The 66,187-nt window shown below is 43.1% G+C and overlaps 1 protein-coding gene across 2 annotated transcripts; it reads left to right on the top strand.

Moving 5' to 3' along the window:
- Positions 1-22,245: 22,245 nt before the first annotated feature.
- GSPT1 (G1 to S phase transition 1) lies at positions 22,246-61,406 on the top strand. Of its 2 annotated transcripts, none has more exons than XM_084763175.1 (15): positions 22,246-22,895; positions 36,108-36,149; positions 36,252-36,293; positions 37,443-37,667; positions 39,852-39,885; positions 46,258-46,335; positions 47,583-47,763; positions 49,013-49,167; positions 49,321-49,461; positions 53,153-53,246; positions 54,456-54,536; positions 57,566-57,739; positions 58,706-58,795; positions 59,051-59,219; positions 60,930-61,406. In XM_084763175.1, exons 1-15 carry the CDS (start codon positions 22,544-22,546, stop codon positions 60,980-60,982), a joined length of 1,911 nt encoding a protein of 636 aa, XP_084619301.1. In that variant the 5' UTR covers positions 22,246-22,543; the 3' UTR covers positions 60,983-61,406. The 2 variants fall into 2 exon arrangements, with proteins under 2 accessions (XP_084619301.1, XP_084619300.1); XM_084763174.1 differs by having other exon boundaries at positions 37,440-37,667.
- The last annotated feature ends 4,781 nt before the right edge of the window (positions 61,407-66,187 follow it).

Raw genomic sequence — 66,187 nt, 5'->3', positions numbered from 1 at the left:
ACCCCTGTGCCTAAGGAAAATCAGGGAAGAGAGGGGTAGAACAACTTTAAGAGCCAGAGGCCTAGAACACAGTTGCTAGATAGAGTCTCCTAGGCATTATGGGAAAAACACACCCATAAAATCTCTACAATATGATTGCCTGAACAAGACTGGCGTAATGACACCACCAGCTCATGTGCTGAGGTGGACAAGAGGGATTCTATGCCCCAGATGAAGAGCTAGAGATGGTCAGTGGGTGCCAAAAGAGGGAGAATCTCGTGCCCAAAAAGTCCAGTCCCAGGTGGTAACCTGCATACATGTTCATACAAGCCAAACAAAATGAACTCAGTAGGTTATGAGTGTGTTTACATGAAAGAATAATAATTAAAGAAAAAAACATGAATTTGGGTTTTTTTTGGGGGGGTGTTAATTTTTTTGACTGTCTCACTGTGTAGCATTGGCTGGTCTAGAACTTGTTACCTAGATCCACCTGCCTCCAGGGTGCTGAAATTAATTGCTGAAATTAAACGCAGCAAGACCATGCGTTTGGAGAGGGGAAAATGAGAAGTTTAGAAGGAAAGGAGAAAGTGGAAATAATGAAGACATAGAAAGCTCTCAAAAAAAAAAAAAATCAAACCCAGAGCCTGTAATCCCAGCACTCAGAGAAGCAGAGGCAGGTGGATCTCTGTGAGTTCAAGACCAGCCTGGTCTATAAAGCAAGTCTAGGACAGCCAAGGCTACACAGGGAAACTTTGTCTCAAAAAAACAAAAGACAAACAAAAAAATCAAACATAACAAAAACAATTAAGCTCCCAAACTAATTAATAATGATATGATGATGATGATGATGATGATGATGATGATGATGATGATCTGGGCCAGGCATGGTGGTGCACATCTTTAATCCCAGCACTTGGGAGACAGAGGCAGGCGGATCGCTGTGAGTTCAAGGACATCCTGGTCTACAAAAGTGAGTCCAGGACAGCCAAGGCTACACAGAGAGACTCTGTCTCAAAAAAAAATCCTAAAAAAAAAAAGATAATAATAATAATAATAATACATTATCCTGCTTTTTAAAAAGGAAAAAAATTAGAGAAGCCCTATCAAAAAACTTGCCAGGCAAGATGTACTTGAGAGGAAATGTCATGAGATATTAGGAGCCCATTTAGAGTGACACTAGATGCCGGGTGTCAATTCTGTCAGTGACTGGACACTGAAGGTCAGCAGATTCTGTATGAAGCTCGGCTAGGCCTCTCTAAACATGTCCCAACAAGCTCCCTTGCCCAGACATGAGATGATGTGCAGTATCCATCCTGGATGCTGGGAGGCAGGATGGAACCATAGCCGTGAGCCACAGAGGAAGCAATGGCCAAGGCTGCCGGGCAGTCCACCTGGGCGAGCATGGGATGCCCAGGCTCATCCTGGCCTGCCAGGAGTCCTGACATCAGCACCCCAGACAAACAGGGTTGTTGTTTATTTCTGTTGGTTGTTGTTGTTGTTGTTGTTTTTAAGACAGGCCCTCTCTGTGTTGCCCTCACTGTACTAGAACTCACTACATAGACCAGCCTGGCCTTGCAATTTCTCTGTAACTGAAGGTGTCCTTGAAGTTTTGGTCTTCCTGAGTCCACCTGTAACAGGACAAGACAGTGTAGAGGCACCTCCATCTTGTCTTCTTGCTGAGGCCATTTCCGTTTTAACTAGAATTTGATCTTGTTGGTGGAGAATCCCATGGAAAAATACCCAACTCTATTCTAGGAACCAGAGGTCAAGATGTCCCAGCTAACTTACCTCAGTGTCTGTTAAGCTGCCCGATGTGCGAACTCTCCCTGCAGCTGCCGGCAGAGATGCCAGGACTTGGTTTTTGCCTTCCAAAACCCTGTGCTCTGGACATGCCGGGCCAAACCTAGGTCCCCAAATACCTGGGAGTGGTCCTAACCAGCTGGAATAAAGAATTTCAGTGGTCTAGAAACTGTGTCTGAGTGGTCAACTCTGGTGGACTCCTGTAACCTCACTTACATGGTTCTGGGGATCAAATGCAGCCCATGTGCATGATGGGAAAGAGTCTCCCTCCCAGCCCAATAGAAGTCTTTTGCATCCACAGCTCAAGAGGGAAGGAGATGGCGTAGTGCTGCACGTGTACCTTCCTGCCAGAAGGGGGCACCAGACCTCATTGTAGATGATTATGAGCCACCATGTGCTTCCTGGGAATTGAACTCAGGACCTCTAAAAGAGCAGCCACTGCTCTTAACCTCTGAGCCCCACTATGCTTCCTTAAAACAAAACAAAACAAAACAACACCAGAAGTCAGGCATGGTGGTGCACGCCTGTAATCCCAGCACAGACAGATCACTGTGAGTTTGAGGGCAGCCTGATTTACAAATTCAGTCTAGCACAGCCAGGACTACACCGAGAAACCCTGTCTCGAAAAACAAAACAACAACAAAAACACCACTGTATAACAAGTCTGCAAATATTGAACCAGGAAGTGTCAAAAGCCACCATGCTCCAAACTTATGTTTAATTAGAAATGAAATTATAGAGGCAGGAAGTTTATTGTGAACAAACAAAACTTGCCAATGAATACTATTTGTCTAGTCCGTTGATTGGAAATCAGCCAGTCTCTTTGCCAGGCAATTACCAACAGCCTCTAATCACCCTGCTGGAAATGAAGGCGGACCCGGCTCCTAGACTCACTTTGGTGCTGTTATTAGCTTAGTAACATTAGCAGTACTAAGTAACTGCAAGGAGGATTAGCACCCACCAGCTGGGCTGATCTGACAACACAATTTCAACCTCAAAGAAACAGAGTGTAATTATATTTATAGGGGGGTAAGGAAAAAATAAAATGTGTTCCTAAGCACTAAGCTCTGCCACCTCCGTCTCTCTAACAACACAGGAGTAGCTGCAGAAACCATGTGCTTGCTCCAGGGGGTGTTAGACAGTGTGGACAGAAAGGCTCTAAAATGTGGGCTGGGGGTGGAGCTTTGGTGGTGGGGGGCTTGCCCAGTCCACTTGTAACCATAGGGGCCATTCCTGGCGCCACACTGAAGAGGCTGGGTGATGTGTACCTGTAATCTCAGTACTCAGGAGGTAAAGGCAGCAAGGTCAGGAGTTTGAACTTACAGTGATCCACCTGCTTCTGCCTCCCAAGTGCCTGGACTAAAGATGTGGGCCACCACACCCAGCTTTTAAAAAGAGTTTTAATGTTACTAATACAAAGCAAAGTCTGAAGGACAGCTGTACCAATTTACCCTGATCTGGTTATTACACGTGGCGTACATGCATTGAACTGTATACAAATGCTGCATGTATCAACTAAAAATACAAACATGACTAAGTATGCTGGCTTGTACCTGAAACCCTAGCTTTTGGGAGGCTGAGTTGGAGGCTCATGTGTTTAGGGCCAGCCTGAGATGCACAGGGAGCTCTTGGTTAGTACAGTGATGGGTCTCCTCACCTGGCCTGAGGGAGCCCAGGGTTCCAGGCCACCCATTAGATTTACCAGGTAGTGGCACACGCCTTTAATGCCAGCACTCCAGAAGCAGAGGAAGGTGGATCTCTCTGAGTTTGAGGCCAGCCTGGTCTACATAGTGAGTTCCAGTACAGCCAAGGGTACTCAGAGAAACCCTGTCTTGAAAAACCAAACAGCCGGGCTGGAGAGATGGCTCAGAGGTTAAGAGCACTGTCTGCTCTTCCAGAGGTCATGAGTTCAATTCCCAGCAACCACATGGTGGCTCACAACCATCTATAATATAATCTGATGCCCTCTTCTGGCCTGCAGGTGTATACGTAGGCAAAGCACTATATACATAATAATAAATAAATAAATCTTTAAAAAAGAAAAACCAAACAGCCAAGCACTGTGTCACACACCTGTAATCCTACACTCTGGGAGGCAGAGGCAGGCTGATCTCTGTGAGTTCAAGGCCAGCCTGGCCTACAGAAAAAGTCCAGCACAGCCAAGGCTACACAGAGAAATCCTGTCTGGAAAAGAAACAAAAAAAAAGAACAAGGGGGGAAGAGAAGGAGGAGGAGGAGGAAAGAAAGACCAAACAACAACAATCAAGCAAACAAAAACCCAACAAAACAAAACAAGAAACAAAAAACATGCCAGGCATGGTGCTGCACACCCTTAATCCCAGCACTTAGGAGGCAGAGGCAGGTGAATCTCTGGGAGTTTGAAGCCAGCCTGGTCTACATAAGGAATTCCAAGACAGCATGAACATGGGCTCCATAGTGAGATCCAAAGAAGAGAAAAGAAGGAAGCATGTAACGTAGAGCTATACCTCAAGATCAACTATGGAAGTAGTTAACAGGACATTTCAGCTCCAAGCCTTCTTTTCTCCTGATAGCATGTGGCTGAAGTTCAAGGATGGCCTTGAACTTATGATCTTCCTGTCTTCACTCCCCACTGCTGGAGTTACAGACATATGACACCACACCTGGTCTACGTGGTGCTGGGGATGGAATTCATGGCTTTGTGCCTCTCAGGCAAGAACTCTGTCAATTGAAACACATCTTTAGGCCAGCAGTGTTATTTTCAAGGTGGGATGTGCTGGGGGGGGAGCAGCTGGGACAAAACAAACAAACAGGAAACACAATTCCCACCTCAAGGGAATAAGAGTTTGCTCTAGATCCACCCTTGAGTGACCATGGCCTGGGAACACAAACTTAGGGTACTCTGAACTCCACGTTCTCATGTGGAAATAGTCCATGGAGTGTTTATTTTTATTTTTTAAAATATTTTATTTATTATGTATACATTGTTCGGCCTGCATGTCAGAAGAGGGTACCAGATCTCATTATAGATGGTTGTGAGCCACCATGTTGTTGCTGGGAATTGAACCCAGGTCCTCTGGAAGAGCAGATAGTGCTCTTAACCTCTGAGCCATCTCCCCAGGCCACAGTGGAGTTTTTATAATGACAGAATAAAGAAAGTCATAAATCAAGATATGCTCCAAATACATTGGTGGGTACATCAGAGAGGTGGTTACAGCAGGATGGGGGAAGCTCTCCCATCCTCCTCAGGTGCTCTCTGACGACATTCCTAAGGTTTTAGGTTCATGGAAGCCAGAGGTCTGATAAGTGAATATATTCCAAACATTGTATCTACCAGCCACAGTGTATTCTGACACAAAGTGGCTATTCAGGGCTCTAAGCTAGCCCAAAATAAGGAAATTAGCCTCTTGACCTGCAACATCTCAGTCTCTCCACATCACTGTGATTCTCTCTGATCAATCCGTCTTTGCAGGCACAATTTATTTCCAGGAAGTCTCACTGTCAAAGAGGTGTGGGTTCAGCTTGGGCTATATAGCAAGGTTCTTTCTCAAAAACAAAACAAAACCTGAAAAAGTAGAAGGCAATAATATCTACCAAACAGAGCCAAGAGGCCATAAGCCTTGTAGCATCCTGCCAGAAGAATTTACTAGCAATTCCTCTACCCTTCCACACAGCTTCCCTTCCTTGGGTCAGGAATTCTTGACAGATATTTCCCTCTTATGACTTATTCTCAGGACTTTTCCTTTAGGAGCAGGGTAAGAACTATTGCTTTAAAAAGTTTGGTAGCAGTACTAAAGTTCCCTGGTGATAAAATATGTAATATACGGTTTACCATTTTAACTACTTTTGTTTTGTTTTGTTTGTTTGTTTGTTTGCCAGAGTTTCTCTGTATAGCTTTGACTGTCCTAGACTCACTTTGTAGACTAGGCTGGCCTCAAACTCACAGTGATCTGCTTGCCTCTGCCGTCTGAGCGCTGGGATTAAAGGCACGCACCACCATTACCAGCCCCAGATATCTTCTATTTATTTATTTTTAAAATTTTATTTATTTATTTATTTATTTATTTATTGTGCATACCGTGCTCTGCCTGCACGCATGCCTGAAGGCCAGAAGAGGCATCAGATCACATTATAGATGGTTGTGAGCCACCATGTGGTTGCTGGGAACTGAACTCAGGACCTTTGGAAGAGCAGCAGAACAGTCAGTGCTCTTAACCTCTGAGCCATCTCTCCAGCCCCCAGATATCTTTTAAATATCACTCTCCACCTTATTTATTTGAGGCAGGGTCTCTCTGGCAATATAACTGCTGGGATCCTCTGGTTTCTGCCTCTCTGGCTCTAGAGTTACCCAGTTGTTTTGTTTGTTTGTTTGTTTGTTTGTTTGTTTGTTTTACAAGAGTTCTGGGAACTGAACTTCATGCCTGCATGGAAAACACCTTATCAATTTAGCTACATTCTTAACATTTTTATTTTACTTTGGCCGTTTCATACATTTATATAATGTATATTGGTTGACTCCAATCCCAGCTTCCACCCCCCATTCACCTCCTTACCTGTCCCCCTCCCACCTTCCCATCTTTTTGTCTCCCCCACCCCACCCCGTCATATTATACTAAGTTCAATTAGTATTGCTTGCTTGTTAATGGGAGTGAGAGCGTCCACCTAATCATGTTAGTTCACAGGCGATCCCACTAGCCTGCCTTCAGGGCCCTAGCAACATCTCACACTTACCACCTGCCATCACCATGTGTGAGCCAGATAGAAGGTCCTGCCTGCCACCCCAGCTCGCTCTTCTCCCTCTGTCCCCCATCTCCCATCCGGGCACCTTGTCATGGGCACACCCTTGCTCTCCCTCCTTACCCTCTCTCTGCCCTCTCGGCCCACTCTACCCCTTCTCTGGCCTCCTTCTCCTTTTCCCACAATAAATCTCCTTTATACCAGATCTGTCGTGTGCCTTGTAATCCCTCAGAGGGTACACCTTGGCATGACCCTGCCGTGGTGCCCCTGCTGCCCCCATTATACAACATAACCTGCCAGAATCGTAGGGACAGAGAGCCAGAGACTAACCATTTAAATAATACAGGAGTTCCCAGGCTCCTAATCTGCATAAGTAGAACCGCCCCCCCCCCCCCACCCTAAGAAGGAGAAAGGGAAGGGTGTGCACATCTGCTTGCAGTTCCCTCTAGCTGCCTTAACCAGGGAGCCTTTCCCATTTTACTGGGCTCATCAGGGATTCCAGTGTTTTTGAACCTCCCAGTCTCACTGGCAGCCACATGTTAACGATCTAAATAAATTAAATTCATTTAGATAAAATATTCAGTTCCTCGGTGTCTCTAGCCATTTCAGGCACTCAGTAGCCTCGGTCCATGTGGCTACTGGCATATTTGTCACATTCCATCACTGAAGAAAGTTCTAGGAAACCTCCCTGGCTTATAACTATGCATTTAAAAAACATCACAGATCAGGGCTGGAGAGATGGCTCTCCTGACGGCTCTTCTAGAGGTTGTGAGTTCAATTCCCAGCAACAACATGGTGGCTCACAACTATTTGTAACGTGATCTAATGCCCTCTTCTGGCTTGCAGGCATACATAAGGCAGAGCACTATATATATAATAATAAATAAATATTTTAAAACATATCATGGATCACTAACGGAAGGCAGTTTGCAAGAACAGCAAGCAATGGATTAAGGGCTGGGATAGAGTCTGTCAAGGGATGGCTCTCAGGGGATCCTCAAGATTGCTTTGATTACACTGATTTCTCATTTACTCCCTTGGCTGTGATTTCTGTCTGCTTTACGGATCTGGATAACTGTCTTTCAAGGTGAGAGCTGGCGTCCTCGGATACGGTTTCCCCAAGTGTTGGGAGGGGTCAGGCATGGGAGATGCCAGCAGTGCCTTAGGGTGCATATTTAAAGTATACTTCTGGTCTGGGGATTTAGCTCAGTGGTATAGCATTTGCCTAGTTACATGTCTTATCCTTTGGTCTCATCTTAGCACTAAAACCCAAATTAACAATAATAATATGAATAACACGAATAAATAGAGCTCTGAGGCCAGCCTGGTCTACAAAGCAAGTACAGGACAGCCAAAGCTAACACAGAGAGACCCTGTGTCCAAAAACCAAAAAAGAAAAAAAAAAATAGAGCTCTGGCTTTCCCACCAGCAGATTCCCGAGCTAGACTTACTATTCAGGAATTCCTCGGGCGACTCTCCTCTTGACAGCTGGCAGCTGGGAAGTTGGAGAAGATCCCAGCTTTCAGATAGGTGTGATGCTACAAAGTAGCAGGTTGTAGGGAGCAGCTCCATCTTCCAGCATTACTGTGCTTTTTCTCTTAACAGATGTTAAAAGAGAAAACTCAGTGGCCTTGTCCTCTCTCTTGTGAGCACCGCCTCAGGCATGCGGTCTTGAGACTGAGCACCATGCCTTCTATAAAGTTACAGGGTACTGATGGAGATACGTTGAGGGATGGTCTGAGGTATTTTGCTGCTAATTACTGCTTACTGTCTCTGTGACTTACCTTTTGCTTAATAAAAAAGCCATCCCATCTGGGCAAGGCAAAGGAGATAGGTGGGGCTTAAGAGAAAGTGGAAAACCAGGAAAAAGAAAAGAGAGACCGTCACAAGGAGAAAGGAGAGAGACCTGAAGGGAAGAGAGGAAGGCTGCCGTGGGTTAGATGGAGGAGAAGCACGTGGCCAGTGTGGATGGAGAATCCAGCCCAGATGAAGAACGTTAGCAAGTATTCGGGATTATGCATGGGAGGTAGCTTGATAGACGTTATTAGAAGCAGACGGCATGGGACTGAGGCAGGGAATCCCATCCCTGTCCCGCTATGGGAGGTAGTTTAAAAGATTGATATTTGCCCTGCCCTAGGTTAACTAAGGCCATTTTAAAATATAACAAGAGTCTGTGTCTTGATTGATTGCTAGCCGGGCCTACAGATAATACAGATAATTTAAAAAAAAAAAAGCGATATTTGAAGTTGATGTAGAAATTGGCGAACAGTCTCACCATCCAGACCATGCTAGAATATTTGGAAACAGATGATGAGGGAGATGATGATCCTGTTCCTTTACCAAATGTTAATGCAGCAATTCTTTAAAAGGTCATTCAGTGGTGCACCCACCACAATGATGACCCTCCTCCTCCTCCTCCTCCTCCTGAGGATGATATGAACAAAGAAAAGAGGACCGATGATATTCCTGTTTGGGACCAAGAATTCCTGAAAGTTGACCAACGAACACTTTTTGAACTTATTCTGGCTGCAAACTACGTAGACATGAAAGGTTTGCTTGATGTTACATGCAAGACTGTGGCCACTGTTAGACAGGCGTGGTGGCCCACGCCTTTAATCCCAGCACTCGGGAGGCGGAGGCAGGTGGATCGCTGTGAGTTCCAGGCCAGCCTGGTCTACAAAGCAAGTCTAGGACAGCCAAGGCTACACAAAGAAACCCTGTCTCAGAAAAAAATGAATACATAAATAAAAACTGTGGCCAATATGATTAAAGGGAAAACTCCTGAGGAGATTCGTAAAACCTTCAATATCAAAAATGGCTTTACTGAAGAGGAGGAGGCCCAGGTGCGCAAGGAGAACCAGCGGTGTGAAAGGAAGTGAAGTGCTCGAAGACACTCCTAGAAGACACTCAAAGGGTTGTTCCAAATGCCGGTTGCCTTGCTCTGTTTCTAACTGTTAATATTAGAGAACAGCAGACAAACGCAGCCTGTCCTCACTGCATGTGTAGTTCCAGGACAGATCAGACCTGTGGCTGAGTTTCTTTTATGAGCAGGTTACTTTCTTTTTTCCCCCCCGACTCATTACTCTGAATAAAACCGAACTATGGGTTCTCCATGGAAATCCCTCATTCCGTAAAGCGACCTCTGCCTAGCTCATTGTCCAATTAACTTCAGCGAGCCTCTCAAAGTTGGCGTTGTAAACAAAGCAACTTCTGAGAGGTACTCTGAAATAGAACTAAGAAAACATCTCTGTCCGCGAGTTGGAAACTGGAACAAAGGAAGTTGAAGTTAATGCCGGGAGTGAGGCTGTTAGGATGTCTTCCCGCCTCTCTGCTTCTGGGCCCGCTCATGAGCAGCTCAGCCCTATGAGCTGGGTCTGAGAGCTTGGTTTTTGGTTTTTGGTTTTTGGTGTTTTCGATACAAGGTTTTTTTCTCTGTGTAGGCTTGGGTGTTCTGGACTCACTCTGTAGACCAGGCTGGCCTGGAACTCACAGCGATCAGCCTGCCTCTGCCTTCCGAGTGCTGGGATTAAAGGCGTGCGCCACCACCACACAGCTTTGTTATTTGGGTTTTTTTTTTTGTCTTTTGTTTTTGTTTGTTTTTTTTAATTTTCAATTCAGCTTTGAATATGTTGCCTAGAGATTTAATTTACTACCCAGTTTGTGGGTTGTTTTTTTTTGGGGGGGGGGGCCGGGGTGGGGGGGATCTGTAGCTAGACAATTTGTTAGCTTTTCAATTCAAAAAGACACTTAGTTTATATGGTATGTCATCTTTTTACCATCAAGTGTTCCCACAGGGAACTCAAACTCACAGCAATCCACCTGCCTCTGCCTCCCAAGTGCTGGGGTTAAAGGTGTGCACCACTACCACCCGGCTGCAAGACGCTTTTCAATAACAAGTAATACAATAGGTTAAAGAAAAAAAAAAGATAAAACTCCAGGCTGGGTATGTATGTCTTGGTAGAACACTTAAAAAAAAAAAGCCAGGCAGGGGTTGCACACGCCTTTAATCCCAGCACCTGAGAGGCAGAGACAGGTGGATCTCTGTGAGTTCAAGCAGGCTGGTCTACAAAGTGAGTCCAAGACAGCCAAGGCTACACAGAGAAACCCTGTCTCCAAAAACAAAACAATAACAACAACAACAACAACAAAAAGACAGCAGGGCATGGTAGCACAGGCCTTTAATCCCCGAGCTCAGGAGGGAGAGGCAAGTGACTCTATGAGAGCTCAAGGCTAGCCTGGTCTACATATCAAGTTGGAGACTAGCCAGACCTACACAATGAGACCATTAACTATAACAGAAATGATAATGATAATAATTATATCATCATTATTAAAATAAGGCAAAAAAAAATTCAACCAATTTAGACTCCTGATCCAGTTGTTTATGGTTTGTGAACCAGGTGTAGCTCGTCTAGTCTGAGGATGGGACACTCTGGGTCTGATGGCACTGGCCTACAGTCTCAGCAGCTGGGGACAGGAGAAGCTCAGCTTCAGCCTGAACAAGTTAGAGTCCCAACACTGACAGGAAAAAGAGGACCAGAGTGTTGCTTAGTGGCAGAAAATTTGCCTAGTATATGGAAGTCCCCAGCATTAGGCAAAAAGGAAAAGAAAAAGGAAAACAAGAAAGATTAATGAAAGCAAAAGGGCTAGCCACTCAGTTCTGAACCGTCAAGCTCCCGCTCTGACTCTGAGCAGGACAGCCCGCTGTGGTCTCCCAGCCTCACCTTGCGCTAGCGGACTCTGTCACTTCAGCTCAGGAGGATTGAGCTCCACAATCACCTGCTCTGTACTAGTTGGTCCTCACTTCCTCCTTGTACAGTGAGCATCTTGATCTGTCCTAAGGATGTCTGTAGAGGACACAGCTACTGCCCTGAACTGATGATGCTGAAGCTGCTGTGTCCTTATGGAGGCTTCTCGTTGCCAGTATCCTTATGATACTTTTGGGGTTTTTTGTTTGTTTGTTTGTTTTTGTTTTTTTACTTCCAGACAAGGTCTTATGGCACAGGCTGGCAAGAAACTTCCTGGATAGTCAGGAATGACCTTAGACAGGTGATCCTTCTGCCTCTCACTGGCACTCAACTATGGCCCCTTCTGTCTCTCTGCCTCCTCAGTTCTGGGATCAAAAAGACTTACATCCTCCAAGGACTCTAAACATTACACCATGGCTTCTGTTGTTTGTTTGTTTTTGTTTTTCGAGACAGGGTTTCTCTGTGTAGCCTTGGCTGTCCCAGACTCACTTTGTAGACCAGGCTGGCCTCGAACTCACAGCGATCGCCTGTCTCTGCCTCCCGAGTGCTGGGATTAAAGGCGTGCGCCACCACGCCTGGCTCTGTTGTTGTTGTTGTTGTTGTTATTATTATTAATTTTGAAAAAGGTTGTAACTGAGGGCCTTACTTGTGTTACAGCTTCAATGGGAAAGGCTCCAAGAGGAGCCAAGGAATACGACAAAGTCACACCACACAACAAACCTCACACAAGAGATTTATTGGGAGGGAAAAACCCAGGAGGGTGGCTGCTGAGAGAAACAGCAGAGAACTGAGCGAACACAGAATTTATATAGGGTTGCTTGGGAGGCTTGGTGGGTAGAGGGGGGGGTAGGCGCTAGCTTTCCAGGGTAGCCTGGGATTGGAGGGATTACGTAGTCTGACGTTGAGGCAAGATCAGAGAGATTGGTGGAATTTTTTTTTTTCTTTTAGGGCATGGCTTTGGCCATTACAGGCATTAGGGAAGTCTGGAGGTAGAGCCTGAAGTTCCCGGGCAGGAGATTCCCAATGTAGCCCTGAGCCTTTTTTTTTTTTTTTTTTTTTAAGTTTTTCAAAACAGGGTTTCTCTGTGTAGCCTTGGCTGTCCTGGACTCACTTTGGAGACCAGGCTGGTCTTGAACTCCACCTGTCTCTGCTTCTTGAGTTCTGGGATTAAATGCATGCACCAGCATGCCTGGCTGCCCTGAGCCTTTTTTTTTTTTTTTTTTTTAGGATGAGCTTTTAAGCACAAAAACCATATTCTGGGCTGACATATTTAAGTTAATAAGAACAGTTAGTCAGAAGCAAAACTACAGAAGCTAAAAAGCAACGTTAGGGGCTGGAAAGATGGCTCAGATGTTAAGAGCACTGGCTGTTCTTCCAAAGTTCAATTCCCAGCAACCACATGGAGGCTCACAACCATCTATAATGAGATATGGTGCCCTCTTCTGGTATATAGGAGCACATGCAGGCAAAAACACTGCTCTATACATAATAAATAAAACTTAAAATAAATAAATAAATAAATAAAAGCAAGGTTACTACATTTAGAGGCTCTCCCAGAACTATGGATTTTGATGGATTAGGTCTGCTCTGCTGTCTGAATGGTATTTCCATCATGGAGTCTGTTGTGCTAAGGTCTGGGAGCCTACCACGTTACCCACTGATCTTAGTGAATGAGTCAGTGTACTCAGCCTCCTCTAAAGAGGTGTAGTTGGTCCTAAGGACCATTAATTTTACTGAATTGATACATAATTGACCATATAGTTTAAGATGCAGGGCTCTGCTGTTAATCCAATCAGAATGAGAATTAGAGGCCCAGCCAGTGCTGATAGCAGAGTGATTAGTTAGCCAGAGGGGTCAAGAGAAAAGAGACTGTATCAATGATCTGATTTCTGTCTCTCTTTCTCCCCCTCTGAGTTTTTTTTCCAACCATGGTAAGATTTTCTCTAATTACTCCTGATCAATTAGCATAGAAGCAACAGGTTTCTCCCCAAGCCAGACATAGTTTCCTTTATCTCACGAGAAGTAAATCTAAATCTCTCCAGTTTTGTAGGACCATTTCTGCAAGGGAATCTAGCTACTCTTTTAATTTAGAAATGGAAATTATATAATATTTCTAGGTCTTGAGCAACCTGTCTACTTGGGTTGGAAAGCATCAGAAGATGCACATTTAGTCAAATCATTAGTACATGCCTACCAAGTAGTCTCAGGGGCCCAGTGACATTGCTATTGTTCAGATGAGTTCATCAGCGAGGCAGAACAGAGGCATCAGGTTAAGGGGAATTGCCTAGGTTAAAGGTTTTGGATATTAAACAAGTTTCAGCCCCTTGTAAGTCCACTACTGTTAATTTGGGCTGCGCCCAGTCACAGAGAGTTCTGTCAGTCAATGGTTAGTTCCTGTCCCTAAGCAGTCCAGGGGGCAGGTGTCTAGATATAATCAGAAATCTTGGCCAATTTCTGGCTAAAGCTTGATTAACTTTATCTCTAGGGTCTTTTCCTGAAGCATAGAGTCTAATTCCCCTAGGTTTTTTCTGTTTCCCAAAGGCCAGAATCTTTTCTAAGGAATTTTTCAGGAAGCCTCAGTTTCACAAACTGAATTTTTGCAATGAGAACTCCCTTGTTCTCTTACTAGGAGGCCCAGCCACAGGGCATGCATAGAATTGTAAACTCTGCATTACTGTTTTATAAGAGAAACCCCCACATCTTTTCTTTCTCCGATACAACTGGACACTTAAAGTGAGCATCAGAGAACAGAAATGAAGGTGAATACAGGTTGTTGGTGTGTAGTCCCACTGACTAATACCTTCCCTGCATCTGTCTTCCTCAGGTCCAGGCCCAAAGGCCACTGGGATTAGACCATGACCTGTACTCATACCAAACACAAGACTCAGGAGGAGGTGGAGGGACAGGGAGTAGAAGGGCAGGGCACAATGAAACCTTAATTTCAATGGCTCCATAATCCAGAGACAGCAAATCCATTTAGCAGTGGCTCCAGGCTCCAGCTGAGGTTCTGGGTTCTGGTTACTCCAGGTTCCAGCAGAAGAAATCCTGCTGGCAACGCCAGGAGAATCGTTCCTCGGAACTGATATCCTTACAGTTTTGTTATTCTTTTTTTTTTTAGATTTATTTATTATTTATACAGTAGTCTACATGTACATCTGCAGGCCAGAAGAGGGCATCAGGTTACATTATAGATGGTTGTGAGCCACCATATGGTTGCTGGGAACTGAACTCAGGACCTCTGGAAGAGCAGTCAGTGCTTTTAACCACTGAGCCATCTCTCCAGCCCCCGGTTTTTTAATTCTTTAATCCTCTTTTCCTATTGTTTCGGTTAGTCAGGTTATAAGGGATGTACGCTCGGGTAATAAGTTCATAATAAAATATATTAGTTAAGAAAACTGAACCTACAGTGGCCCAGTTACCTCTTGACTCTAGGGAGTCATCTCTTTTATATCCTCTGCAGTGAATGATGGACATTTGAGGGGAGGCCAAATAGTGTCTAGGAGGACCAAGATTTCCTAATGCCTTTTCCCCCAGTGGTGAAAAGCACTCTGTCTGTATTCATCACACCATAGGCATGCCAGTAGCGAAAATACAGTGACTGTGTAAATGTTGTACGAACTTTCCTTTTCGCCATCTGAGAGCTGGGTCAGACTGGTTAGTTCTGCTGTCTGGGCTTGGGTACCTGGCTTGGGCCCAAATCATTTCAGTTCAAATAACTACTACAGCCAGGCATGGTGGCGCAAGCCTTTAATCCTAGCACTCAGGAGGCAGAGGCAGCCAGGTTGCTGTGAGTTCGAGGCCAGCCTGGTCTACAAAGCAAGTCTACGACATCCAAGGCTACACAGAGAAACCCTGTCTCGAAAAACCAAAACAACGACAACAAACCCCCCCCCCAAAACAAAAAAATAACTACTACAACTCCTATGTTCCTGGCTTCACCTTTCATCTTGTGATAGTCGAGGATAAGCATCTGTAGGTCACCCTCAGGTAAGAGGGTGGAAGGACTGATGGTGTTAGGTGTCTCAAAAAGCAAGGCCAGTACATTTAGTTAGTCCAGAACCATGGACTGTGTTGCATTAGGTCTTTCTTTTCATTTTTGCTAGTGGTGTTGGCTATAGGTTGAAATTTACAGCCTGAATGGCACGTCCATCATGGAGTCAATTGTACTAAGGTCTGAGGCCCTGATACACCTAGCATGAGAAGGGTAAAAGCCAGGCTCTTGGGCATACGATGTGACTAAAAATGTGCTAATGACTCAGTGAGCCCTGCTTTCTGCAGAAATAATGAACTTCTGATGTGAACCAACTGATGAAGGTCAGGCTTCTTTCATGTGCCGTATTATGGGGCGGATTCCACCTAGCAATATGCTATGCAGACATCTGTCTTTCTTTTCTTCCTTCCTTCCTTTCTTTTCCCTGAGACAGGGTTTCTCTGTGTAGCCTTGGCTGTCCTGGAACTCTCTCTGTAGACCAGGCTGGCCTCGAACTCACAAAGATCCACCTGCCGCTGCCTCCTAAGTGCTGGGATAAAGGCTGTGCAGCACCGCCACCCAGCTTACTTAAACATCTTTTGTCTATTCTAACTCATTACACTGGTCTGGACTATTTGGCAGCCACATGCTCTGTTACCTGGCATCTAGTCTCCCCCTGGCTGCTCCTGCTCCATGCATGTCCTCCTGGAAACTCTCTCAGGGCGACTTCCTCATGGCCACCTTTTCATGCTCTCCTGGCTTCTACCTCTCCTTTCCCCTCTCCCCCACCGAGGACCTCCTAAGTGGGATCAGAAGTCCAATCTCAACTCTCTGCGCAGCTGTTGGCTGTTCAGCATTTCATTAACCAATCAGAGATGATGGAGAACATTTTTTTACACAACACTGAGACAGGAGATTCTTAAATAATGACAATGCCCACAGGAGGACTGCGACCAGATCTCTGGGCACAGAAATTAGCATCTGAATTCACAGTGCACAGAACCATCCCCCAGCACGCTCATTTCTGCTCATACAGGGCCAGAGCTGGGCACAGGTGGCTAAAGTCCTGGGTCCTCCCTATTTTAGACCCACAATCCTCGGAAACACTAAAGACCCAGGAGAAGTGCTTGCTTTCAGTACTGCCTAGATTTTAGCTCCAGATGACACTGCGGTTCTATCGCTCTATCGCATCCTTATTACAGAAAGGAGGCGTGCGAAGCGAGGGAAAAGAGTTGCTATGGGAGGCCTCCCTGATCCCTGGGGAAACAAGAACAACTGGTTTTTTGTAGGAGTTCATTGAAAAGGTTGGCTCACCCACGGCCGTGAGTGAGGAAGCCAATGGTGTCGGTTCAGTGTCGCTGTGATTACTACCCTGGCATTACCCACTCCAACAGCAGCAGCGCCTGCTATCAATTCACCCTTGTTACACCTTTTAGTAATCTTGTACCTAGTGCGGTTTTCTCACTGATGACTTATGTGCTTAGTGGGTTTCTTCCCCCATGGATGAGGCTGGAACCAGACAGGTCATATTCTTTTTTTGTTTTTGTTTTTGTTTTTGTTTTTGTTTTTTGAGACAGGGTTTCTCTGTATAGCCTTGGCTATCCTGGACTCGATTTGTAGACCAGGCTGGCCTTGAACTCACAGCGATCCGCCTGCCTCTGCCTCCCGAGTGCTGGGATTAAAGGTGTGCGCCACCACACCCAGGTCATATTCTTGAACCCCAACTGTCCCGGAGCCCACTATGTAGCCCAAACTTAGGCTGTACTTAAAGTAACCCACCTGAATGTGGGCATCACAGGCTTAAGCTACTGCACACGATCTTATTTGTGGCTCTTTAAGATTCATTTTTTCAGGCCGGGCGTGATGGTGCAGGCCTTTAATCCCAGCACTCTGGAGGCAGAGGCAGGCGGATCATTGTGAGTTCGAAGCCAGCCTGGTCTACAAAGTGAGTCCAGGACAGCCAAGGCTAACACAGAGAAACCCTGTCTCGAAAAACCATAAATAAATAAATAAATAAATAAAGTAATTAATTTTAAAAAAAGATTGATTTTCTTCAGAAGAAGGTGGATCGCTGTGAGTTTGAGGCCAGCCTGGTCTACAAAGCAAGTCAAGGACAGCCAAGGCTACACAGAGAAACCCTGTCTCAAACAAACAAACAAACAAATAAACAAAAGATTCATTTTCTCAGGCTGGGCGTGGTGGCGCATGCCTTTAATCCCAGCACTTGGGAGGCAGAGGCAGGTGGATTGCTGTGAGTTCGAGGTCAGCCTGGACTACAAAAGCGAGTCTAAGACAGCCAAGGCTACACAGAGAGAAACCCTGTCTCGAAAAAAAAAAAATAAATTCATTTTCTCAGCTGGCCGTGGTGGGGCACATTTTAATCCCAGCATTCAGGAGGTAGAGGCCGGCAGATCTCTGTGAGTTAATGGCCAGCCTGGTCTACAAAGTCCTGGAGTCCAGGACTACAAGGCAAACCCTATCTGGAAGGAAAAAAAAAATGACTTGGTTGCCAGAAAAAGGACCCAGCTGACCTTCTCCCTCAGCCAACATCTCCTCTAAACAGTCCTCCTTCCTTACACGATCTCAAGAATCCCTCAAAATGAATGTCCCTCCCTTCTACTTCCTGTGCGTCTCTCTATCCCTCCTCCTGACTTCCTCTTACTCCCTATGATTCTTTCCTATGTTCAATTCCTGTTGCTTGCTTCTACCTCTTGACATACTTTATTTAACCTTGTGTATAATATTCAAGCAGAAAGCTCTTTGATTAAAGTGTCTGCTAGGGCTGAGCCACACCACAACCCGAAACAGGTTTTTCCAGCAAACAACAGAATCTTGGGGTTCATAGTGTGATCAAATATCCTGCAACAGTAGAGTGCTGTGAGTTCGAGGCCAAGCTGGTCCACAAAGCGAGTCCAGGACAGCCAAGTCTAACACAGAAAGACCCTGTCTCAAAAAACAAACAAACAAAAAACAAAACAAAACAAAAAAAGAAAGAAAGAAATATCCTGCAAGCCCCCTGGGAGGCAGAAGTAAGATCTGGAACTGAAGACCATGTTCTGCTATGTAGCAAGTCTGAAGCTAGTGTGGGTTATGTGAGGTCCTATCACATATGGAGAAATTAGAGAACTTGTGTTTTCAAAATGGGGAGGTATAACAATAAAACTGCTGTAGAAAACAGGTAGTGCTGTGTATACGTGTTGTAATTTTCCTACACAGTCCTGGCCATCTGGGAACTCACTATGTAGACAATAAAGGTTCAGGAGTCAGATGCTGGGGTGAAAGCCTGCTAGCTCAGAGAGGCAGAGGGAACACCCAGCTGACCTTCCTCCTCAGCTGACATCCCAGAAGGAATATCCCTTCTCAAACAAGATTCCTCAAATTGTATGTCCCTCCCTTCTACTTCCTGTGCATCTTTCTATCCTTCCTCCTGACTCCCTTTCACTCTCTATGGTTTTTTCCTATGTTCACTCCCTGTCAACTGATTGCTCTATCTCTTGACCTATGGTTGACTTCACCTAATCCTGCTTACAATATCCAAGCAGAAAGCTCTTGGATTAATGATGTGTATGTATGTGTGTAGTGTTTTGTTTGTTTTTTGAGACAAGGTTTCTCTGTTTAGCCTTGCCTGTCCTAGAACTCATTCTATAGACCAGGCTGGCCTCAAACTCTGCTTCCTGAATGCTAGGGTTAAAGGCATGCGCCAATGCTGCACAGCTAAAGGTGTGTGTTAAGGCTGAGCCACACCACAGCTAGAAATGGGTTTTTCCAATAAATAAGACAATCTTGTGGCTCAAGGTATGATCAAATATCCTACAACACACAAACATACTAAATAAATAAATTAATTAATATATTAAAATAATAACCATAAAAAGGGTGGATTATTAAATCTGATCTTCAATTATAGAACTACTATCATTCTCAAAAATAGGAAGCTGGGCATGGTGACGCATACCTTTAATCCCAGCACTCTGGAAGCAGAGGCAGGTGGATTGCTGTGAGTTTGAGGCCAGTGTGGTCTACAAAAAGTCCAGGATAGCCAAGGCTAACACTGAGAAACCTTGTCTCAAAAAACAAAAACACAAAAGAAAACAACAACAACAAAAAGGTCAATTTTGATACATTGGTATAGAATTCTCTATATTGATACAAATTTAAGGTGTTATTGGTATAAATATTGGTATAGTGATATAAATTTAAAGTTAATGTGTGTGTGTGTGTGTGTTTCAATTCAGGTATGAGTGAGCTGTTGGGCCTATACAATTCTACAACTTACTTATAAATACAAGATTTACTTCCAGTACTTTCTTTCTTTCTTTCTTTTTTTAGGTTTTTCGAGACAGGGTTTCTTTGTGTAACAGACCTGGCTGTCCTAGACTTACTTTGTAGATCAGGCTGGCTTTGAACTCACAGAGGTGACTTGCTTCTGCCTCCTGAGTGCTGGGACTGAAGGTATGTGCCACCATGCCCTGCTTACTTCCAGTATTTTTTTTTTTGATCATTTTAAATCAGTGTTTATTGTTTAAATATCTGTGTTGTTTATACACAGTATGCACCATTTTTTAGTTGGAAACAGGATACTTTTGAAACTGTCGAGTTGGTTATTGTTTGAGAATTTTATTATTTTATTAATTTATTTATTTAACCTCCAGTACTTTTAAGGCTGCTATTACAAACTATTTAGGACAATTATGTAATGCAAGTTAACAGTAAATCAAACTCATGATCATGTCAGAAATTAGTGTAGTTTATTACAAAAATATGCACCCTAGGTTAAACAGATAGTAAATAGAAACAAACAATGTTTGCCTGTTCAGATTTACTACAGATAAATAGATACACAGGCGATAGATAGATAGATAGATGATTATGCATTATGTAAATGATAGATAGAAGTCTTCAAAAACCTCAGAGCCCTACAGAATATGCCATTTAGAAATGCTTTCAGGGTTCTTTGACAAGACAGGTCAACTCCTGGCAGTACCCAGCCTACTAAAAAGAAGACATGAGCATCAGAAAACCTTTCATGTGGCAAGCCAGCCATCAGCACAAAGAAAATGCCCTCGTTTCTACCACAGACAGAATTCTGCCTAAAATGGGCAAGCTTGGGTGCAGGCCCAGTTGACTGCTGAACTCGGCCAAGACACGGTTAGCAAGCCCTTCATAGTTCCTGCTTTACAAATATGTCTGTTAGATAGAGACACTGGGACAGAAGGCTGAAGACGATGCTCCAACACTATAGAGAGATTCTGGGTGGCTGGCCAGGCAGCCTGCTGTCTGTCAATTTTTTAGTTTTGGAAGCTGCTTACCTGCACTTCCTGTTTACTCAGATAATAATTTTATTCATTCTCGTCTCTGATGGGGTTGACGAAGAAATAGTCATAGTTTTACAATTAAGGTTAGTTGCTTAGGAGTTAGGAAGATGTTGTAAGGTCTAGATACATATCTTTAGCTTGATAGATACAAGATATGATAGAAAATAATTTAGGTACAAAACCTTAGACTCACCAAGACAGTATTTTCTTCAAGGTTGCCAAATAAATATAAATACATACGTTATGTCTCTAAGTCTTACTTAATGGTTTTTATAATTTTTGTTTGTTTGTTTTTGTTTTTTCCAGACAGGATTTCTCTGTGTATCCTTGGCTGTCCTGGAGTCACTTTGTAGACCAGGCTAACCCTGTCTCAAACCAGCTGCACCCTGACCTCTCTCCTTAGGCTAAATTCTCACTTAACTTCTTTACAATACAGATGTTTTTTGGTTTTGTTGTTTTTTGTTTGTTTGTTTATTTTAAGACAGGGTTTCTCTGTGTAGCCTTGGCTGTCCTGGACTTGCTTTGTAGACCAGGCTGGCTTTGCACTCACAGCGATCCACCTGCCTCTGCCTCCCAAGTGCTGGAATTAAAGGTGTGCGCCACCAAGCCCAGCTTACAATACAAATGTTTAAAGTCAGCATTCCAACTTAGATCTCTTAGATCTAGATTTTTAAAAAATAAACTCAAGTTGTTCAAACTTTTTTTTTTTTAAAGACATCATTCCCTAACTTCCAAGTAGTTGCACTCTGTTTCGGCTCCTTTCAGAAGAAGTTAAATTCTCTGTCTTGGTCTCTACCGGTGAACTACAGGAGAATTTTATAGGTATTTAGAACAGGTTTTCCTACTACCTGCAGTGGGAACTAAAGGTGAACTGTATTTCTTCTTGCTTGTCACTCTTCCAAGATGTACTGAAATGCAACATGCAAGTGAGATGCAGTCATTATCAGCGTGCTGTGAGAACAGCCGACAGAACCAGCCATTCAAAAGGAAACCACCTCACTTAATGGCGGGTAGGAACTGCAAACACCAAAACAGCCCTATTAGGTATCATTGGGTACACTAAGAAATATGGCAATCCTGATTAATTTGTAAATCTCCCGGCAGGAAGGAGAAAAGGACGATAAAAAGTTTAGGTGAGGGCTTTTAATGACTACTCAAACATAACATGACTCATTGAAAGTTTCCAGTTAAAAATCCCTTCGGTTGGACTTCCCTAACCCAGGCCTTTACGGTTTTATTACTTTTTCCGCAAATGACTACCAAAAAGGAAACACGCTTCCTGCCAGCTTTGAAATGTGCGACAAACTCTGGCTGCGGGTGGAGAGAAAGGGAGCAAGGTGCACACTGAGGCAGTAAAGGACTTGAAAAGGGAGGAGAGAAAAAAAAGCTGCCCTAGCTTAGGCCTGCGGTGCGTGTCCTTATGGGCTGGGTGGATCCAGGCCGCGTGCTGAAAAGCCCAACCCACCGCCCTGCCCCTGCCCCCACCCTGCGACAGATGGGCCACCAGACCTCTGCCTTCTCGCGCTGCCTGCCGGGAGCTCCAGCTGCTTCCGGTGACGCTTGCTCACTGAACTCCGACTCCCGTCGGCCCCCGAGAAAACCGCAGCGGGTCTGCGCGGGTGCCGTCGGAACTTGTAGTTTAGCTGTCGGCTGAGCTTGGTAGGCGGAAACGCGGGCGGTCATAGCTAGGAACTACCGAGGCGAAGGTACGGGTGGTACCGAGGGGTCAATCCACGCCAAGCGTGGGGTTGGCGGTGAGGCCGGCGGCGGTAGTTGGGGTTGGGTGGGAGGAGATCCTTTCGCACACACGAGGAGGGTTGAGCCGCTGTCGCCCCGGTCAAGAGTGCCCAGTCTGGACTGTAGCTGCCGCCCAAGACGCCGAGGAGTGAGTCGTTGGCCGCCAGCCCCTCTGCCTTGCCGTCCTCCCTGGGTCAGCGCGGCCTGCTCCTCCCCGATCGGCCGCCCCCGCCTCCATTTCCCGCCCTCTCTTCACCACACACACGGCCCCCCCGATCATGGATCCCAGCAGCGGCGGCGGCGGTGGCGGAGGCGGCGGCGGCGGCGGCGGGAGCAGCAGCAGCAGCAGCGACTCCGCGCCTGACTGCTGGGACCAGACGGATATGGAGGCCCCCGGGCCGGGGCCTTGCGGCGGCGGCTCCATGGCTTCGGTGGCCGAGGCGCAGCGTGAGAACCTCAGCGCGGCCTTCAGCCGGCAACTCAACGTCAACGCCAAGCCCTTCGTCCCCAACGTCCACGCCGCGGAATTCGTGCCGTCCTTCCTGCGGGGCCCGGCCCAGCCGCCGCCATCCCCAGCTGGCGCGGCCGGCGGCGACCACGGAGCGGGCAGCGGCGCGGGAGGCCCTTCGGGTAAATTGCCGGGCTGGGCATCCCCACGGCACGGGCGGCGGGCTAGGGCCGGAGGTCCGCGGTGGGGTGGGTAGAGAGGACGCGCGGCCGGCCGGCCGGGCTGGCACGTGGGGCGCTGACAGCGGCGCCGGCTGGCCTGGGTGGGGCGCCTCCAGTCCCATCGCTGCCCGGTTTGGGGCGCCGGGGCGGGAGGAGCAGAGAGACCAGGAGACCCGGCGGGGCTTGCCCCCCCCCGAAGGCCGCGGTTCACCCCCAAACAGAGGAACCGTATGGGACCGTGCCGGCCCTCGGCCAGTCTGTGCCACGAGGCCCAGAAGTGGGGATCGATGGGACCTGAAGTCCGGCAGCTGGACCTCGTGAGAGCCTAGGAGTTGGGGGACAAGGCTTGTCTCTTCTCCTGGCCCAGAGAGCTGCTCCTGCTGCAGTTTCTACTATTGGGACTGTAATTACGTTTTAAATATCTGTGGCACCGACCCGACCTGAAGGAATCCCAAGATGCATTGCAGGCTTGTGATCCGCCAGAAACTGTTGGCTGTCAATACAAAGACCTTTTTCACCCTTAACATTTTGAATACTTAAAAAGTTCAAAAATGTCAAGAAGATCACTTACTGGTAACATGTGGTAGCAAACCTCATTGACTTGTGTGCAGTTTTTAAGCGGGACTTTTTTTCTTCTGAGTGGCACGTTTGGCCTTTTTAATTGCTTTAAAAGTGTACACCTTATACAGGCTGCGTGCTATAAAAGCTTAGTTTGTGTTCGCTTAGTACACACTGGTAGTTTAGTCTGTTACTTGAGATACTTGACTATTTCTGATAACTTATTAGTTGTCACATGCAGTAGCTACTAGACACTTTCTGCCGGTTCAAGTTTCAGTCTTTAAACATCTTTTTACAAGCCGGCTGTGGAGTTATTAGCCTGCTTCCTGGTACTGGTTTTGTAGCAATGTCTATTAAGTGAATTTAAGTATTGCCTTCATGCTGGTGCTTATTTGAGTAAATGGGCTATTGTCTAAAAGAGAAAAAGAAAAGGGAGGGTTGGGGGGGTGGGGGGCGTTGGTGAGCCAGATAGTTTGAGCTCATTTCATGGGAGAGCATATTGTTAATTTCTATGGTTTAGTTCTGGACTTTAGCCTGGTGTGGAGGTACTCTGGGTAATGCCTATAGTCCCCGAACTCTCGAGGCTAAGGCAGGAGGACGCTGGGAGAATGGCATTATTACCCAGCCTCCCTCTCCCAGGTGTGGTAGTGCATGTCTCAGTAGTCCAGGCAGCTAGATCTTTAGGCTACCAGGACTATCTGGCAAAATCCAATAAATAAGTAAAAATTCTCTCAGAATTTAGTTTCTTGGGACGCTTGCTTCACTTTGATCTCCAGAGGTGAGAAGGTGTTTAGGAGAATGTTTTGTGAGGAGCATACGTAAGCAAGGTTTGTACTGGACTGTTTTTGGGGTGGATGGGGCAGTGAACTTTGGGGCTTTGCTGTGCAGGAGGGATTTGACATGCTTACCTGCCCTCTCCCAGGTCTGGGGATTTGACTGTTTTATTGACTGGCATTTCTTTTATTTGTGTGTGGTTGGGATTTTTCCTTTCAAACAAGGAAACTTAACTTTTAATTCTTTGCTTACATTCAGCTATTTGTAGCTTCCTTACAAATTGCTGAAAGTACCTGCTTCTGCCTTTACAGCTTCCATTTGTCCAGACATTTTTCCTTCTTGGCTCCCCTCCCTTCCTCTGGAACTCCCAGCATGGAGTAGGCTGAGTAAACTGCATTTACAGGCATTGACCAAATTTTAAAGGGTTAGCTATCCATAATGCTGCACCTTGGAATGCTCATTGTGAATGAGTAGGCATTACTTTTTTTTTCCTTCTTCTTCTTCTTCTTCTTCTTCTTCTTCTTCTTCTTCTTCTTCTTCTTCTTTTCTTCTTCTTCTTCTTCTTCTTTTCTTCTTCTTCTTCTTCTTCTTCTTCTTCTTCTTCTTCTTCTTCTTCTTCTTCTTCTTCTTCTTCTTCTTCTTCTTCTCTTTTTCTGGTCTCTGTGTAGCCTTGGCTGTCCTGGACTCACTTTGTAGACCAGGCTGGCCTCGAACTCACAGCGATCCACCTGCCTCAGCCCCCAAAGTGCTGGGGTTAAAGGCGTGCACCACCACACCCGGCAGGCATTACTTTTTATGCAGTAGGGTTTTTTTTTCTATCTGTTACTTGCTAATTTGTGGTTTTACTAAGTGTAGGGAAATGTTTATCAGAAAGTTCCTAAATTATATAGTGTGTGTGTGCTTTATTTTGGTCTTACTGTATGAATTGTTTCTACAAAATGATTATTATTATTTTTTTTTTTTCGAGACAAGCTCTCACAATTTAGCTCTGGCTGTTCTACAACTCTGTAGACCATGCTGGCCTCAAACTCACAAGAGATCTGATTCCTTCTGCCTCCTGAGTGCTGGAATTAAAGGTGAACACCATCACTGCCTGCTTAAAATTTTTTTGACTGTTCTGTGAGTAGAACACTAGAGAAACTGAGGTCAGCATGGGCTAGAATAAGAACCTGTATCTATTGAGAAGGAATAGTTGGGTGTGGTGGCACAGCCTTTATTCCCAGCACTCAGGGTGGGAGAGTCAGGTGGACTGATAGGAGTTTAAGGCCAGGCTGCTCTACAAAGTCCAGGACAGCCAAGTGTACACAGAGAAACCCTGTCTCAAACCAACAACAACAACAAATGAACAAAAAGAAAAAAAAAGAGAGAGAGAAGAAGAAGAAGAAATAATATAAGCATTCTGTGTGTGATGTGAATATTGCCTACGTAGAGGTCTAGAGCTATCTAGAGACAATGAGTATGGGAACTTCAGGTCCATAAAATGCTGCAATCAGTGAATCTTGCTTGGGAAAAGCAGAAAAAACAAATGGTAGGAACACCTAGCCTGTAATTTACCAAGGGGATCCCATATAGTTTGGATGGTAAGGATGGTCCATAAGGTATATGGCCTGTCTCCTTTGTTATTAACCTGGACAGGACAGCCAAGGCTACACAGAGAAACCCTGTCTTGAAAAAACAAGCCAATGGGCTGGAGAGATGGCTCAGAGGTTAAGAGCACTGTCTGCTCTTCCAGAGGTCCTGAGTTCAAATCCCAGCAACCACATAGTAGCTCATAAGCATCTACAATGAGATCTAGTGCCCTCTTCTGGCCAGCAGGCCCACATGCAGTCAGAACATTGTATACATAATAAATAAATAAATCTTTAGAAAAAGAAAAAGAAAAAACAAAACAAAACAAAAAAGATAGGATCTTTAATGAGACTGGAGCTAGGCTGGCAGTAAGCTCCAGTGATGCTCCCACCTCTGGTCCCCCAGCACAGAGGTTACATGCACCTGTGCCCATAGTATCACGGTGCTTTTTAAAGTGAGCACTAGGCATTTGAACTCAGGTCTTTGTTGTCGTGGAACTGTACTCTGTAGACCAGGCTGTTCTTGAACTAGCAGAGATCCACTTGACTGCCTTCTAAGTGCTGGGATTAAAGGTGTACCTCTCCATGGGCCAGCTTGAGCTGAGGTCTTACACAATAAGCTTGCTTTCTCTCCCCCCCCCCCCCTTTGGTTTTTCGAGACAGGGTCTCTCTCTGTAGCCCTGGCTGTCCTGGACTCATTTTGTAGACCAGGCTGGCCTCAAACTCACAGTGATCTGCCTGCCTCTGCCTGCCAAGTGCTGGGATTAAAGGTGTGCACCATACAGCAAGCTTTCTGATATATTGAGTCATCATATCTGCCCAGCTGCCCAACGTATGTTTTTGATTTGGGTTTTGTTTTACAATTTAAATATCTGCAGCAATAAAGATGTAAAGATGTTCACAGGCCCGATTGAAACACTAGCTAGAGGACAGGCAGTAGGAAGAAGTTGGTGGTGACCATTGTTTCCAGAGAGACACAGTGATGAGCATTAGAGTTTGGTTCTTGGTCCATGCTTTCAAAACGGACAGCTGAACATGAGGGTTAGGGAGCACTACCTAGTATTAGGGTGAGCAGCTGTTTGAACTGGAAACAAACTTTTGAAGGATGTTTTATTTAGTGATGTTGGTGTATAGTTTATTGCCTTGCTGTGTTCCTTGTATTTTACTTTTTTGAAGCTGTACTATATGGACAGAGCAGGCAATGGCTTAGTAGGTAAAAGAACTTGCCAGGCAAGCCTGATGACCTGAGTTCGATTCCTGAACCCACACAGAACCAACTCCACAGAGCTGCCCTAGGACTATCATACACAAGCTGTGCCCTACACACACACACACACACACACACAGAGTAATTGCTCAGTGGTAGAGTGCTTGCCTAGTAATCAAAAGACCCTGAGTTAGGTTTATATCCTTGGCACTATAAGGAAACAATATTCAAAATTTCTCAAGGTACGTTAGGGAAATACTGTAGAGAAAAATACAAGCCTTGATTTACTTGCTTTTGTTTGTCAGAGAAGAAATATCTTAAAGGTGTTCAAAATAGAATTATCTTTCTGGTTGAAGAGAGAGGAATGAAAAAGACTTAATAAACTTTTGGGGTGAGTTAACATAGAATGGAATTTTTTGAAGTGGAATTTTTTGTTCCACTCTAGCAGTAAACAAGCATTTGCCTGTCTAACGGATGCAGGATGCTGTGCAAGGCACTCAAAGGTGGGTCTGGGAGGAATATCAAGATAATGAATTATGGTCTTTGAAAGAGTCTAGAAAGAAGCCAAGTAAGTTTACAGTAGTGGAAGACTCCAGATGTGTAGAGACGCAAGAGATCCTCAAGCATGGTGGCTCACGTCTTTAATCCTAGCACTGTGGAGGCAGAGGCAGGTGTATCTCTGAGTTCGAGGCCAGCCTGGTCTACAAAGCAGTCCAGGACAGCCAAGGCTACACAGAGAAACCCTGTCTGGAAAAACCTTTAAAAAAAAAAACCCGAAACAACAAAAAATTCAGGATCCCTCAATAAATGGTTTCAACTTTGTCCTCTTAATGATAAAGTTACAGATATGTCTGTTTCCTGCCAAGTGTTCTTCATTGATGCCTTGGTTTCTCTTTGAGGCAGGATCTCATTTCCCAGGCTGGACTGGAATTCACCTCTCCTTGCCTCAGCCTCCCAAGAGCTGGGTTACTGTCAACTTTTCCAGGAGTTTGGCAAAGTAGAACATTACCTTTCTTACTGCTTGATTCCTTCTTAAGCAAACATCAGTATGTTTGGTTTGGGTACCAAAAAGTTTTGTCCTTGTTTTCAGTAGATTTTAACAAAGTAATTTGATAGTAGATATAGTTTTATTCATAAACAGCTTTGTTCTAAAGGGAACTTGCTACTGTTTCACATTGTAATTCTTCCAACACGTAAGAACCCACTAAGCATCTTCCATTACTGTAGCTCGGGAGTGGTTACGCTTAGTGCTCAGACAGGTTCTAACTAGATGATTCTCATCACTTAAAGGAAAAAAAAGCAAAAGTGCATATTACTGAGCAACCTGTGCCCATCTTTGGGTGGTTGATTTTGGTGGTAGGAAAATATTTTCTATTTTTGTATCTTGTTGATGCTATCTGAATGGCTTTGGTATGTATTTTAATATACTTTTTAGCAGTTTTTGAAGTAGATGAGACATAAATCTTAAGCATGGCCTTTTTAGAAGTACGTAAAATGTAGTGGAGTTTGTTATGCTACAGAAAATCATATCAGGTTGATGGCATTGCTTTAATGATATAATAAATAGATTCTTTGAATGTTAGAGTCCAGCAGAAAGTCTGCCTTAGTTTTGGATAAAATAATTGAAGCCCAAGCTGGGTGGTGGCACACACCTGTAATCCCAGCATTCAGGACGCAGAGGCAGGCGGATCTCTTGTGAGTTTGAGGCCAGCCTGGTCTACAAGTGAGTCCAGGACTACAAGAGAAACCCTGTCTGGAAAAACCAAAGGGGGGAAGAAAAGAAATAGCGATATATTGGTAAGATTATGCCTATGAATAAATGGAAGGATAGGCTCTGGCTTCAAAGCTTATTTTAAAGATAGCAACTCCTAATCACAAGGAAAAGTCCTTGTATCTAAATTAACACCAATCTCTTTTAGACTTTTTTTCAAAACCAGGCCCGTGGATTTCGTCATTATCTCCATCATCTGTTTCAGAAGAGCAGAATCGTGCCAGGCAGTGCTCTAGTTTCAAGTAACATAATCGCCTCTTCCTGCAGTCAAGAAAATGTTAGTGTAGATGGCTTTGGACTGTTTTGTTCGCCTTTGTACCTTTACGCTCCCACTCTTCTTCCTCCCTACCACTTTCTTTTGAGTCTTTTACCTGGTGCCCAGGCTAGCCTTGGTTTCTTGGGCTCTACTTCTGAATCCCAAGTACCTGGGATTTCAGGTGCTCACCACAGTGCTTTGGCTTGTTTACAGGGTCTTACTATGGTAGCCTTGCTGGCTTTGAAGTCACTATGAATTCCAGAGGCTCGCTTCACCATCTAGCTGCCTATTCATGTTTAGAGTATTTGGGAATTAGGACATTTTTACGTGTTCAGCAGACATTGTTCTGTTGTTTTCTAGTATTGCCTGTAGGAGGAAACTATCTCAACGTGTAATTTTGGTGAGATCGTTTGAGTGCTAGAGATATTTAGGTCTTTATTTAAGCTATACTTCAAAACTTCCTGAGTAAGGCACTTCTGTAAACCTTGCTTAAGAAAGCTGGCACATTCAAAGTGGTTTTTACTGTACTCAGTCTTTAAAAAAAAATTCAGTGACTCTATGATGTGGGGTAAGACGTGCAGAGCATCAGTGTGAACCTAAGTGAAGCTGGGTCTGGAGGCACACGCCTAAGACCAGGAGGAGGGCCGCCTGTGCAAAGCTAGCTTGGGCTATACTGTAAGCTTAAGGTCAGTCTGAACTACAAGGTGAAACCCTGTCTTTAAAAGAAAAAGAAGTGGAGTGGAGTGTTGGGGCACACCCCTTTAATCCCAGCACTCAGGGAGGTAGAGGCAGGCAGATGTCTGTGAGTTCAAGGCTAGCCTGGACAGCCAAGGCTACACAGAGAAACCCTGTCCCAAAAAATCAAAAAAAAAAAAAAAAGGAGGAGGGAGCCAAAGGAGACAGAACTCAGTGCAGTAGGTCAAAACAAAGGACCTACCACATGAGCCTGACAACCTGATTTGATCCCCAGAACCCATGTTGAAAAGCCAGACATGGTGCTGTGTTTCTCTAATCCCTACATTCCTATGGCAGAATCAGAAGCAAAAAATAGGAGAATCACCTGCAAGCTTATGAGCCAGGCTAGCTTAGAGTACATAGTGCAACCGATCAAGAAGACCCTGCCTGCAGTAACATGTGAGGCAAGAGCTAACTCTTAAAACGTTGTTCTCTGACCTGCATGACATCTGCTTGTGTCATCTGTCTCTGTCTGTCTCTCCCTCTGTCACATACACACAAAATCAACCAGTTAATACATACAGGACATACAGGCAGATAGATTTCTGTAAGTTCAAGGCCCTATCTCGGGGGGTGGGCCGTAGAGGGGAGAGACTGCGGAAGAAACCTGAAAAGAAAGGAAATACCGCTGTAGTTGCAATAAATTAAATGTTCTGGCTAGGCAGTGGTGGTGCACGCCTTTAATCCCAGCACTTAGGAGGCAGAGGCAGGCAGACCTCTGAATTCAAGCACACCTAGTCTACAGAGAGAGAGTTCCAGGACACACAGGGAAACCCTGTCTTGAAAAACTAGGGGGGAAATTAAGTTTTATACCAGGTGGTTGTGAGCTACTGTGTGCGTGCTGGAACTGAACTTAGGTCCTCTGTAAGAGCAGCAAGTGTTCTTAACTACCGGGCCCTTCCCACTTCTTTTAAGGTTTATAACAACAGGTTAATGTTAGCTAGTTCTTTCTTCCTCATAATAGAATCGTGTGTGTCCGCGCGCGCGCATGCATATGTGTGCATATGTGTGGAGGCCCGAGGTCAAGTGTCTTCCTCAATTGGTCTCCTGGGTTTTTGTTTTTAAACGTGTTTTCTTTTATGAGTTTTTCACCACTGATTTGACTAGACAGGCTAAGCCAGCAAACCCATTCTCTGCCATCCCCATGGTGGGATTACAAGCATGCGCCACCATGTGGGGCTTTTTCTGTGTGGCCTTGAGGTTGATCCCTCTCAGGTCCTCACCTGAGCAAGTGCTTTTCAGTGAGCATGGCCCAGCCCTAGGAGAATCACTTTAATTTGGGATACATTGCTCTACCACTGAACTACACCCCCAGTGACCAAACTCAGATCAGGCTTTCGTGGCAAGTGCCTTTACACATCAGTCCTAATGCCCCTGCCTCTGGAGTGGCTAAGGATTACAGGTGTGTACTGCCACACCTGGCCTTTTCCATTTTGAAGAAAAGTTTAAGGGTAAGGAAAAATTACCTTCTCACCAGAGAAAGCCATGTAGTAATGTGCAACTGAAGATCACAATTACCAAGTAATTTTTAATTTTTTTAAAAGATTTATTTAATGTATATGGATACTTTGTCTACATTACATCTACACATCAGACAGTTGTGAGCTGCCATGTGGGTGCTGGGAATTGAACTCAGAACCTTCAGAAGAACAGTGCGTGCTCTTAAGCACTGAACCATCTCTGTAGCCCTATTTTTAAAAAAAAATTTTTTTTTCCTTTTTAGATTTTTTTGAGACAGAGTTTCTCTGTGTAGCCTTGACTGTCCTGGACTCCCTTTGTAGACCAGGGTGGCCTCCGACTCACAGCATTGCACCTGCCTTTGCCTCTTGAGTGCAGGGACAACAAGCCTGTGCCGCCACCACTGCCCAGCCAAAGTAATTTTTCAAAGGCAGAGTCTCCTTAAGTAGCCCTGACCAGCCTGAGATTAATTAGACCAGGCTGGCCTGGAGCTCAGTGTTCCTCTTAGCCTCTGTCTTCCATGTATGGATTATAAGCAGGCACTACGGGTTTGTACAGTCTTTACATGTTGATTGTATATTATTTTAAACTTTGAAAAAGTCCTATGGCATAGATACAATATTTGCTACCTAATACACAGGCACACCAGGATTGACTGTACTCCTTTTCTAAATTACACAAGCGCCATTTTGCTTTTTTTTAACAGTAACCCAAGCATATTACATGTTAAATGAACGAAATTTGTTGAGACAGGAAAACTACTAAGATGACTAGTAGAGTAACACTTGCGATATCCCTAACTGTAACTGAACATTTCAAAATCTAAGTGTGCTTCACTTGACTACCTAGGTCCTGACACTCCGTTTACACTTACAATAGATAGCTAAGACTAGAAGGAAGCTTTCCGAGACCTCCTCCATGGGTTCTTTCTTTCTTTTTTGTTTGTTTTTTGAGACAGGGTTTTTCTGTGTAGCCCTGGCTATCCTGGACTCGCTTTGTAGACCAGGCTGACCTCGAACTCACAGAGATCCCCTGCCTCTGCCTCCCGAGTGCTGGGATTAAAGGTGTGCGCCACCACGCCCAGCTGGTTTTATTTTTCAAACTACCCTACATTTAAGATCATGAAGTTTACAGAGGGAATCAAGTGTCAGAATTTAATGAAGTACTTAATACACACCTCCTAATGCATGCCGTGATGAGATTAAAGGACTCAAAGGTTAGTTGACCGTAGCGTCCCACAATTTTCCATGAAACATTCAGACCTTTGATCACAAAAGCCTAATGACAGGGCTGGCAAAACTTGTGAGGCAATGCTTTTGGAATGAACCAGAAAGTGTTTTTTTGTTTTTGTTTTTGGTTTTTCAAGACAGGGCTTCTCTGTGTAGCCTTGGCTGTCCTGGACTCACTTTGTAGACCAGGCTGGCCTTGAACTCACAGCAATCCGACTGCCTCTGCCTCCCAAGTGCTGGGACAGAAAATGTTTTTTAAACCAAACATTTATATCCAGCTGTCACAAACGCACACTGAATCCTTTGTCATTCAGTCTCCTCTGGTATTACTCATAATGTGTTTGACACACACATTCTACTGGCGACTGATAAGCGTGGCCTTAACAGTTTGTCTAGATTCGGAGTCCATCTGTTGGCTCAGTGGTTACATGACATTAGGGCTTGCTTTCTTTTTTTTTTTTTTTTTTTTGGTTTTTTGAGACAAGGTTTCTCTGTGTAGCCTTGGCTGTCCTAGACTCGCTTTGTAGACCAGGCTGGCCTCGAACTCACAGCGATCCGCCTGCCTCTGCCTCCCGAGTGCTGGGATTAAAGGCGTGCGCCACCACGCCCGGCCTAGGGCTTGCTTTCTTAAATCCTCTGTGGTTCAGATGTAATAATGGAAGAAGTCAGAGACCATCCTATGCAATGAGGTTATGGCTTCAAATTTTCCAGCACTAACTCCATTTTCCAGAAACACACCTTTATGAAGTACTTTCTTTTTTCTTTTCTTTTCTTTTTTTTTTTCAAAGTATTTTCAAATGAAATAATTCTTTCTGGGAAATAGCTCAGTCAGTAAAGTGCCTTGTAAAGAACAAACCCCAAGTTCAATCCCCAGAAACCACATAAAAATGCCAGGCATGGGGGAAGTGTGCTTGGAATCCCAGCCCTGGGGACGCATTGTCGGCAGGGAAGAGTCTTGGCTCACAGGACAGCTCCAAGCCAATGAAAGACTACCTCAAAGGAGGTGGACAGTGTTCCCGAGAATGACGCCCGAAGCTGCCCCTAGCCGTGCCCCCGTGTCTGGAATCATGTGGATTTATTAGAAAGATGGAATGATTCTCTGTGGGCTTTATTCTTGTATGTTCTAGTAACTACAACAGTGTGTCCCACATTGAAGTGATCTCCTGGGCCGAGGATGTGGCTCAGCCTGAGAAGTACTCGGCTGCTCAAGTGTGAGGACCTAAGATAACCTAAGTGCACACATAAAAAGCCCATATAGTGACACGTGCTTACAATTCCAACCTCTGGAATGGTAGAAACTGGGCTTGCTGGCTTAGCCAGTCTAGTTTAATCAGTGAGCCCCAGGTTCAGTGAGAGACCTTGTCTCAGAAAGATAAGAGACTCAGTGCTTAAGAACACTTGTTGCTCCTACAGAGGACCCAGGTTTGATTCCCAGCAGCCACTTGGTGGCTCACAACCATCTGTAACCCCAGTTTCAGGGGCTCCAACAGTCAGACATATAGGGAACCTTGGAGTCGGCTCAAGATACCCCAGGACCAAGTTGTCAGCACAAAGGTTTATTTGTGCCAGAGGGACAGATGGTAGGGTTAAGGGACAGAGGGACAGGAGACAGAGCAAGAGGCAGAAAGGGAAGGGAACAAGGGACAGGGAGAAAAAGTGTAAGGAAGAGAGGGAAGGACTGTTTGCCCTAGAGAGGAACACAGGACTGTCTCTGGATGACAGACATAGCCCATAGGAAGATGGTGGGTTATAAAGGAAAAAGGGGAGACCACGTTAGGATGCAGTGTTTCATTTTAGATGGGCATGTTAATTAGGTGAGCCAAAGGGCGCTTTTGATTGCTGGACTTAGTAGTCAGCCCCAGGAAGAGGAAGTGACCAAATAAGGGAATGGACCTTGGTGGCCAGCTTTAGGAATGTGATCAGACAGAGGGAAGGAATTGGGGAGAAGGACAAGGCCTGCCAGGGCCACGCTCACCTTGCTCTGGCCAGAGTCCCTTCAGTGCGCATACATGCGTGCAGGCAGAACGCTCATACACCGAAGATGTAGCGAGTGTTAGGTCTTGGATTTGTCTAGTGTAGACAGACAACAGCAGTTGGAGTAGTAGTGATGATAATAAAGTTACTGCCCTTTATCAGAGATAGGAATTGTTTGCCTCCACATTTGATGGTATTGAAAACAGGTATTTGTTTGTTTTTCCCAAGCACAGTCTCATGTAACCAGGCTGGAACTCACCAGTTCTTGCCTCTGTTCTCCAAATTCTGTGATTACAAGCGTGTGCCACCACAGCCATGATTCTTGTAGGTGTTACTACATTCCGTGCAAAGGCTTTAAAAGATGACATTTCTAGCTGGGAAGTGGTGGCGCACGCCTTTTAATCCCAGCACTTGGGAGGCAGAGGCAGATGGATCGCTGTGAGTTCGAGGCCAGCCTGGTCTACAGAAGAGTTCCAGGACAGCCAAGGCTACACAGAGAAACTCCAACTTGAAAAACAAAAGAACAAAAAATGAACAAAAGATGACATTTCTAAGTTACAAATTCACTATTGTTGTATGTCAGATGACTTCAAATTCTTTGTTGTGTCTTTGCATCTTAGAAAATCTTCAGCAGTGTCATCGGTGCTTTCAGGAATAAAGAAACCAAGCTCACATATTTGAGTAGCAGAATATATTTCTCTACAGCTCTCTAGAGATGGTATAAGCAGATCTGTCATTTGACAACTGCAAACTGAATTGTTGCTTGATCTTAGAGTTCTAGAACAGGACAAAACTGGCTTTATCAGAATTACTTTAAAAATAATAATAATTTTGAGCCTGGTGTGCTGGCGCATGCCTTTAATCCCAGCACTCAGGAGGCAGAGGTGGGCGGATCATTGTGAGTTTGAGGCCAGCCTGGTCTACAAAGTGAGACCAGGACAGCCAAGGCTACACAGAGAAACCCTGTCTCGGAAAAAAAAAAAAAAGATGTGTTAGATAAGTACAATCCAAATTCATTTGCTTTATTCTGGGCTTTGTGCTATATTTATATCTGTGGAGGAAAGATTTGGAAAAATGTTTTTAATATTTCCATTAATTGAAAGTTGCCTGCTTCCTGTGGAGTTTTTAAGTTAGTAGTTGCGTGTAAGTGCAGGTGTGAATATGGTATGGCGCAGGTGTAGAGGCCAGAGACTACTTTGTGGAATTGGTTCTTCTACCTTTTTTGAGTGCCCGGCTTCTTCCACAATTATATGGGCTCAAGCATTGAACTCAGCTTGTCAGGTTTGTGTAGCAGCTATTTTATCTTATTTTTGTTTTTAGAGACAGGGTTTCTCTGTGTAATAGCCAAACCATCTGCCTCTGCCTCCCCAGTGCTGAGATTAAAGGCGTGCACCACCACACCGTATGTGGAGAGATCTTTACTTGCTGAACCATCTTGCTGGTTCTCAGATTTCTTTAAGTTGTCTGCAATTGGTAGTTTTTTTAAAGTGTTCTAAACAGACTTCTGATTTGAAACCCATTTAACTACCGTTGTTCTGATTGCTGAGGTGTGTGATGTCATTGAATGGCTGCTTTTATTATGTTAGAAGATAAGAATATACGATATAGCTCAATGTCTAATAGCACTTACTTTTCTTAACCAGTGCCTGTGGAGTCCTCTCAAGAACAGCCATTATTGTGTGAAGGTAATTATTTTAATGTCTAACCAAGAAAACAATTATGTTATCTATGTATAAAATTAGATACTGTTTTATGAGTATATATTGTATTTTAATTTTCTTCTCTAGGTTCAAATTCAGCTGTTAGCATGGAACTTTCGGAACCTGTTGGTAAGAATTTCTGACTATACTAATACAGTAATATGAAACTCTTTCACTCTCCAGATTTAAGGTACAAATGTAAGTATTCTGATGACTGAAGTGTCTGTGCTTAAACCACGCTGACTTTTTTGCTATTAGAATTTAAAAGTATAGCAAACTGAGCATTAACACAGCCTTGACAAATTAGTGCCTGCAAATGGAATTGAGTAGAGGGTTGCTAGCTAATTTAAAGGTTGTCCTTGTTGCTTGGGGAGGGTTGCTTTTTAAATGAAAGTTTCTCTGTCTGACAGCCCTGGCTTTTCTGCATCTCCTTCTGTAGAGAAGTTGCTGGGACTCACAGATTGCTGGGATTAAAAATGTGCATTACCATGCCCAGCTTCTTTTTTGCTGTTGTTTCTTGAGACTGGGTCTTTGTAGTCTAGCTGCCAAACTTGCCAAGATGGCCTTGAACTACTTGAACCTATCGTCTCTACTTTGAGAATGCTGGGATTACGGGCATGCCCCATTCTTTCTAGCTCTGACATTTCATCAAAAACGTCCATCCTTTAGAAAACACCTTCATACCAGGCATGGTGGCACACGTCTTTGACAACAGTGTTCGGGAGCAGAGGCACTTGGATCTCTGGGTTCTGGGCCAGCCTGGTCTACAGAGTTAGTCCAGGACAGCCAGGACTCTTGTTGCCCAGAGAAACCATGTGTCGGAAAAACAAAACAAACAAACAAAAAAACTTTCATTACTCTTAAAAGCTTCCTATTTCCAAGGTGGCTATTGATGTTGATGCCAAAGAGTTATTATTTATATAGAAAATTTACCTCTTAAGTTTTTTTCACACTCCTTATTCAGATTTTTATACTTACCATTCCCCCCCATCTATCAGGACATAGCTGGTGTTGGGAGTGGTGGCTTGCTTGTTTACATGCAGTCTACTCTTAGGAAATGACACCATCTAGGATAGCTGTGTGTTAATGGTATCAGTTCTGGTTTAAGGCTCTGCTGTCGGCACCAAGGCCAGCTTGAAAACCTACCCATCTCTTTGTGTGTCATGGGTGTCAGGAGAGGGGCTTAAGTGACTTGTACTTGCTGCTTTAAAGCCTGGGTGGTTAAAAGGCCGGCAGGTCTTTTTCCGGATATTGAATTAAAATATCTTTCTTCAGTAGAAAATGGAGAGACAGAAATGTCCCCAGAAGAATCATGGGAACACAAAGAAGAAATAAGTGAAGCAGAGCCGGGAGGTGGCTCCTCAGGAGATGGAAGGCCAGCAGAGGAGAGCACCCAAGAGATGATGGAAGAGGAAGAAGAAATACCAAAACCCAAGTCGGTGGTGGCACCACCAGGTGCTCCTAAGAAAGAGCATGTAAATGTAGTATTCATCGGGCATGTTGGTAAGTTGTCCTCATAGAACTCCTAAGCAGTGACCAGAGTTTACTGGAAACATCAAAGTGTAGAGTAAAACTGAGTCAGAATACTGAACGTCTATAATGCTCTGCATACACAGTCAGCACTGAGAGCTCACTGCAGGCCACATGTAAAGTGCCTTTGTTGTTGTTATTTTGCAAGAAAGTTTCTCAGTATAGCCCTGGCTGTCCTGGAATTCAATCTGTAGACCATGCTGGCCTCAAACTCTGCCTACCTCTGCCTCCCAAGTGTTGGAATTAAAGCCACGTGCCTGGCTTTTTTTTTTTTAATGTTTTTCAAGACAGGATTTCTCTGTATAACTGTCCTAACTGTCCTGGACTCGCTTTTTATAGACCAGGCTAGCCTTTAAGTCACAGCAATCCACCTGCCTCTGCCTCCCCAGTGATTAAAGGTGTGTGCCACCATGCCTGGTCTGCTTTTTTATTTTTTAAACTTGATTCAGCTGACAAAATTTTTTTGCCAGCTCTTTGTTTTTGAAGTTTGGGCAGATGAACTGTTTTGTAACGGCATCGAGGAAGAAAATGAACTTCAGTGTGTATATAATGGATTCTTATTTAGTCTGTAGACCATTGGCAATTGCTTGTCATACTGTAATATCTCTTAATTAGTAGCCAAGAAGTGTGCATATTTTTTGTGTTATCTTTATTTGATATGTTCCTTTTAATGGAGTTAACATTGTTATTAATTAATTTATTTATTCATTTATTTTGTTTTTTTTAAGACAGGATTTCTCTGTGTAGCTTTGGCTGTCCTGGCTTTGTTAACACTTACTATTCAGCTTAATTTTGTATGAAATTTGTAGAGTAACTTCTGGGTACTTGCCAAGTATCTGATTTAGCCAAACAAACAAGACCTCATTTTATGTTTTCTGACTTATCGTCAAATTGTCAGAGAAGAAAATCCCGAATTCTACCTGGAGACAGGGACTCGCTCTGTAGTAGTCCAGGCTGGCCTTCCACGGGCTCTTCCTGCTTCAGCCTCCTGAGCTGTAGTGTTGTGGATGGGCCTCGGCATGCTTGACTTACCCCCTTTAATATATCACGCCCTTTCCAGAAAACCAACTCTGAAATCTGTGAAGGAATGCTTGCTCTGTGTCCTAAAGTGAGAGGACATCTGCTCACATGGCCTGACATAGGCCTGTGATCCTGGCCTTTAGCTACACTCCTCTATGGCTATCTGGGGAATGTGTATTCTCTGGAACTGTGCTGCTAGCTGAAGGTCCACAAAGACCTTTTTTTTTTTTTTTTTTTAAAGATTTATTCATTTATTATTTGTGCAGTATTCTGCTTGCCAGAAGAGGGCACCAGATCTCATTATAGATGGTTGTGAGCCACCATGTGGTTGCTGGGAATTGAACTAGGGCCTTTGGAAGAACAAACAGTGCTCTTAACCACTGAGCCACCTCTCTAGCTTTTTTTTTTTTTTTTAACATTTATTTATTTACTATTGTGCATACAATGCTCTGCCTGCATGTACACCTGTAGGCCAGAAGAGGGCATCAGAATACATTCTAGATGGTTGTGAACCACCATGTGGTTGCTGGGAATTGAACTCAGGACCTCTGGAAGAGCAGTCAGTGCTCTTAGCCTCTGAGCCATCTCTCCAGCCCTTACAACAATCTTTTTAAAAAAATTATTTCTTATAGTCTTTCAAAGCTGGGCATGGTGGCACACGCCTTTAGTCCTAGCACTCAGGAGGCAGAGGCAGACGGATCTCTGTGAGTTCAAGGGCAGCCTGGTCTACAAAGAGTCCAAAACAGCCAAGGATACACAGAGAAACCCTGTCTCAAACAAACAAATTCTTCCTTACCAGGAAAGTATGTCTCAGTTACCATTGCCCTATAGGGCTTCTTAGCCTGGTTCATTGCATGTGGGAGAAAGTCTCTAGGATTTAATCTCTAAATTCTATTACAGTTCAATTGACTTTGCAAACCTTGATTATACATGATTTAAAAAAGAAAATCACTAGGCAATGAGGGCACAGGCCTTGAATCCCAGCACTCAGAGGCAGGGGGATCTTAGTGAGTTCCAGGACAGCCAGGGCTACACAGAGAAACCTTGTCTCAAAAAACAAAACAAAACAAAATCACTGCAGTTTTATATATTGGTTGTTTTTAACTTATGTTCCAATATTTTTGCTGTTCCTTTTAGATGCGGGCAAGTCGACCATAGGAGGGCAAATAATGTAAGTCTCTCTTTTCTCTAATGGTAGAGTTAGTTTGATTAGGTAAATTTCAGGCATTGTAAGCGTTCCTGTTGCCACAATTGAGATAAAAATTGGTTATCACATTAAGGTAGAAATGTTAATAATAATAATAATAATAATAATAATAATAATAATAATAATAATAATAATAATAATAATAATAAAATCATCTCTAGGGAAGGCAAGTATTAAATAATTTTTTTTTGGTAGTGTCATCGTTTGTTCTTAATCACTGTCAGACTCGTGGAACACTGTGTTTCTGAAATTTGTCTTTAAGAAACAAAACAACCATGGTTATACATAAGAGAAACCCTGTCTTGGAAGAAAGAAAGAAAGAGAGAAAACAATATGGTGTGCATGTTTGTGCATGTTTATGCATGTTGGTGTTTATATGTGTTTATGTGCCTGTACATGCAAATGCTGTACCAGGAAATCACGTGCCTTCCTGTTGCTGTCTGCTTTATTGCATTGGGATGAGTCTCTTACTGAATCAGAGGCTTTCTGGTTTGAGTTGACTGGCTGTAGCCACACAGCTTTTGGAATCTGCCTGTCTGTCCCATCCTACCACCCCACCCAGTGCTGAAGTTACAGCCACAGGAAGCCACGCCTAGTTTGTTTGTTTGTTTTGAGGCAGGGCTATGTACTACCACACCCATCTCCATGCCCAGTGTTTTATGTGGATACTACTAGGGCTTTGAACTTGTTGCTCCTGCTTGCAGAACACGAGCTCTTACTGACAAAGTGATCTTCCCATTCTTTTTTGGTTTTTTGAGACAGAGTTTCTCTGTGTAGCTTTGGCTTTCCTGAACCGCTTTGTAGACAGGCTGGCCTTGAACTTACAGCGATCTGCCTGCCTCTGCCTCCAAGTGCTGGGATTAAAGGTGTGGGCCACCACCGCTCAGCCCCATTCCCTCTTTTTAAAAAATGTATTTCTTTTCTTTTTTAAATTTATATTTATTTTATGTGCATTGCTGTTTTGCCTGCATGTATGTTTGTGTCAGATCCCCTGGAACTGGAACAGACAGTTGTGAGCTTCCATGTGGGTGCAAGAATTGAACCTGGGTCCTTTAGAAAAGGACCTTTAAAAGCCAGTGCTTTTAACCTCCAAGCCATCTCGTGTGTGTGTGTGTGTGTGTGTGTGTGTGTGTGTGTGTGTGTGTGTATGCATGCATGCATATGTATATGCATGTATATTGTGTTTTGGCTGGGCATTGTATGGTGCTGCAGACTGTTTAATTAATCCCAGCACTTGGGAAGCACAAGCAGGTGGATCTCTGTGAGTTTAAGGCCAGCCTTGTGTGCATAGAATTCCAGGCCAGCCAGTGGTATATAAAAAGAACTTGTCTCAAACAGTAACAAAATTTTAAAAGAAGCTAAGTTTGTTTGTTTGTTTGTTTATTTTTTGAGCCAGGGTTTCACTGTGTATCCCTGGCTGTCCTAGACTCACTTTGTAGACCAGGCTGGTCTCGAACTCACAGCTATCAGCCATCTGCCTGCCTCTGCCTCTCGAGTGCTGGGATTAAAGGCGTGTGCCACCACGCCCGACAAAGATATTCAGTTTTATGTGTATGCATATATGTGTGTGTTGTGAGTATGCATCCACACACGTAGGTGGGGGTGGAGGCCAGAAGAGGTTGCTGAACAAACCCCCTTAGAATGAGAATTACAGTAGTTTTGAGCTGTCTGATGTGGGTGCTAGGAACAGAACTGGGTTTTAAGTACTCTTAACCACTGAGCCCTTTCTCCAGCCCCTCTTCTTTAAATAGAAACCATACTTTTTAAAAAATCTTATTTGTGTGCATTAGTGCTTTGCTTGCGTGTTTATCGGTGTGAGGGCAGTCATACCCACCAGAACTGGAGATACCAACACTCGTGAGCTGCCATGTGGGTACTGGGAATTGAACCTGGGTCCTCAGAGCAGCCAGTGAAGGCTCTTAACCGCTGAGCCCCCTAGAAACCAGACTTCTAACTTTGATCTTTTCCTGGGTAATCTGATCTTCCTTTTGATGCTGGCAGTGAAAGTGACCGATAGCTCCCAGTCACCGATCACCAAGCTAAATATCCTTCTCTGTGGTGTACTATTGCTAGTGTCAGCTGAATAGGGTGTGTGTGTGTGTGTGTGTGTGTGTGTGTGTGTGTGTGTGTGTGTGTGTGTGTGTGTGTGTTTACATGCCCTTTTTTGTCTGTAATGGAGGCGTTCAGCACTGTAATATTAACTGGGCTTTGTGTTGCTTGATTTTTGCCCAAGAATAAGCAATAAGCTAATATTAGTGTTTTGGGGTTTGTTTGTTTGTTTTTTATTTTTATTTTATGTGTATGAGTGTTTTCATATACGTATGTGCACTGTGTGCATGCCTTGTGTCCTTGTCAGCAGGGCAGTAGTGGTGCATACCTTTAATGCCAGCATTTGGGAGGCAGAGTTAGGTAGATCTCTGAGTTTCAGGCCAGCCTGGACTACAGACAGGTTCTAAAATAGCCAGGGCTGCACAGAGAAACCTATTCTTGGGTGGGGGAGGGGGAGTTGAGGGGTGGGGGTGTTATGCCACCTTGAAGTAGTTAAAGATGGTTATGAACTGCCATGTGGGTGCCTGGAAGTGAACCCGGTTCCTCGGCAAGAGCAGCAAGCACTGTGTTTGGTTGGGTTGGATTGGGTTTCCTAACACAGGATCCTGGTACTAAACAAGAGCTCTGCAAAACCAAAAGTTTGATTCTGAGTCATGAATAAGCTGATTTTTGCTCCTGAAATTTATGTAGATTTAATCAAAGGCAAGTAGTCTGGCCATCATTCCAAGAATTTTTTATTTTTAATTGAAGAGGGGGAGAGGTGTGAGTGTGTATACATGTTCACATGTATATATGTTAGTCTACACATAGTGTTTGCATAATGAAGACATACAAGATAGGTGTTAGCGTATTCATTGAGCAGAGTTTCAACCCAGAGCTCTCTGATTTGATCTTACTGCAGGGTTCTGTCTTTGTCTCTGAGGCTGGACTAAGAGTCAGACAAACCTGCCTCTCCATCTGACACTTACATGGGTTCTGGGGATCCAAAGTTCCCATGTGTGTGACAAGTGCTATAACCACTGAGCCATTACTGCAGCCCTGATTTTTTACCATTTTGTACAAGCCACCTACTTGAAAAGACACCGACAGACCTCTAGTAATGCATTTTAGTATTGCCTCTTTGGTTTGTTTTTCTCTCTGTAGCCCTGGCTGTCCTGGACTTGCTTTGTAGACCAGGCTGGCCTTGAACTCACAGAGATCCACCTGCCTCTGCCTCTTGAGTACTAGGATTAAAGTTTGTGTGCCACTACACCTGGCTGGTTATTGACAACTTTAAAAAAGTGTGTGTGTGTGTGTGTGTGTGTGTGTGTGTGTGTGTGTGTGTGTGTGTGTACATGCCATGGTATATATATGGAGGACGAAGGAATCCTCAGTCTTTGCCTTCCACCTTATTTGAGATATGGTCTCTTGTTTGAGATATGGTCCCTTGTTTATTGCTGTGTATTGGGCTGGCTGCCACCTCCTACTCCCCAGGCTAGCTTCCTATCTCCCTGTAAATGGAGACGTGGTGCTACTGTGTCTGAGTTCTAGAGATCTGAACTAGAATTGTAAAGACTTGTGGAATAAATCCTTCCCACTGGGCTGCCTTCCCAATTTGACACATCTTTGTAATTAATTAAGAGGTCCTAAAATTCTGATTCCTTTTATGAATTTAGTACTATTTGTTCACAGTCAGTCATCAGAGAACCTGAGGACATGCTGTTGTATTGCTTGGTTGAGTAGTTTTAAGTGGTAATCCAGACGTCTTTTTGTTTTGGTTTGCTTTAGTTTTGGTTTTTCGAGACAGGTTTTCTTTATGTAGACTTGGCTATCTTGGACTCGCTTTGTTTTTTGTCTGTCTGTTTGTTTGTTTGTTTTGGTTTTGGTTTTGGTTTGTTTTTTGAGACAGGATTTCTCTGTGTAATAGCCCTGGCTGTCCTGGACTCCCTTTGTAGACCAAGTTGGCCTCGAACTCACAGAGTGCCTGCCTTTGCCTCCCCGAGTGCTGGGATTACAGGCATGTACCACCGTGCCTGCCTCCCAGACTTTAGTTAGCTAATAAGGTTCTGTGGGTGTAAGTGTTATTGTGCCTATTTTAGACAGTATGTTTTTTTGTTGGTGGGCTATAGTTGTGGTGGCTTTTTTATAGTTTCTTTTTTTTTTTGGTTTTTCGAGACAGGTTTTCTCTGTGTAGCCTTAGCTATCCTGGACTCACTTTGTAGACCAGGCTGTCCTCGAACTCACAGCGATCCGAGTGCTGGGATTAAAGGTGTGTGCCACCATGTCCTGCTTTTTTATGGCTTGTTTTCTTTTCTTTTTCTTTCTTTCTTTTTTTTCCATTCAGATTGTGAAGAACATATTGTAGGTAATTATGTGGGTAATATTTGGAATGAGAGTTACGGGAGCTTTGATTTAGATTGAAAAGATTTAGCAGGCTAGTGAGTTAGTCAGACAGTGTAGTCTTATATTGACTAAAGCTATTTTACGAATTTTTAGTCTTACATGTTCACATGCATGTGGGTACGTTGTAGAAAGATTGCAGAAACAATACGACGTTCCTATAATCCTTTTTACCTAATGTGAAAATCATGCACAAACTACATAGTACGGTAGTCAAAACTGAAAAACTAGTGCTGGGAATGCAAGTGTCAAAAGTACTAACTCATCAGACATGCATAAAGTCTTGGATTCAGTCCTCAGCACTGCTTAAAGCAAACAAACAAACACTTCAGGGTCAAAAGCTTCAACTGTTGGTTATTAGTTCTGGTTGGTTGGTTTGTCTGTCTGCCTGTAGGGTGCCACCATACCTGGTAAGTTTGAAGATCATTTATAATATTAAACAACAGATCTTAATAGAAGTTCATTTGCTTTTCCATTTTTTTTTTTAAAGAAAATTATTGGGTTTCTGTGTATGCTTGCCTGCTTGTGTGTGTGCGCGTGTACCTGAGCAGGCTAGAAAAGACTGTTGGATCTCCTGGAATTGTAGTGACAGGTTTCCATGTGGGTGCTGGGAACCAAACCTGGGTCCTCTACAAAAGCAGCAAGTGCTCTTAACTGCTGAACCATCTCTCCAGTCCCACCTCCCTTTTCTAAAATGTATGCGTATGGGAGACCAGGAGGAATGCTGGCTCTCCTGGAGTTGGGGTTACAGGTGGCTGTGAGCTGCCTGGTCAGAGTCCTGCAAACTGAACTGGGATCTTCCCGAAGAACAACAGCAGAACTGCTGAGTCATCTCTCTAGCCCCTGACCTTAGCAATTTAAAGATTTTTATTTTTTTATTTTTTTATTTTTTTTGAGACAGGGTTTCTCTCTATAGCTCTGGCACTCACTGTAGATGAAGCTGGTCTCACACTCATAGAGATCCACCTGCCTCTGCATCCCAAGTGCTGGGATTAAAGGTGTGTGCCACCACTCCCAGCCCTTAAGATTTATTTATTATTTATGCAGTGTTCTGCCGGCATGTGTGCCAGCATGCCAGAAGAGGGAATCAGATCTACTTATAGATGGTTGTGAGCCACCATGTGGTTGCTGGGAATTGAACTCAGGACCTTTGGAAGAACAGACAATGCTCTTAACCTCTGAGCCACCTCTCCAGCCCCGAATACATTTTTGGTTTTTGTTTTTTTTTTATGTTGTTGTTGTTTTGTTTTTTGAGACAGAGTTTCTCTGTGTAGCCTTGGCTGCCCTGGACTTGTTTTGTAGACCAGGCTGGCCTCGACTTCACATCAGTCTACCTGTGTCTGACTCCTGAGTGCTGAGCTTAAAGGCGTGTGCCACCATGCCTGGCTCCCGACATTCTTTAAGAATAACATAACCTGAGTGGTGGCAGCACATGTCTTTAAGCACTTAGGAGCCAGAGGCAGGCAGATCTCTTGAGTTCAAGGCCAGCCTGGTCTACACAGAGAAACCCTGTCTCAAAAAACAACAACAAAAATCACAGAAGTCATAATATATTTCATGTCCTGTGAGTATTGTGATATCAATAATGTTTTCTATCTGTCATATATATGTATATTCTTATATAGGTGTGTAGATATATGTCCTTTTTATATTTAAGCTAGGTTTCTGCCTAGTGAGATGGCTTAGTGGGCAAAGTTGAGCAGCTCTGACAACCCTTGGACACATGCAGTAGAAGAGGAAGACTGACTGCTGCTACTGTCCTGCCCTCCCCATGTACACCATGCTGGTGCACACACGGATAAATGAAATTCTGGTTTTAATAGCTTCTTTTCTGTAGTTCAGATTCCCTTCTAGTGCTTTAAGTGTTCCCTGCTTTGCTAAGGTACTAAGTATGTGCTTCTTTTTCAGGTATTTGACTGGAATGGTCGACAAAAGGACACTTGAGAAATATGAACGAGAAGCTAAAGAAAAAAACAGAGAAACTTGGTATAGTAAACTTGTATGATACTATGAGCGACTTTCAAGGAAACATGGTGGTACCCTTAATGTTTTTGTATTCTGTTCAAATACATATTTCTCAGCCAGGCCCAGTCTTTTTTTCTTTTTCTTTTTCTTTTTTTGGTTTTTCGAGACAGGGCTTCTCTGTGTAGCCTTGGCTGTCCTGGACTCACTTCATAGACCAGGCTGGCCTTGAACTCACAGAGATCTGCCTCCCAAGGGATGGGATTACAGGTGTGCGCTACTGTGCCTGCTTCTTCCTGGCTTTACAATGACTATATCCTATATCTGCCATATAGTTAGAAAAGTAAAATAAGGGCTTGACTCTTTCACTCTGTGACATTGGGGCTACTTGTAGTAGTTGCTTTTTCTATTGCTGTGATTAAACATCATGACCAGAAACAACTTCTAGACGGAAGAGATATTTGGACTTAGAGTTCTAGAGGGATACAAATCCATCGTGGCTGGGCTGCAGGGCCGCAAGCAGTCACGGTGGCTGGAATGGCAAGCCAAGAGCCGCCTAGAAGTGTAAAGCTTTAAGCTCTCTAAGCCAGCCTTCAGTGACACACGTCTTCCAACAGGGTCCCCTTTCTAAGCCTCCGCACGCAGCACTACCAGCTGTGGGCTGAGTATCCCATGCCCAAGACTGAGGCGGCAGACATTTCCCTGAAACCATAATAGTCATACTGTCACTCATCTTTGCTGCTCCTTGTTTCTGTGACCTTTCTTACAGGATTTTGATATGTAGTCCAGCATTGTCTCTAAACATTCAGTATTCTCCTGCCTCAGTCTCCCTGATACTGGAGTTATAGTCTTTTTCCCCATGTTGTCATTTTACCTTACGAATAATGTTTGCTTATAAACTAGTTGAATATGCAAATGTTCTATTTGAATCATAACAATGCATATTGAATTCTTTTGTTTTTATTTTACTAGTCTTTATGATACAGATGAATAGTGGATGTGAAACTAGATGTCACATTTAATAACATGTTTAATGGTAGACTAATGTTTTAAAGATAATCATGGGGCTGGAGAGATGGCTCAGTGGCTAAGAGCACTGCCTGTTCTTCAAGAGGTCCTGAGTTCAATTCCCAGCAACCACGTGGTGGCTCACAACCATCTATAATGTAATCTGATGCCCTCGTTAGCAGATAAAGCACTCATAGACAAATAAAGTTTTTTTTTTTTTAATCTGTAAAGATAATCATGTATTCTTTTAAAAATTCTTCCAGGTACTTATCTTGGGCCTTAGACACAAATCAGGAAGAACGAGACAAGGGTAAAACAGTAGAAGTGGGCCGTGCCTATTTTGAAACAGAAAAGAAGCATTTTACAATTCTAGATGCTCCTGGCCATAAGAGCTTTGTCCCAAATATGATTGGCGGTGCCTCTCAAGCTGACTTGGCTGTACTGGTAAGAAAGACATTTTTATCCTGTGCGTGTTTACTAATAGCCAAGGCTGTATCTTTCTTTTCCTCTGGAAAGGCTTGAACCCATGGCCTTTGTGTATTGCTATGCAAGTTCTCTATCACTGATTTGTGAAACAGGGTCTCTCCATGAAACTCTGGCAGGCCTGGTCTTGCCTCTAATTTAAGGTGTGCTCCACAATCCTAACTTTAACATTCTAATTCACTCTTTAAAAGTTGTGGGATTGGGGGGGAGGGCGTTTGGTTTTGGTTTTTGAGACAGGGTTTCTCTATAATAGCCCTGGCTGTCCTTGACTAGCTTTGTAGACCAGGCTGGCCTCCAGCTCACAGAGATCCACCTGCCTCTGCCTCCCAAGTGCTGGGATTAAAGGCGTGGTGGCTGAGCATATTCTCTTAGAATTTTTGTTCTGTTTTGTTTATAGTATTAGAGATTAAACCCAGTAGGGGCTGGAGAGGTGGTTTAGTGGTTAACAGTACATACTGCTTTTGCAGAGGACTTGAGTTTGATTCTTAGCATCCTTGTCTGGTGGCTCAGAATTGGCTGTAAGTCATCCAAGGATATCTGTCTGATGCTTCTGGCCTTAGCTGGCACCCACACACACGCATAGTAATCATTGGTCCTGGGACCCTGAAATTGCTAAACAACTGCCTTACACATCCTTACCATGAAAAGAAAGTATGTGAACTGTTTGTTTTGATACTTGGCACAGCACATAGGAACAGCTCCACTAATGAGCCATACCCGCTCAACCTCAGATCTTTTGGGTTTGTTTGTTTGTTTGGCTTTTGTTTTTGCTTACTCCAAGACAGGGTTTCATTGGCCTGTCGTAGAACTCGCTCTTGTTTTTTTGTTTTTGTTTTTTTGTATTTTCCATTTTTGGTTTTTGAGACAGCGTTTGTGTGTATAATAGCCCTGTCTGTCCTTGATTGGCTTTGTAGACCAGGCTGGCCTCCAGCTCACAGAGCCACCTGCCTCTGCCTCCTGTGCTGGGATTAAAGGTGTGCGCAAAGGACTTGAAACCCTCACATCCTTAAGCCATTCAGACACTATGTGATTGGACCTGTCCATTGTAACCCGTTTGCTCCCAGTTCCTTGGAATGCCTTCTTAAAGAACCATAGGCACTTTGCTTCCAGATTTGGTGGTGACGGGGTCGGATGGGGCCTGATAGGCCGGATAGCAGGGCAGAGAGACCACTGAGTGTCTAAGAATAAATTACTTGATTTCTTGAAATAGGTCATCTCAGCCAGGAAAGGAGAGTTTGAAACTGGATTCGAAAAAGGAGGACAGACAAGAGAACACGCGATGTTGGCAAAGACAGCAGGTGTCAAACACTTAATTGTGCTTATAAATAAGATGGATGATCCCACAGTGAACTGGAGCAATGAGAGGTAAGCTGGTCTTTACAGACGAGCCAGTGAAGTCATGGATGGTTTGTCATCGTTTGCAGCGTTTCTTCCAGTTTTGTTGACCTTTAATTTGTTTATTGATGAAACTAGAGTTCATTTAGTTGGCATAATTGAGCTATTTCTAAATATTCATAGGTATGAAGAATGTAAAGAGAAACTAGTACCATTTTTGAAAAAAGTTGGCTTCAATCCCAAAAAGGACATTCATTTTATGCCCTGCTCAGGACTGACGGGAGCAAATCTCAAAGAGCAATCAGATTTCTGTCCTTGGTACATGTGAGTAACCTTTCTTACTTTCTTTAAAGGGAGGATTGGCATATCTTAATAGTAATTGGAAGAGATTTTGGCTGTAGTCTTGGTTTTAAAAACACTAGGACCATTGCCTTTTAAAAACCTATGTGGTGGATTATTGTTGTTGTTACTATTTTGGTATATATGCTGTATGCTTAGGTGTGTAATGTGAAGGTGTGCCTGCCCTTTTCATGTATGTACTGGTTACGAGTTGACACCACATGATTTCTTCTATTACTTCCATCTTAATCTTGTTTTGTTTTTCGTTTTCTAAGAGGCAGGGTTTCTCTTGTTGTCCTTGCTGTCCTGGAACCACGTTGAAGACCAGGCTGGCCTAAAACTGCCCACCTCTGCCTCCTGAGCTCTGGGATTAAAGGCATGCGCCACCACGCCCAGCCTCCATCTTAATCTTTTGAGACAGTTGTTAACTGAACTTGAAACTAACTGATTTGGCTGGAGTGACTGACTAAAGAGCCCTGGGATCAGCCTGTCTGCTCCCCAGTGCTGGGATTATAGTGCATGCACTACCTGCATTGCAGGCATTTTCCACCTTGGCCTATAACTCAAGTCAGTATGTGGATGCCTTACAAGTATGAGGCCCCCATCCACCACCCCCATTCAATTTCCCAGTCCCACTTACTCAAACACACCAAAGAACCAAAAAGCTTTCTTTTCTTTCTTTCTTTTTTTTTTAAAGATTTATTTATTTATTATGTATACAGTGTTGTGCCTGCATGTGTGTCTGCCCACCAGGAGAGGGCACCAGATCTCATTATAGATGATTATAAGCCAGCATGTGGTTGCTAGGAAATTGAACTCAGGAGCTTTGGAAGAACAGACAATGCTCTTAAACTCTGAGCCATCTCTCCAGACCCCAAAAAAGTTTTTTTTATGTATAAGTCCTTACTATATAAATGATAATTAGCAAGTATTTTTTTCCACTCTATATTATGTTCCTTCTTTCCTTCCCTTTCTTTCATTCCTATTTGTTTGTTTTGGGTGGAATCCAGAGCCTTTAGCGTGTTCTGTATCACTGAGCTCAACCTTCTGCTCCTAGTTCCTGCGGGAGTGTGGGTGCACATGAACTACAGTGCCGAGGTGGAGGTCAGAAGACAGCTGGGAGAGGTTGTTTCTCTCTCACTTCTCTTGCTTAGACAGGCAGGCCTCAGCTGGCCCATGATTAATCATGTGACTCCCATCTCTGCCTCCCTCTCACCTTCTCTTAGCCCTGGAATTACAAATGTGAATAAGCGCGTGCGCGCACGTGTGTGTGTGTGTGTGTGTGTGTGTGTGTGTGTGTGTGTGTGTGTGTGATTTTTTTTTGTTCTTTGTTTTGTTTTTTAATTTTATTAGATTTATTTATTTAATACTTGTAGGCCAGAAGAGGGCACCAGATCTCATTATAGATGGTTGTGAGCCACCATGTGGTTGCTGGGAATTGAACTCAGGACCTTTGGAGGAGCAACAAGTGCTCTTAACCTCTGAGCCATCTTTCCAGCCCTTTGTTTTTATTCTTTAATACATAGCATATTGTGGTTGGTGCCTGCTGCCAAGCCTGGTGACCTGAGTTCACTCCCTGAAACCCTCATAGTAGAAAGAGAAAACAAGTTTCTGCAAGTTACCCTCTGAGCTCCACATGTGTACCAGGGCACCAGGGCATATACATACTCAGTGCATGAGTGAATGAAAGCACTGGCTGATGAAGGGCACAACGATTTAGCCCTGCAGAAGAGGATGAAGCCAGTCTAGTTTCTAGAGTAATTAAGTGTTAAGATTTTAGATTTTCAGGACTGGAGAGACGGCTCATTGGCTAAGAAGACTTGTTGCTCTTGCAGAGGGCCTGGAAGTTGGCTCCCAGCACCCACATGGCAGCTCACAGCCATCTGCAATTTCAGTTCTAGGGAGGGATCTGACTCTTTTTTCTCTCCTCCTGAGATAGAAGACATCCACGTTGTGCACATACATATATACAGACAAAACATTTAATACACATAAAATAAAACTGTAAACATAGCCGGGCATGGTAGCCCAAGTCCTTAATCCCAGCATTCGGGGAAGCAGAGGCAGCCCAATCTTTGTAAGTTCAAGACCAGCCTGGTCTACAAAGTGAGTCCAGGACAGCCAAGGCTACACAGAGAGATCCTATCTTGAAAAAAACTTACAAAAATTTTAAACGCGCGTGTGTGCACACACACACAAAACAATGCACCCAGCACTTGGAATGCAGAGACAGGTGGATCTCTGAGTTCGAGGACAGTCAGGGACATGCCGAAGAACTCTGTTTCAACAAACCATAAATAAATGAATCATAAATAAAGCACAAATTTAGATATTGAAAGAAAATCTTTTTTTCTTTTTATATTTAGTTTTCAGTTCACTTTTTGTGTAAGGTGTATGGTTTTTACCTAGCTAAGTTCACTTTGCTTTGGTATATGGATATCCAATTATTTGGTATAATTTCTGTGTTGTATTATCACCCTCTTTATTAATTAAATGGCTATAAATGTTGAGAAGTTTTTCTTCCCCGTCCCTCCTCTTCTGTTCAGTTTATCTTAAGACTGTACAGACTTGCTTACTGTAGAACTTTTTTTTTTTAAATGACAAACACAAGAGTATTTTATGGACTGTTTGATTTTTTTTTAACATTTTGTATTTAATTGCTTTTTAACTTTTTTTGTGTTTTTTTTCTTTTGTTTTTTTAGCTTTTTTTTTTTGAGACAGGGTTTCTCTGTGTAGCCTTGGCTGTCCTAGACTCACTTTTTGGACCAGGCTGGCCTCGAACTCACACGATCCACCTGCCTCTGCCTCCCGAGTGCTGGGATTAAAGGCGTGCGCCACCTCCGCCCAGCTTTAACAAATTGTACAGCTTACTGTAGAACTTTAAAACTGGTCAAAATGTTTTCTCTCTCTCTCTCTCTCTCTCTCTCTCTCTCTCTCTATCTCTATCTCTATCTCTTTCTCTCGTTACTGCAAAACAGACAGCCTTACTAGACAGTGCTGCCTCACAGTCATAGTAAAGGGGAAACAGTGTTACAGAATCCTGATTTTAAATTTCACAGCCATAAAATTGGGTAATAGAGTTGGGCATTTGGTACATGCCTACAATCCCAGCACTTGAGAGCTGATGCAGGAGATTTGAGGTTTAGGCAGTCTACAAGACATAGCAAAAACCCTGTGTCCCCATCCTTATACAGTTAATATTAAAAGGTAGGCTGTTACAAAACATTTTTTCTAATTAACATACATTTCTGGGGAAACTGAGCCAGCATGGTTCAGTGGGTCGAGGTGCTTGCTGCCAGCCAGGCCTAGAGGCTTTAGTCCTTCAGGGCTCAGAGCACTGGAGGAGAGGGCTGACTTCTGATCCATACACACACGCTCACACACGAACACATAAGTCAGTTAACAGATACCCAGATGAGTTTTGTGTGAGCTTGTAGTTTTCTGTTTTGAGACAAGAATCTTACTATGTAGCCTAGGTTAAAAGTAAGATAGTTTGTTTTGTTTTAGTTTTCTGGAGTGTAAGTTTCATAAAAAGGGAGTGTATTAAATGAAAATTGTCCATGGGAAAAATAAAATGTTACATGATTTTTTAAAATTTAAATTACATAATGTAACTTCTTAGGTTTTTAAAAATGATTATGTTAACTTTCTTTAATCGATATTGTTCTGTTCTCAGTGGCTTACCATTTATTCCATATCTGGATAATTTGCCAAACTTCAATAGATCAATTGATGGACCAATCAGGCTGCCAATTGTCGATAAGTACAAGGTACCTCAAAATTAAAGTTAACTACTGTATTTCAGGGGAGGTGAAATCATTATGTTTTGTTACGTTACAAAAAGATTTACTAAAATCATGTTTATTATCCTTTTGAGTGTTTGCTTATGGAAGGCCATGATTTATTCAATAAGCTCAGCTTGGGTGGGTATTTTCAGTAAGCCAGTCATTTTTAGCTGCAATCTTAATACAATGAAATAGCTGTTCTAAGAGGTGTTTCACATCAAAATTGGTAGATATTAGTAAGCGGCCATACAAAAATGGTACACTAAGTTATAATAGTATCTTTATATGAGGGCTTATTTTGTCGGAGTGGACTTACTGGGTGTGTTGGCGTATGCTTTTAATGTTAGCACTTAGGAGGCAGAGACAGATGTATCTATTAACTTGAGGCCAGCCTGGTCTACATAGCAAATTCCAGGCTGGCCTGGGCTACATGATGAAACCCTATCTCCTCAAAAACAACTCCACACATCTCAACCTCAAGCTGTATTTTTCAACTCCCCCCCCCCCACACACACACACACACCGAGACAGGGTCTCTGTGTAGCCCTGGCTGTCCTAGACTAACTTTATAGACCAGGCTGGCCTCGAACTCACAGCGATCCACCTGCCTCTGCCTTCCAAGTGCTGGGATTAAAGGCCTGCGCCACCACGCCCGGCCAGCTTCATTTTTTTTTTTTAAAGGTAGTTTTACAGTACAGGGGCTTGTCCTTCGGCTTGGGCTTTGTGGTGCACAACAGACAAACTGTCTGCCACTGAGGTATATCCTAAGCCCTCGGCTCAGTCTTTAAACTTTGACAGTAACAATTCCTAGCCAGGCAAGGTGACATGCCTTTAATCCTAGCACTCAGGAGGCAAAGGCAGCCTGGTCTGCAGAGTGAGTTCAAGGAGAGCCAAGGTTACACACACACACACACATTATTTATTTCTGTGCTATTCTCTGCATGAAACTTTTTTTGAACCTTAGGCATTCTTTGTTATTTAATATAAATGTAATCAGGCCCACGATACAAATTATTATGAAGTATGTGTTACTTCCCCTGTGTTTAAGAATAATTGTAAACATTCTGTTGCTTATTAAGCTAAATTTTTCCTTGATTAGTAAATCCCATAGAATATCACTTTGGGTTATTCACCTGCTATAATTTGTAATAAAAATTGTAAAGTTTTTAATTTTCTTATTCTAAATTTGAATAGGACATGGGGACTGTGGTTCTGGGAAAGCTGGAATCTGGATCTATTTGTAAAGGCCAGCAGCTTGTAATGATGCCAAACAAGGTAAGAGTTTAGTATGTGTTCTCTTACTTAAGATTGTCTCTTGAAAATATACACAAGCAGGCGGATCACTGGGAGTTCGAGACCAGCCTGGTCTATAACGTGAGTCCAGGACAGCCAAGGTTACACAGAGAAACCCTGTCTTGGGGGGGAAAAAAGAAAAAGAAAAAAGAAAATATTCGCAGATTCTAAATTTTTAAAAAACTTTGGAATTTCTGCTAAAACAAACTTAGGTTTTATAAGTAATGATTATTTTATTAATGCTCAGTGTCAAATTTAAGGACAAATGGAAGCTGGGCAGTAGTGGCACATTCCTCTAATTCCAGGATTTGGTAGACAGGTGGATTTCTGAGTTCCAGGTCAGCCTGGTCTTAAGTTCCAGGACAGCCAGGGCTACACACAGAGAAAACCTGTCTTGAAAAACCAAAAAGAAAAGAAAAGAATAGGGGACAATAAAAATAAATTATTTATATATATTATCACTAACCCTTTAAAAAGGGAAACTATAACATTCTCCAACACAAAAGAGCTTATTTAACATGATGTTACGCAGTTGAAAGCCAAGTACACAAAGTCAAATAATGGTTTGTGTTTGGTTTTTGTGGTACTGGAACTAAAACTCAGGGCCTGTAAATGCTAAGCCGCCTTCTGCCACTGGTTATATCCCTTGCCCCTCAGCTAACTGCATGATTTTATGTGAGGTACCTTAGAGATAAGGAGCTGTTGTTCATTGAGTGTGTCTACGTTCACATGGCAACATGAGAGTCTAGTTTTGAAGTTTGGTTTCATTTATGAACATACTCCTACCAAGCTTTATGCTTAAAGATAGTAAATATTAGGGGCTCAGGAGTGGCTCCGTGGTAGAGTGCTTACTACTCTTGTAGAGTACCCGAGTTTGGTTCCAGCACTTTGAGTGGCTTACAACTGTCCCTAACTCCATTTCTAGGAGATCTGTGATGTTTTCTGGACTCTGTGGGCATTTGTACTCATTTGTTTTGCGTCAATAAATAAGTCTTTTTAAAAAACTTTTTGGTTTTTTAAGACAGGGTCTCTCTGTGTAGCCTTGGCTGTCCTGGACTCGCTTTGTAGGGCCGGGCAGTGGTGGCACACACCTTTAATCCCAGCACTCAGGAGGCAGAGGCAGGCGAATCTCTATGAGTTCGAGGCGAGCCTGGTCTACAAAAAAACAAATTTTAAATGTATTTACAATCAAACATTTTAAAGCTGGATATGGCAGTGCATATCTGTAATCTCAGCACTTGGGAGATAGAGGCAGAAAAATTTGGAGTCCAAGGTCATTCATAATTGGCATTTGAGGTCAGCTTAGGTAATTTATAAAAAAAATTAAGTCAAAAGCCAGGTATGGTGGCGCAGGCCTTCAATTCCAGCACTCGAGAGGCAGAGGAAGGCAGATCGCTGAGTTCAAGCCCAGCCTGGTCTACAAAGTGAGGACAGTCAAGGATACACAGAGAAACCCTGTTTGGGGGGGGGAGGGGATTTTTAAGTCAGGTGTGGTGGCATACACTTTAATCCTAGTACTCTGGAGGCAGAGGCAAGCTGATCTCTGAGTTTGAGGCCAGCCTGGTCTACAGAGTGACTCCACAGAGAAACCCTGTCTGGAAATCAAAAAAAAGAAAGAGCATAGTAAAGGGCTGGCGGGGTGGCTCTATAGATTAAAGACTTGACCCTTGATACCTATAACCCACATATAGGTGAAAGGAAAGAAACTACCCCACAGAGTTGTCCTATGACCTCTACACACACACACACACACACACACACCCCAGATACATTTACAAACAAAAATTCCTATTAGTGGGCTTAAAAGTAGTTTGATGATTTCTACTTTGGAGTACTACAAAAACTATTCCAAGACAGAAATTGATGTTCTTAGTGCTTCCTAGGTAAATACCTTTTGCTAAGCTCTTGCTTTTAAAGAAATAAAACATGTAATCCTGTGGTTGCAATGCCCATATCACTCCCCACATCCTTCCCATGCAGTGCTGTGGCCTATTGGGGAAACAAAAGAACAAGTGACATTTAGTACATCAACAACACTATTTTGACCATTGCAGCACATGACTCTAGCTCCTTTCCTCCAAGGAAATCCTGGACTCATTAAACAATATGCTTTTTTAAAGAAGATTTGCTCATTGTTAATTTGTACATATGAGTACTTAGGCTGCATTTGTGCATTATGTACACCTGGTACCCACAGCAGCCAGAAGAGAGCATCTGGGTATTCCTGGAGCTGGAGTTATGAATGGTGTGAGCCACCAGTTGGGTGCTGGGAATTGAACATGGGTCCTTTGGAGAGCAGCAAATGCTCCTAAAAGCCGTGCCATCTCTCTAGCCTAAACAATGTGCTTTTAAAGTTCAGTTGTTAAAATAACTTTCAAAAACACACTTATTTCAGCATTGACCTGCTTTGGGGAGATAATTTTTGAGCTCTGAAATTTGCATCTAAAGAGGTAAAAAACCAATTATTAGATTGGTATTTGTCTTAGTTTCTGTGGTTGTTAAAAAATACCTGGAGAAAGGGTACTGAACAGAAGGGTCTGGAGAGGTGACTCTGCACTTAAGGAGTACTTGGCCTAATCCCAGCGCCAGGGATCCTGCGCCCTCTGCTGGCCTCCACAGACCTTGCAGCATGGCCCTCTACACCCAGACAAGCACACATAAGTAAAAGTAACTTTCTAAGAGCAGTCAAAGGGACTGGAGGGATGGCCAGCCTGGTCTACAGATCGGGTTCCAGGTCAGCCAAGGCTACACAGAGAATCCCTGTCTTGAAAAACCAAAGAAAGCTGTTAGAATATGATATTTAAAAATAGCAAATGTGATAGCTGCCACTTTGTAGCCAGTGGTAGAGTGCCTGTCTGACATGCACAAGTCACTGCGGTTCATCACCGTTTCCTCAATTTTTATTTTGACTTATGAATTTGTAGCTTCTTAGCAAATGAACATCGAGGTTGTTCTATGTCCTATAATGCAGTCCACGTGTCACAAAACCTCCAACTTTGTTTCCTTTTAAGCACAATGTGGAAGTTCTTGGAATACTTTCTGATGATGTAGAAACAGACGCCGTAGCTCCAGGTGAAAACCTCAAAATCAGACTGAAAGGAATTGAAGAGGAGGAGATTCTTCCAGGATTCATCCTTTGCGATCTTAATAATCTTTGTCATTCTGGACGCACATTTGATGCCCAGGTAAATAAGTGGCTACGTTCATCTTTGTGGTTGTTAAAGCCTCGGTTCCTAGAATGTCCTGAGTATTTGTGACTTCCTGTAGCCAGTATCAGAGAAACTCGTGTGTACACTACAGCCACAATACCTCACGGTTTCAAGGTGCTAGAAGAATTTACTAGGTTGTATTTTCTTCTAAATGGAATTTTATTTTTGGTTGTTCGTAAAAGTTAGAGTCATACTCACTTTGTAAATAAATGTTTAAAGTTTCCTTGATTTGACTATAGCATACTTGCCTGCACAGCCAGAGCTAGTGTGTTTTTAGACTTGGGTCACACTTACATTTAACCTGATCGTCTTGAGAGAGTGACAGCCAGTGACAGGTACCATTAGCAGAACTCTTTGAGTACTATTAAACTGGAGCTGGGGCGACGGCTTAGTGGATGAGAGTTCTTGCTGCTCTCACAGAAGACCTGGGTTCAGTTCGAAGGACCTATGGGTTACAGCTGCCTGTAGTCCAATTCCGTGGGATTCAGCCCCTCTCCTGGCTTCCTCAGGCACCAAGCTGGCAGGTGGTGCGCAGACAGACATGCAGGCAGGATACTCATACACATAAAATCAAATAAATCTTAACCCTTACCCCAAAAAGTATGACGAAAGGTTTTTGGGTTTTTGTTTTTGTTGTAATACCAAATACATTCACTTGTTTGCTAACTGGGCCTTGAGTATTGACAGTTGGATAGGCTATGGGACGATCACAGCTAGGGCTGACTACGTTAGTTCTGTGGGTAGTACTAAGTGAAGGCTTCTCAGAAAGAAGCCCGTTGACCTGAGATCAGCCAGGCACTTGCTAGTTGCTGTACAGTGAGCTGAGGCTGGGCAGCTTGAGCTAGCCTAGCAACAAATAACCAGGTATAGCACATTAACAGAAAAGTGATTTCAGTTATTTCTTGGGATAACTGTGGGTTTGGTTCTGTTCTAATTTGACAGATAGTGATTATAGAGCACAAGTCCATCATCTGCCCGGGGTACAATGCGGTGCTGCACATTCACACCTGTATCGAGGAAGTGGAAATAACAGTGAGTTGGGGTTTGGGATGGCTGGTTTGTTTTGTTGTTTGTTTTTGCTGGAGGAGGGTGTGTCCTGGTGCGTATGTAGAGGTCAGAGGTTGTCGTCCTTGTTTTGAGATAGGATCTCACTACTAGGCTGGCTTGGAACTCATCATGTTAAGATTACAGGTATTCAATACCTGTACCTGGGTTACATTTATCTATATTCTTAAGAATTTTAGTTATATTTAATTTTTTTTTTTCTTACCCTCTTTCTTACCTAAGGCCTTAATCTGCTTGGTAGACAAAAAATCAGGAGAAAAAAGTAAGACTCGACCCCGTTTTGTGAAACAAGATCAAGTATGCATTGCTCGTTTAAGGACAGCAGGAACCATCTGTCTGGAGACCTTTAAAGACTTCCCTCAGATGGGGCGTTTTACCTTAAGAGATGAGGGTAAGGGTTTTTCAATGTTTAGTAATCAACATTATCTAAGTACTGTCTATATTATAGCAGGTTCAAAGTAAGCCCGGGTTTATGTTCTGTTCTTGAATATATTAAACAACAAATAGAATTACCTTACACTGGCAATAATGCTTCATGCAGACTAATTTAAGATTTCTATCATGAAGATTTCTACAGTAAATATGAAGAGTACAAGGGATATATGACTTGATTTTGATTTTTTTTTTCATAAATTGTCCTTCACATTCTTGGGGCATCTATTTCTGTCTGTCTTTGATTGATGCAGAATAGCTTGACTTCTATCAATCCAAGAATTCCTTGGTATGAAAGCGAAATGATTGTTATGGAACCTTCCTTTGTAGGCTAATGTTTCTAACAGATGATTTTTTAGAAATTTTTTTGTTTTGTTTTGTTTTTCAAGACAGGGTTTCTCTGTGTAGCCTTGGCTATCCTGGACTCCCTTTGAAGACCAGGCTGGCCTCAAACTCACAGCAATCCATCTGCCACTGCCTCCCAAGTGCTAGGATTAAAGGCGTGTGCCACCACTGTCTGGTGTTGTTTTATTTATTTTTTATTTATATAGTATTCCGCCCACGGGTATGTGCACCAATTTGCATCATAAGTGGGTGTAAGCCACCATGTGGTTGCTGGGAATTGAGCTCAGGAACTTTGGAAGACAGTCAGTGCTCTGTTTTTGTTTTTGTTTTGTGCTTTTCGAGACTGTGTAGCCTTGGCTGTCCTAGACTCACTTTGTAGACCAGGCTGCCCTTGAACTCAAAGCAATCTGCCTGCTTCTGCCTCCGAGTGTTGGGATTAAAGGTGTGTGCCACTGAGATCTCATGTAGTCCAGACTGTCTTCAAATTTACTGTGTAGTCTGTGATGATCTGATGATCCTAAGCTTCTGGTCCTCCTGCCTATACTTTGCAAGTCTTGTGACTCCTATCCCCAACACGGTGTGCTGCTGTTTGAGACAGGGTCTCATAGCGGAGCCCAGGCTGGCCTCCAACTCATTGCAGTTCTGCTGCCTTGGCTCCCTGCGAGCAGGATTACAAGTGTCAATTCCCATGTCTGGCAACTAGATAACTACATAAAGCTTTGCAGTTAAGCAGAAACACGGATAACCACTTAACTTGGTAGTTTTCAGGGTAGAGAATATAAAACTGTTGTTTTGATTTCTTTGTTTTTTTTTGGTTTGTTGTTGGTTGGTTGTTGTTTTGAGGCATCCTTTCTATGTAATACCCAGCTACCCTTGAGTTCAAGATCCCAAGTGCTAGAATTAGCAGCCTTTGCACTGTGTCCAGTTCTAAATAATTGTAGTTAGTCATTAGACCCTGATAAAACGGCAGCAGGTAGGAATTAAGGAAGTAGGAAGATTGCTTAGCTTCTAGGTTTTTTCATGAGCCCTGTGGGTTTGTACTGTTATCCCCTTTAGTCCTTCCAGGCATGCTCCTGGAAGAACAGTTTTACGGAGTTATATTATCTGTCTTTTTAATTGCTTAGGGACAGGTTTAGTTTTTTGGTAGCTATACACATGTATGTGGCCCTTTTTTTTTTTCATGTAGCAGATTTTTGAAGTATAGCCATGTTGCTGAATGTACTGTAATTCACTAATTTTTATCTGAGTGTGTTCTATTGTGTTTATGCCACTTCCCAGTAAGACTCATTGAAAGGCATTTTTTTTCCCTAAATTTCATTTCTAGGTAAGACCATTGCAATTGGAAAAGTTCTGAAACTGGTTCCAGAGAAAGACTAAGCATTTTCTTGATGACCCTGCACAATACTGTGAGGAAAATTGACTGCAAAAGCCTACTTCACACCGCCTTCTCTTATTTTCTGCCCATTGACAAACCCCATATTTTGCAAAGAAAATTCACAGCAAAAGTCCACATTATGTCAGCTTTCTCATATTGAGAGCTCTGCTATGCCACTGTTGAATTTTCCCCAAGATTTTGCCCCTTTCAAACTTTGCTTCCTTGGACAGATTTGGCAATAGCTTTGTAAGTGATGTGGACATAATTGCATACAATAATGAAAACCTACAAGAATTTTTTTGTTTTTCATTTTCCCCTTAGGCATAGTTAGTCTTTTTCCCCCCAGGCAGATCATTCTGAGTGTGCGAGTGTGTGTGCACATGTTAAAAAGACAACTACCATGTTAATAAAATATTCAATTTGAAACCCTTTCGGTATTTGAATTGCTTTTGAATACTGTTTTTTATCTCAATGTAACATTGTTGCATTAGCTTTTTAACTGCCAAGTAATTGAATACATTTTATTACTTGGATTTTTCTAGATTTCCCCTACCCACTCACTTTAAATGGGGCATTTACAAACACTGCTCAAGTTTGTATTAAAGGAAAGAATTTGTTTGATCCCTTATTTTGATGGTTGATGCATACATAAACACCTTTAACCAACATGACACGGCTTTACTAACTAGGTCTATTGGTTACTGTCTGCCAGTTTATATTTTAATATGATTTCTTAATCACAGTAAGTTGTTTGGTAGTTAAAAACAGCATTACTGTCATCTTTATAAGTAAAGCTTAATGAAACTATCCCCCTACAGACAATTCTATTAGCTAGTTATATTAATGGAGTTCACAGTAAAAGCATGTTGAGACTGGCGAACGCCCTTTGGTTTTTCTAAGAGCTGCATGCATCTAGTATGAAACTCTATCAGCTCCATGGGTTACTCACTTCGTCAGGAACTTTAAGGAGTGGAAGAGCCTCGCTGCTTCATGCCAGTTCTCAACCCATGACTAAACGAACACAAATCATCACAAAGCTGCTCACACTAAAATCAAGCACAGAATAGGCTTTATCTCAATTATTGGAGTTTTCTTAAATACAAGCTAGAATTTGCTAACCATGATTTGGACGGACCACAGCACAGTGTTGTGGTGTGGTGGTTTTAGGTCAAGGATGACTTTCTGCTACAGTGTTGAGGTTTTTCATAGGCCACCTTCATGGTGCATGTGTGCTTTCAGTTTTGAGATTTGGCCTCTTTGACATTGCAATTCCTAAGATATGTTCTAATTATATGTTTAACACCATGGCCCATTCCTGTAATCTTACTCTGCAGAAAAGAGAAGCCTAGCCAACTGTACTTCCAGTCACAAAAACATGAAAGTGTTTTCTTACCAATGAAAACAGAGAGACGAATCAGTTGGTGTCTTACGAACAGGGCTAAGGTAGTGCCCTACAGCTTGTCTGAACCACACAAATGACTGCTAAATTGCATGAGATTTAAATTTTATGATGTCTGCAAATATTGGGGCTTTTATTTTTCTGTGACATATGGGAGCTCTAAATGAGAACAAAATAATTTTTTTATATTTTCATGCTAATAAGGAAAAATACTAGCAAATGCTTGAGTTAATGAATCTTTAGAACCTTTGAATCACTAAAATTGTTTCCATAGGTTTCCCTTTTGAAATGAAACATTTTTAAGAACAAATTATAGCTGTATTAAAACACACTGTTAAGAATGTTATGTGCATATTGCCAAGATTCTTACGGGAAATGACTTGGCCAGCACTTATAAAAGGCCTACCTCTACAAGATAATATAAGGATATAGGTAATTTCTAAAAAGTTTTCATTGGAATTAGATCACATTCATAGCATTCAACAACACCATACATTTTAGGGCTTGGGAGCTTGAAAAAGGTATCTCCATTTAGACTCGATGCATTTTAAAATAGTGTCTATATATCAGATTGTCATTTCAAATAAGGAGATAAATGTCTGAAGTAAACTTGGAATGTGTGCAGATGTTGGATTTTTAAAGAGCAATACAGTTTTCTGCTGTCGTTCTGCCTTCTGTAAGTGTAACTTTTCATGTGGTTGACAATGCAAACTACACATTCTGGACATTAAGGATCTATGTTTTCATATCAGGCATGTTAGCATCATGATTTGCTTTGCCCCATTTTACATTAATGATGATCATACAGCTTTTATGGTAATTTATTTAATCCTCCAAGTGAAATACACATCGTAACTCATCTTTTTCTTGCTGTAGAAGAGGAAATATAGCTTCTTTTTGTTTATACATAATTTGCTATCCCATGGGGGTGAGGTCTATATGAAACCAAACCACAAGAAGTTTGACTGCGTGTATATTGCCTGAAATTCAATGACAAAGTCAAACTGTTTGTAAACGATTAAACCCATTTTTCTCCTTGTTTCTAATTATCAAAAATCTTGAAATACATGGTAATTACATGTAAAGTCTTTGTAAACTGAAGTACAAGTTGTTCTCTAACAAATTCATGATTGTCTGCTATTTCTAAAAACCACTTTTACAGTATGGGACTTGGAAAATTAATTGGTTGAACAGTTCCTGGCAACAGTACTACAAATATTTGGCTTATACTTGCAACCATATGCAGTTTTACAACTTAAGAATCCATCATCAACATCTGAAAAAAAGTAAGCTAAACTCTCTTGGCGATCTCCAGGAATACTAGTGATTCTTGGGTTCTTGGATGACTGCTTGCACATGACAGCACTCTAGCACCTTTGCTCACTGGCATGGACCTGCTCACTGACTGCTGCTTCATGAACGATCACATCATTGCTTTGGGTAGAGATTTAGGTAGTCAAGGGACAACGCTGTAGCTTTCAATGTTAGGCAACTTCCAATCTTCAAACCATTTGTGAGAATTCCGGTAATAGTACTATAGCTCTTAACTGTAGAGTGACTAGATGTTATAGTCATTGTTGGCCTACCTTACAGAATAAACTGTCCAACTAACCCTCCCACAGACTGTATGTGAAGTAGGTAGGTGGCAGTTAGCTGGATTTGGGGGATTATCTCCAAATACTTATTTCTTCCAGCTAGTTTTTCAGTAATTGTGAAAGATGGCATCTAATTAATTATTCATGATCTTGTTTCTTTAGAGATCTTGCCACAGCAGCAACCTGGTAAATAAGTATAATTGCATATGCACAACTCATGACTTAATAGGTTTAAATTTAGCAGTTGGTTAAATTAGATTTCATAGTATGTGGAATAGAAAGTGTTATTTTCCAGTAGTAATTTAGTCAATTGCATTTGAACCAATTTATAGCCAGAATTCAGATAGGGTAGATTTGATACTTGATGGTTTTGGTTCTGGGATATTCTTAATTTTTAGAATCCTAGAGCTTAATGAGTCTTCCCTTCAGTAAATATACTTCTCACATACCTCTAATCCTATGCTTCCTTGAAACAGTAATATGCTAGCCAGGTTGTTTACTGAGCATTAGTATGAGGGCATGGAGGTTCTGGGCAGGGGTGTGTAGAGATTGAAAACTTGTTTTCTGGTGCAAGGGAAAAATAAATAGGCACTAAGTCTGATTAGGCAGAAAACAAGGATTTCTTAAGCAGCCCCAAAACAGTATTGCTTTTTTTTCTGCCTTGTCACACATGCCACTGTGCCCTTTATATCTTAGCCTGGAAACCTCAGGTTTATGGACTGCACAGGTGAATGGCATTTTGTGCTTCCTGAGGCTCCCTCTGCTAGGCACCTTGGCTTAGTGCTGGAGACGTCAGCCTGAGTCCTTGCTACCTCCTTTCCTGCTGCCCGGGGAAGAGTTGGTGCTGGAGCTGGACACTGCTCTGGCCTCTTCAGGGGATGGTCCTCGCTTCCATTTCTCCATGAGTTAGGTGAAACTGAGGTCTGAGTCTGCAAGTCTGCATTTTAAGGGACATGCTGGGACCTCAGAAACGTACACGCTTCTAGTCTCTAGTTTTAAAGGAAATGTGGATCTCTCAGGCCAGGGTTTAGTAACTAATTTTTACTGAACTGGTTAATACCTAGAGCCCATTTTAAAAGAAAACAGGATTAATGAAAACTGGCTAGGTTTGATGGGTGTGTAACCTAATCCCAAAGCATGGATGAGTGTTCTCGATAGGAAAGAAATCCTTTTCTTATGATTTGTAGCTACCTACTGTGCCTGACTTGGTGCCTGTGTGAAGATTAAGCCCTTAGTCTGCTCTTGCAATTACTCAAATGACTGAAGTTTAAACTTTTTGTTTTGTAACAATAAAATTGTCATCTTCCCTTTTGATGTGCTTGTGTCTGTTTATAATCACCTTGCTGTACTCTGTGCTACTTTCTCTATAATATTTTTGTATCAGGTATTGGAAATATCTAACAGACTTGTTGGATGGACCTAACAGGCTGTTACCTCAGAATCTAAAAATGTGTTTTGATTGGTGTGTGAGGCTTTTGTATGGTTCTATGGCGACCTTACAGAACAGAGACCGCCCTCTACGGGTTATAAGAGATCCTTGTTAATAAGTAACATCACAGTGTGTGGTTTTATGTGAACAATAGAATTGGAGAAATATTAATAATTATTCTGTCCAAGCTATGAATCTCTAAAAATTCAGGATTTTTAATAAAGATCAAGAGACCAAATGGCACGTGCCTTTTTTGGGGGGGGCGGGGATTTAGCAAATCTAGTATAAACTGTGACTAACTGGATGACATCAGTTATGTTTCTTTGAACACTCATCTTTGGTGAGGGGAAGTTGTAGCAGGAGCTGAGTGTAAGCTAGCCCTGGGGTTACAGATATGTACCACCACATCATATGTACCACAGCTCATCCATGAGGCAGCAAGTTCCTAATTCAGCTGCCCTCAGGTGAAAGGCCAGAGTTTTGGTTAATAAGTCTGGTGTTAAGCCAGTTTTAGCTTAAATGAAAATTTTAAGCAAGACTGGTAAAGCAGGGCTCCTAAAGTTCTAAATATGGGCTAGAGAAGTTGAAAACAAAGCACTGACTTCAGAGGACTGGAGCTTATTTACACCCAGTCCCACTACTCACAACTGCCTCTGCCTCCAGCTCCAGGGGACGACACCTCTGGCCTCCTCAGACACCCAAAGGCATGTGGCATACGCATACCACACCACACCACACACACACACACACACACACAAATAGAAAATTCTAAAGAATGTGATAC

The sequence above is a fragment of the Acomys minous genome (genome assembly GCF_964271855.1).
Source record: "Acomys minous genome assembly, chromosome: 16".
In the NCBI taxonomy this organism is placed as follows: domain Eukaryota; kingdom Metazoa; phylum Chordata; class Mammalia; order Rodentia; family Muridae; genus Acomys; species Acomys minous.
This window is presented reverse-complemented; position numbering and strand designations above follow the sequence as displayed.

Coding starts and splice junctions, on each gene's coding strand:
- GSPT1 (XM_084763174.1), top strand. CDS start 22,544: ATGGATCCCAGCAGCGGCGGCGGCGGTGGCGGAGGCGGCGGCGGCGGC. Junction 22,896..36,107: donor CGGCGCGGGAGGCCCTTCGG/GTAAATTGCCGG, acceptor TTTCTTAACCAG/TGCCTGTGGAGTCCTCTCAA. Junction 53,247..54,455: donor CAATTGTCGATAAGTACAAG/GTACCTCAAAAT, acceptor AAATTTGAATAG/GACATGGGGACTGTGGTTCT.